The sequence below is a fragment of the Dreissena polymorpha genome, chromosome 11, assembly GCF_020536995.1.
Source record: "Dreissena polymorpha isolate Duluth1 chromosome 11, UMN_Dpol_1.0, whole genome shotgun sequence".
NCBI classification, from domain to species: domain Eukaryota; kingdom Metazoa; phylum Mollusca; class Bivalvia; order Myida; family Dreissenidae; genus Dreissena; species Dreissena polymorpha.
Genome location: NC_068365.1, coordinates 29,391,212 through 29,463,300, shown reverse-complemented (window position 1 = coordinate 29,463,300; position 72,089 = coordinate 29,391,212). Strand labels below are relative to the sequence as shown.

At 35.3% G+C, this 72,089-nt stretch overlaps 3 protein-coding genes across 3 annotated transcripts; all 3 read left to right on the top strand.

Moving 5' to 3' along the window:
• The first annotated feature begins 12,872 nt into the window (after nucleotides 1-12,872).
• Nucleotides 12,873-14,210, top strand: LOC127849726 (uncharacterized). The gene is made up of 2 exons (XM_052382475.1): nucleotides 12,873-12,997; nucleotides 13,323-14,210. The coding sequence occupies exons 1-2, from the start codon at nucleotides 12,983-12,985 to the stop codon at nucleotides 14,208-14,210; spliced, it is 903 nt and encodes a 300-aa protein (XP_052238435.1). The 5' UTR covers nucleotides 12,873-12,982.
• Nucleotides 14,211-17,206: 2,996 nt separating this feature from the next.
• Nucleotides 17,207-58,023, top strand: LOC127849725 (uncharacterized). The gene is made up of 4 exons (XM_052382474.1): nucleotides 17,207-17,239; nucleotides 19,797-20,043; nucleotides 56,864-57,076; nucleotides 57,203-58,023. Exons 1-4 carry the CDS (start codon nucleotides 17,207-17,209, stop codon nucleotides 58,021-58,023), a joined length of 1,314 nt encoding a protein of 437 aa, XP_052238434.1.
• A 94-nt stretch (nucleotides 58,024-58,117) lies between these two features.
• On the top strand, nucleotides 58,118-58,819 carry LOC127849724 (uncharacterized). Its single transcript, XM_052382473.1, has one exon. The coding sequence runs from the start codon at nucleotides 58,118-58,120 to the stop codon at nucleotides 58,817-58,819; it is 702 nt and encodes a 233-aa protein (XP_052238433.1).
• Nucleotides 58,820-72,089: the final 13,270 nt, after the last annotated feature.

The window sequence follows — 72,089 nt, the reverse complement described above, 5'->3', positions numbered from 1 at the left end:
ACTTTTGACATAACCTTCGACCTTTGATGTTTGCATATGAAGGCGTGTCGAAAAAAGTAGTCCGTTTGTTACATGACGTCATCAGCATTATTCATTATTAATATTTGGAAAATACGTTTTTTTCTGTTTTTGTTTCTGTTTGTGGATTAAATGTAATACCTCTTTATATCAAATTTTTTGTTTTGATAAATCTGATTCATTTTTACAATAAAACAAAAAATATCCTGTTTTAAATACCCATAACAATATCAATGGCAATCCCTTATTGGGACGCCTAAAACGTATACAGTATTCGAATAAACACATTTAGTTAATGTCAAAGCACATCGGAAACATTAACTGAATGGAAAGACATAACACACTGCTTCTATATTGCGAGATAAAAACTGATAATATGCACAGTGGCACGAATTTACATAAAATAGGATCCAACAAGTCCAATTAACAGTGTAACCGATGTATAGTTGGTTGCTTAAATTTACAGTTTTTGTACCTGAAATATCATCATAATCGCTTCTCAAATGTTATGTACACAAAATTTAAATGACATATCGGTACTGACTATATGGAAATAATGAAAGCTCAGAAAAAGTTTCAGAAAGAAATCCCCATTAACAGCCATTAGTATTGTAAGTGTCCGATTACCTATACATTAACAATTTGTTAAATTAGCACTGCTTGATAAACATCAAATGTTCACATAAATTATTATAAATGCAAGTTATTATCACAGGGGTGCCTGCCGTTGGTAATCGGAGGCCTATAACCATTTTGTTTATTACTAACAAGGGATAACTGTTAAAACGAAACTGTTACACCCTTTACACCCTAGTGGACTCTCCCATAATTCGAAATTGGATCACGTTATTTAAAAAATTAGGGATATCTTGTATATTTATTTCTATATTTTAATTATTATTTACTGAAATTACTTTAAGCAAACAACACAGACCCAGATGAAACGCCGCATTATGCGGCGTCTCATCTGGCAGTACGCTGTTTGCAAAGTCCCTTTTTCAGGACGCTAGGCATAAATGGGTTAACCAGCCAGAAAGCCAATCAACATGAACACAGCATTGCGAAATCAAATAAACGTAAACTATTTAACCACTTACCACTTAGATACGTATTTTCATGCATTAGTAGTCCCCAAGAAAGTTAAATTTAATTGAAGACCCTTATTATTAAATTCAAGCTTTTATGGCTTCATCTCTAAACCTTAGGTACTGATAATCAGCAAACAGCATACATCCTGAACGGATTGCGAGCTACTCGCATGCTGTTCTGGTCTTATGCTGTTTGCACATAACCATTTTTACTTTACTTCTGAGTTTGAAAGGGTTAATTGAAGAGAACACTGAATTAAAGTTATATACTAGTAACTGTTTAATTTCTGTCTTATATGATACTAGTTGGATTCTTTACGTTTATAACATTGGTTTAATCGTGTGCAGACTTCTGTATCAAAAACTGTATCTTCCTTAAAATTGACCTCGGTATCTAGTGTTAATATACAATCTTATTATAAATTTAAAACGTTAAACTTAGCTAAACCAAGATATCCATTTATTGCGTTGTACTGCAAAATAATACCCTAGTTAGAAATGAGTCGATAAGTATGATGAGGAGTAAATAATAAATAGACAGCAAGAAAGCAATAACACGTTTAATAACGACACCTTTCAGAAGTTAAATAATAATACATACATGGAGAAAAATGTCTCCGTCCAGTCATACTCTTTCATAAAACATCGACATGAAAAGTGAATTGTATTATGAGCTAGAATGTGTTAACAACTAATCAGGGATCTTAATGAACATGCATTCAAAAACTTAATTAAGTCTGAAGCATTATAAATATGTTGATATTCACGAAAGTGCAATTACAATATATAATTGTCTCTTTATTTACAAAGAATGCAGAGATGCCACTTGGCGGTAGCAGCTGTTTTTTGTTGCTTTAGCAGTACTAACATGTTCACTTCGATCGGTGTAACTACGTGATACGATACAGATAATGTCCTTCTTATATAATATTTTATTTTGAGTGCAGTATTTCGATATTAACTGCCTCGTTAATTGATTCAGGACAAAATAAAACATTGTTTCAGCCGTTCAGCTTAGAACGTAAGCAGATTTTAACCAAATTTTCATAAACCTACCTTTAGAAAATGTGTCCCATGTGAAGCAAATGTTGTCAGATATATAAAAAAAGGTCTATATTTTAATAGTTATTCAATATAAATATTATACAGTGTATTAATATCGTACAAGTATATTCAAGTATCCTGTACCTAAATTCGTGACGAATGTCTGTTCACTTTGGTTTGATTATTTTCCAACCGTAATGTAATATGCATTACCGTGATGCGATTGTAGTTATGTTACTGTTATTTCCCGATCTTTGAAACAAACTACGAGCGCGATTCCTGAAGCGACTGTTTATCCACAAATAAATGAGAGGATTGGCAAAGTTGTTAATTAAATACAGGCGTGTGAGGAGAAAAATGAGTGTGCTCATAGCGACTCCGACGTTGTGGTTTGAGGCGTTAACAATTATTACAAATATGAGAGGAACAGCTTGAGTGAACAAAAACACCACGAAAACCAGTGCTAAGGAAATTGTAGCTTTTCTTGCAGCCTGACGCGTTCGATAGAATGCGTCGTTTATGTTGCCCAAGCCAGTTGGCGCAACACGAGCAGCATTGTGGATCTTTGGGATGATGTTCAGATAGCATACGCATGTTATCACGTTCGATATTAGTATAATTAGAATGTACACACCATATACTATTGTTTGCAACTGAGCCTTTTGTTGGTCATAGTAACAATATCCAGACGGCGAATTTTTATTCAGAACAAATGAAGGCGACCAGAGGCCGATTGCTAACAATATTAAAATTGCTCCGAATAATTTAGATTTCCTCGCTGACATTGGTTCCTGATTGGTGATCATTACGGAGCGACGGATTACGGCGGCAGCAGTGATCAGAGAAGTCGAGGCTATGTAGCAAGTGTGTATAATCGTGTAGTGCAAACTGCAGAAAAACGATGGCATGAAATTATTCCAAACTTTACTAGTAATAAGCATATATGACGGTCCGCACACTACAAGCGAGACAATGTCACAGACTGCGAGATAGAACACCACCCAGTCGGTCGCCGTCGGAGTTGTAATTCTTTTATGCACAAGCACGACGAGGATATTTCCCGGTAATCCGATAAGCATAGCTAGGGCGATGAAAGCGTGCAGACCGTGCACAAAACCCTCCGGGGTAAAATGCAGCACCGGGTGCTCTAGGGTATTGTCATACGCAATTTCGGTTGTGTCGTTCGTCATGCTTGTCCCATTTAACGAATCCATTCCGATCCTGCTGATGAAGTATTTTTTCGTTTTCACAAAAGCGTTGGAAGCTATCAAATGATATGATTTTGCTTTATTAATATGGCACCAAATAAACGTCTGGAGGGCTTTACATCGGTTAATGGAGTATCGCACAGTATCGCAAACTTTAAGATTCTAGCACTATGGAATAAGCGAGAACAATTATCTTGCAATATATAGCACGATTTCTACCAACAGCGTTTCATCTATTGGATAAAAAATGAATAGCAGCAAAAAAGACCATTGTGATTCGTCAGTTTGTTTTATAGGCGGTGTTCCAATACACTTCTCGCTGATCCATTAAACAAACATCAAACTTACCCTGGTTAAATAAATGCAATAAACCTGCATACAGAATAAAAAATACACATATCATCCAATTTTGAAGATAATGTGTCACTTACATCAGCAATAAATGATAACAAAATTAAATCGGAAGCATGTTCATCGGCCAACAAATATCATTTTCCCTTTTACCGAATTTCAACACAAACGTACCGTCCGATGCCAATTAAAACAACATTAAAGAACTATTTTGAAATGTAAAATGATTGTTCAAGGACATTTATTAAACCCACGTCAAGAATTTAATTTATCAAATATCATATTCATAGAAAATCATAAGGAAAAACATTTTACAATGGGATTATTTTTGTGCAGAAATAATTTATCGATCACACACGTTTTTTTGGTTAACTTACCTACATTTATTTTTGGCGGTCTAATTGGAAAGCTCATTGCTTGTTTTTGCTTGCCTTAGTATCTTCTTTTTTCTGTGCAAATATCGCGATTTTAGTATTTCAAAGTAATTGTGAAATTTTAGTGATTTAAGGCACTCCCGCGAACAAGTCGCGAATGGTGTTGGCAAGGCCGTCCGCGTAACTCAATTCATGATCAATACAGACAATTCAAATATGTAAATTCTGACGGATATTTTACCGGTGGCACTCATGTTCATGCTATAACTAGAACGGGATATCAACAAAGCGGCTGAAATAGACAGCAAAACATTCTGGATAATTGTAAACTCCAGAAAAAGAATCGCATGCGACACATGTATGTGCCGGCATTAACTTCAATAACAAGATATAAAGGGGCGCACATAAGCTTATCGGGCATTGGGGTTACTATTTCAAAATATTATACACCCGTCAGATAACACTTCATTTGATAAAGATTTGAAACAACGCGTCGAAAATAGGGTGCGAAGTGTGATGTCGACGATCGAACCCAAAAGCGATGTAACTGTTCTTTCGGAAGATGTTCAGCCTGCCATCACAGACTGTCCAACCGGTAAAGCCGCCGGTTGTGACACCATATGCTACAGATGAAATGAAAAACGGTGTGATAATAACACTTCATAAAGGTGGTAAATAATGTAGACAACCCAAACAACTATCGAGCTATATATCAATGACTTCCTCGTCGTTGAAGCTCTATTAAACGATATAATTTTGCAACGCTGCAAGAACCAAGACAGTTATTCTAGAATTTCGTTTTCGAATCAATTATGCCAGATTGTTGTCGTGTATGTTTTGGGCAGGATTGGTTTGAGAATACATGTGTATATGCTTTTTGCGTATTCACTCATTACCGTATTGGCGTTCTCTGATATTATATGATTTCTATTTTTAGCTCACCTGAGCACAATGTGCTCACGGTGAGCTTTTTTGATCGCCTTTTGTCCGTTTTGCGTCGTGCGGCGTAAACATTTGCCTTGTTAACTTGCTAGAGGCCACATTTATTGTCCGATCTTCCTGTAATTTGGTCAGAAAATTTGTCTCAATAATATCTTGATCGAGATCGAACATGGTCATGGCTGTTTGAAAAACATGGCCGCAAGGGGCCGGGGAATTTTTCCTACTATGGCTAAAGTAAAACCTTGTTTACACTCTAGTGGCCACATTAATTGTTCGATCTTCATGAAATTTGGTAAAAGATTCGTCCCAATTATGTTTTAGACGAGTTCGAAAATGATTCCGGTTAGTTAAAAAAACATGGCCGCCATTTTGCGGGGCATTATTCCTTATATTGCTATAGTATAGTTGGCCATAGGAAATCCTGCTTGACACTCTATAGGCCACATGTATTGTCCGATCATCATGAAATACGGTCAGAAGATGTGTCTCAATAATATCTTGGACGAGTTCGAAAATGGTTCGAGCTCAGGTGGTTAGCTTGTGGCTATTATATTAATTAGTGAAAACATCATTTTGAATGATAATTAGTCATATTATAACGAAAAATCAATTTTCCTGAAAAAACAACAACAACAATTTCTTTATCAAATATATATATAACAAGCAAATTCGTTGAATTGATATCCCCCGCCATTAAACTTCTTGACACAAAAGTTTCAATGAAATCAGCCAAAGCACTTCCAAGATATTGCTCCAGACACAAAAGTACCGGACGGATGGACGGACAACGCCAAAACAATATCCCTCCTCTTATGGCAGGGGATAACAAGGTATTCAACTCGAAATCAACCGAAAACAGTGTGCATCGCTTTGAATAGCCATAACTTCATCAATTTTGCAGCGATTTTCACGATCTTGGTCTTACTCAACGCAGAAATGAATTTCCTTTTCGGAAAGGTCAAGGTAACAAAACTAAATCAAAGCGGCGCAGAAGGAGACATAGTGTTTCTGACAAACACATTTCTTGTTCCCTTTTATGGCTGTATATATGTGGCTATAGTAAAACCTTTTTAACACTCTAGAGGCCACATTTGTTGTCCTATCATAATCGAAACGTGGTCAGAAGATTTGTGCAAATAATACCTTGGACGAGGTCAAAAATGCTGGTGATTTTGAATGTAAAGACATTATTATAATGTAATTTTTGTATCTAGTTTCAATATAATTTGATTTATATTATATTTTAGACAATTGTTATAATATTGTTGCAACATCTACCATTAAGTATGTATACTAATTGTATCATATATGCATATCTTCCACATGACATTTTGATACATGTTATTCAATGTGCGATGGGGACTGACGTTGGGAGTCGTCATAAATCGGGAAGAGGAGAATTACAACGAGCGAGGCATGGTATAGGGGAGGTGTCCGCTTCCCTCATAAATCTGTGTTCTGTTTTATGAAAGAAAGCCGATAATGTTAACCCTTTGCATTCTGGGAACTTTTTCGTCTGCTAAAATGTCGTCTGCTGAATTTCTCAAATTAGCATTTTCTTCATTTTTTTTCAAAGAATACTATCAGAACATTCTGTGGCGTCTCATCTGGATCCAAACTGTTTGCAAAGGCCTTCAAAATTCGGTTCCAGCACTGAAAGAGTTAACCACCCGTTGACCCTTGAATAACTACGTATCGGGTTATTACCCTAATACATCTTGCTAATTGATATATTAACATAGATTAAACTTTCAACGAACCCTGCTTGGAAACTGTATGCCGTTATTTACCTCGTCAACACGGTTGTAAGTCTCCCCATCTTTCATCAATAATTACCACCTTTAGTGAACATAAGAATATACGCCTGTCATTAGTACTTAATGAGATATGGATGTGAACCGATGAAAGCGGGTAATGCTCTTATTGTTGTTTTGTACATGCTAATTGGAAACGAGATCTTAACTAATCATACTTCGACTCCGTCAAATAAGGCTAACAATCTCATATTATCCGATAGAGCTTCCAAAAGCGTTAACATAAATAAATAAAAGAAACGATTGTACACTGTTAACGAACAAAACATGTCCTGTAAATAAATATAACTGATGATTTAAGAACAGCTTAAAACGCACAACCAAACACCCCCCACACACACACACACACAACACGATTTAGATTTAAAAACGCCATGATCAAAATGCGGCTATGTTGCAAACAACAAATAACTAGAGTTACGGTGGCTTGGCGTTTACTGAATACGCGGAGCGCAGTGTTATTTTCGACAAATATATTCGATCAACCCATGGAAAGACGTCGGACCTCAGACATTTCCGATAAAATGTCCTGAGGTCCGGATTGTTTTCCGAAACTGTCGGACCTGGTGTTTGACAAACAAATGCATATACGTAAACCTTTGTTTGGATTGGAAATAAAAACGAAACTTCGAATATGTGAAAAATATTGACTGCTTTATTATTATTTTACTTCGATATGAAAATATGTGTTCCAAATATCCCAACACCCTTTATAAGATTGTAAATCACATTGCTTAATCATTCACTTGTAATGTATAATCGCGTGTATAAAGAAATCATTACGCATACAATTAGAGTACATGTAAAGACACATTTAAAAAGTCGCCGTGGCTTGGTGTATATGGTGTTTGCCTAGCGAGCGGGGGATCAGGTGTTCGCTCCCTTCTCTTGGCGCGTGCTTATGGTCTAAAAACACCATGTATTGGTTCCACTCAAGAAACGGTCTCAATAGCGCTTCAATTAGCCTCAGGCTTTCGATCAAATGTTGCAAAAATAAATAGGTTAAAACTAAACTCAAAATGTTAAATGACAGATGTGCATGTATATACCACAAAAAGTTCTGTTTAGAGAAACCAAAGCCCATCTCTACTCGTTTGAATGCGAATTGGTCCATTTTTAATTCGTGCGAGACAGATTAGAGGTTTTTTCCCCACTTTGACCCACTAGAAACTTTTCCAGTCTTTCTATCATTCAGAGTTGATGTTGGTACTCCGTAAGTTTTCGCCGCTTTCCTTACACTGAGGGCCCATTGACAGTAGCCACATCTGCCGCAGCACATTCTAGAGCCCCCAAACACCTTGACTGTGAAAGACCTAAATGGAAACTTTTTTGTAATAATAAACCCATTTTATATCACCACAACGATACAACATATTTAAATTATAATAAGTCCATCCTTATGCTACAATCATACTGAAGGCGGCCTCTCGATCATTCGCACTGAAATGTTCCATGATGGGACTTGTCAAGAAGACGTGCGATCTTACTGAAACAAAATCAGCGTCGGTTTGTTCAGCCGCTGACATCTACTCTAAATAAATTAATGAACGCTTACAGACACGTATATATATATATAAGTGTGCGTGTATTTATTTATTTATAGTATCGTTTAAAACTGTGTTTTAAATGTCTGCTTAGAAGATACGTTTCTGTAAACGCTCATTAATTTATAAATCTAACACAAAAATTTTCAAACTCCGTTATTAGTTATGGACAATGTGAAACGCATTTATTTTCTAAATTTAAATCAATTTCATCATGCTACTTAACAACTAATTTCTTTTCATTAACGATAAGGTTATGGTACAGATGCGACAGATACGACAAATACCTAAACAGATATCTTAAGTTGTGCGAATTTGCAAATGCAATGAATTTCTACTTTGGAGAGACAACACCACGCCTTGAAAGAACGATTTCGCCTATTTGAATACGCTAACCTTCGTAATATACAATACAACAGTTTTAGTAGTGCGAATTTCAATTTTGAATACGCTTTTTTTGCGTAATCCCCTCGACATTCACGTTATTCATTCGATACATTGTTTTGTAATTTCTCGAGCTTCATGCACTTTACTGGCCAACACATGTAACCTCCTGTCACGCGTTTTTTTTTAATAACTTTTACTCGTAACAAGCAAGTTACAGTTTATTTTATTCTATGAATACAATCAATATTTTCATAGCTTTTGTATAGGAAGTCAGTAGTAAAAGATGACGTCTGAATATGTGCTATTCACGACCTGCTATTCCTATATATGGCTGGTGGGGTTAGTTCTGCTAGTGATCATTTACTGATTCCTATTGAGATATATAAAACTAACTGGATTTCTGTCTCTTGCTGCAAAAACTTTCTATGAAAAATTGACAATCAAATGACTTTCGCTTGGGACAAACCAAAACATTACTAACCGCAACCTTAATGTACAGGTGACACTATACTAAGTTTTAGCCTAGTCACATTATCCCCCTCTCCGAAAATCAAGTCGTCCCGACTTGAAATGTACCAAATAAAACAACCTCATACTTTAAATACAACTACACTTACTATGTTAGTGTTACTAATAACTACTTAATTACTTAAGTCAAGACTTTCAGTACTCAATAAAAATACATATAGCAAATATTAAATAAATTGGATAGTTTGCTCCGGATTGCCTCTTACATGCAATAAAAAATGAAATATGAATTAGTAAAATTTTATATTATTTTTTAGTGTGCAAATTCCACCCATGGATGAAAGTTACAAAGTTGGTTGTTATTTAAAGCTATTAAACAATTTTAAAAGTTTTCTTTTTTTATTTAAGTCAAATGCATGCTATATTTTTTATAAACATACATATGATTAACACTCAACAAACGTTTAACAATCACTATAATACACTACACACCTGGCGTGGTTAATGGTCTCTATTGAAGCAATATTGTATAATACATGCAAAAGGTGCTTTTAAATATAAATATATATAAAAATATGTTTACTTTTATTATAAAAAGCTTCTACAACAGTGTAATAAGATATATATAACACTTAAAGGTTAATGCAAGTATACATAAGGTTATATTGACTTAATTTTAAATTTTCAAAAATAAAAAAATAATCTTTTGTTGATATATAGAGATGTGTTCCCTCTGTGAATATTAAGCATGTTTTGTAGAGATCATACCCATACATACGACCAATATTTTATTTAAACATACCCATACATACGACAATATTTTGCAGATAACATAATAATACATACGACCAATATTTTGTAAAGAACATACCCATACATACGATCAATATTTTGAAGAGAACATGCCCATTCATGCTACCATTATTTTGGAGAGAACATATTAATACATACGACCAATATTTTTGTAAAGAACAAACCCATACATACGACCAATATTTTGTAAAGAACATGCCCATGCATACGACCAATATTTTAGATAGAACATACCCATACATACGACCAATATTTTGGAGAGAACATACCAATGTATACGACCAATATTTTGGAGAGAACATACCCATACATACGACTAATATTTTGGAGAGAACATACCCATATATACGACCAATATTTTGGAGAGAACATACCCATACATACGACCAATATTTTGGAGAGAACATACCCATACATACGACCCAATTTTTGTAAAGAACATATCCATACAAAGGATTATAACCATTCAACAAGACCATGTGAACAACTGGAGTAAGTTTATAAGCGACCGAATGTATAGTGGTTTTACTGTATACATAAATATGTCTCTTAATTGAACGGCTTTATAAAAAAAATGTTGCCGCATACTTTTTATGTCCCCCACCACTATAGTGGGGGCATATTGTTTTTGCCCTGTCTGTTGGTTGGTTTGTTGCTTGGTTTGTTTGCTCTAACTTTAACATTTTGCCATAACTTTTGCAATATTGAAGATAGCAACTTCATATTTGGCATGCATGTGTATCTCATAGAGCTGCACATTTTAAGTGGTGAAAGGTCAAGGTCATCCTTCAATGCCAAAGGTCAATTATATAGCTTCAAAGCGGCGCAGAAGGGGATATAGTGTTTCTGACAAACACATCTCTTGTTTATGGTTGTTTTATTTTCGCTAAGCTTAACAAAAATATCGAAGCATATTATTGTGAGTATATAATCTTATACTATATAGTTTTATAGTATGGGTATGTATGCGGCGGTTAAGACAAACATCGATACAATTTAGATCGCAGAGGCAACATTTTTTCTCCTGTCTTGGTACGTAATTCTGCTGACTGATTTCGATATTTAATTTTCGACACGGTAAATCAATTTGGTCAATATATCTCTTTATTTTGGATTATCCAACTAGCGTGAATATGCTGATTTTACAAAACTAAATTTCATTTTTATAAATACGTCAAGAGACCTTGAATAGTCCACTCCTAACCACCAATTGTAAGTCAGAATACAACCATATTTAATCTTTTATTATATTTTTTTTTGTTTTAAAACTTTTATTTACAATCATATTTTATTATAAACAAATGATTTACGTATCAAGCGTTCTTGTAAGTCCCAGTTGTACGAAAAATGTTCACATTTATGTTATTTAACATATTATTTAAAATATATTTAAATACAATTTTCTTAACATGATGCATCTTTAAAAAGGATTTAATAATTCTTGTAGATCATTCGATATATACTAGTACATGTAATGGAAATGTAACTAACTCGTTATTTATTACAAAATGATTCGTATAGATTTGATATTATTAAACCATTTACACAACTTTTTATTAAAACTTTCTAAAATATCTTCTTAATCATAACTTCTGAACAGCCATTTAAACTGATAGTGCGTAGTACAGTCGAAATCCGATGGCTCGAACTCGTCGGGACAAGCAACAGGTGTTCGAGCCATCCGGAATTCGAGCCATCCGATTTCTAATGAACTTTTGTTTACGAACAAGTCTGCAGTACATTTTCACCTCCAGTTGAAGAGAACGCATATTGCTTCAACTCCGTACTACTTCGTTCTACTTTGTGCTTTTGAATTAATAAGAACCAAATATATACTTAATACATTAACGTAAAATTATTTTAAAACTTACAAATACAATCAAACAAATATCACATACTAGTTAATAATATCAGCACGTTTTAACGTAGCACATTCAGTCAATGTCTGGTAACACAGAGCACTAAGGAACAAAACATGCATCAGCACTATATACACATCATTTACATATGAGACAGTATTATATTTATTGATTTATTAATATTTTTAAGAATAACATTGTGTCAGTCTGTGTTGCATTCCTTAGCTGTCGTCGAGAAACAAAGCTTTCTATTACATCAAGTTGAGATTGAACCTGCTGTGAGTTTTCGCGATCCGCGAGATAATTTCTGATAACATAAATACACAAATTCATCTTTTACTAAAACGATTAAGTCGATGACATGTTTTCAACTGGTGTTAAATCAATTATTGAGTGTCTTTAATCAAGCGGTCCTAATCGATAAACAGTTAATGCGACCTGAAGCGAGTTCGAGCCATCAAACAAAACAAAAGAACGTGTGAAAATTGTCACCGGGACTGTGAAAACAGTTCGAGCCATCCTATAATTCGAGCCTCGCGAATTAGAGCCATCCGACATTTTATATGAATAAATAGCAATACAAAATCGGTGCTTTGATGTGAGTTCGAGTCAACCGGAAATTCGAGCCATCGGGTTTCGACTGTATAAAGTAAGTTAAACATTATATTAAGGGGTACCTTGTTGTTGTTGTTTTTTAGCATACGAATGTGCGATTTTTTGGCCGCAATTGCCTTGGAATTAGAATTCGCTAAAGAGCGCGCGAAAATTATCCTGCGCTTAAACGCCGCGTAATTCGCAAAGAAAGGGTGTTGTATTGTATTGTATTGTTTTTTGTTATTGTTTTTTATTTGGAAACTATGCATCGCATAGAGCATTGTTATCTTTTACCTTGGGTTTTGTAAGGCATTTAAACAAAATTATCCTGCCACAACCCGTATTCGACCACTTCCTGTTTTCGACCGGCCCCGATAAATTATTCATGCATAAGTAAAACAAAACAGTTTCCGCACGTCGCGCGCAGATTTTGTTTTCAAGTGTCAGTGAAATGTCATCCAGGTTTAAATGACGTAAAATGGAGATCCGACAGGTAAAATTGTGTCATTTTAATATCAAACGATGCATTTTACGTAGTTTTTACTAATCCCTAATTATCTATAGCTTCTAGAACGGTTTCACGCGCTTTATACTTGACCGATTTTCTCGCTCTCGTAACGAAGGTGTTTTTCACATTTCTCCAGGGCCAGCTAGATAGTCGTTTGGTAGTAATAGTATACTGCGCACAAAAATAAGGTGTTTTGATAACCCCTGAACCTTATCAGAAAACCATTTTATAACAACTAATTGGATTGTAATTGATATATATTCATTCTATTGAACATATTAAAACATAACATAATTGGTCTTTTTTTCAGAAAACTGATCCTGTTCGTGGCCCCTATAGGTCATCCTATGACCTTGATGATTTACAAAGGGCTTTTATGGCTGTAAAAGACCATCAAATGACCATAAGAAAGGCAGCTTTGTATTTTAATGTCCCCAAAACAACCCTTATTGACAGATTGCATGGGAAAATCAGTATTGACACTGTAAAACCAGGCCCTGACCCACTATTTACTTTTGATGAGGAGTCTTTACTGGCAAATCACATCCAAACTATGGGTGAAGTAGGCTTTGGGTACACCAGGCAAGAGACTATTAACCTTGCAAGTGACTTTGCATTCACCTTAGGCCTGAGACCAAGAGATAAACCTCTAACTGATCGTTGGCTGTACAAGTTTTTAGACCGGTGGTCAGCACTAAAAGTGAAAAAAACCAGAAGTCTTGATATAGCCCGGGCAAGATGTGCTACAAGAGATGCTATTGATAAATATTTTGACAAATTACAAGAAATTCTTGTTAAATATGACCTTTTGACAAAACCCCTTAGGTTGTACAATATTGATGAGAAGGGGCTCAGTCTTGAACACAAACCACCAAAAATTGTCTCATCAAAGCATGGCACAACTCCTGCTGTGACAGGTAGCAGAGGAAAAAATGTAACTGTCATTGGTTGTGTAAATGGGGTAGGTCAGCAAGTGCCTCCTTACTTTGTTTTTCCAGGTCAGAGAATGCAGCCAAGTCTGTTAGATGGTGTGACACCTGGTACAAATGGAACTGTTTCCCCAACAGGACGGTCTAATACAGAGGTGTTCTCTGATTATGTGAAAGAGCATGTCTTAAAATACTTACCCCAACGATCACAAGATGAACCAGTCCTGATACTTTATGATGGCCACAGTAGTCACTTCCACTGGACCTAATACATTGGGCTAAACAGGAACATATTGTACTTTTTGTACCCTCATTGCAGCCATCTGTTACAGCCCCTAGATGTTAGCTGCTTTGGACCCTTTGAGGTTGCTTGGAACGCAACTCTACACAGTAACTTAAGAGCATCTGGCGGTCGTACACTATCCAGATACGATGTTGCCAGTTTAGCATGTAAAGTGTACAGCTCAACACTCACAGCTACCAACATTCAAGCTCCCTTTCGTAAGAGTGGTGTTTACCCATTCAACAAAAATGTGATATCTGATCACCAAGTGGCCCCATCAACCTGTTTCCACGTTACAGCTGCAGGTGATGCATGTAGTAAAGGGTCTGAATCGTTTGAGAATAATGAAAAGGCAGAACATTTTTGTACAGGAGCGTGGGGGCAAGATTTTACAAAATGTTGACACAGCAAAAAAACCAAGAAACACACTTAGCAAAGTTGTAGGTGGACAAGCTGTTACTGAGACTGAAGTCCTTAACAAAAGTCAGACACATAAACATAAACAAAGTAACAAACGTTCAAAAGATGCAAAGAAAGAAAATATCAATCCCACACCAAGTGTATCTGGTTGTGCCAAAAAACCTAAGGTTATAAGAACAGTGACTGAAAGTGAAAGTTCTGAGGATGAAATAACAGACTCTGAGAAATGCATTGTTTGCAAAAAGTGTAGCCCTGACCTTAGTAAGAGGCCATACATTGCACAACTATCAGAGTTATCAGAAGGGGGGACAACTTCTTGTGCCCCAAGTGCTCATCCAATTAGCATGCATATAAAATTAAACAAGTTCTGTAAATATGTTCAAAATATGTTCACAATAAAACAGTTTATAACAGTTTAAATTACTTTAGATTATAGTCACTGTTGTTTAAAGCACTTTTAAACGATTTTATGTGTGTACTAACTTTTATTGTGCAGTATAGTTGGAAAAACTTGAATGATCTGAAAGCGGTCGAAAACAGGTTGGATGAAAATAAAAATTGCGATTTGGGCTAGATAAAAGAAGTGTGAAATAAAAAAATACTACAAACAGGTAAGTCTATAAAAAATATATTCTTATACTTTGTTTTGAGTATCAAGTTCATTGTCATTAAAGTAAAATATGTATCTCTTCGTTGATGTAAGCGATTTTCTAAAAAAAGTCTTAAGCGGTCGAAAACAGGTTGTACCAGGAGACATCACAACTTACTTAAAATGTACATTTTGTCTAAATTAAAATCAAAGTAAACACATTGTATACACATCGTTAAGGTTGTTCAGATAAGTCAGTATTGAAACCGATTTTGTATTGTTTAGTGATTGAAAATAAATTTCAGACAAAACTGAAGGGTTTTTAGCGTTTGATGTTTGAAAACACGCCTTGCACGTTTATAAACCAATTGGATAGATTGCTATGTTTTGACAAAAGGAATTTGCATGTGTGAATGCAACTGTTTGTTGACAAGCGCTAGGTGTACGGTGTATTTTCATCATGTATTTTTGCATATGTAAAGGGTGTCCTTCTGATTGCCCCACATTCAGAAATCCAATACCACGTTCAAGTGGGTGTAAAGAGGGGTAAGAAGGGTCAAGTTATAGAACAGAACATGACAGAAATTTTATTTTCACCCAATTATATAACATTTACAGGAAGGGCAATATAACAAAGTACAATATTAAGTACAATATTGTGACCTCCGATCGATTTTACAACAACACATAGTTTCCAGTGAGAGTGGGGGTATGTACGGTAGAAAGAAAAAAATATATATGAATATATTGACTAAGAATTTGTAGGATGAAGCAACACCAATACTCATACATAGTGATCATTGCCTGCGAATGATGTAACGGTAGGTAATTATGTTGTCCGATATGTCATTTTATTTTGATTAACTTCGATCAAAGTACATGTATAAAGCGATAATTATATATTATTTGTTTGTCACACAAACACAATATTAATTTTTAAATTACCAAATCAAAAGAAAAAAACTGTTATTTTATATATTTGAATAACGGTCGAAAATCACAAACATCTATTAATCTATATCAATGCGTTATAAATATATTAACCGTTTATAGTATAACAAAATTCACTCGAGTGCCGTAATGAACTATCCTTATTTCACTTATTTCAAAATTCCTGATCAGAAAACATGGCAAATGCGTAACTTTACGTTGATTTGGTTACTTTTAAACACATATAGACAAGCATTGTGCTTGACGGTTAGAACTTAGAGCGCATATAATATCCCGAATATGCAAAATTAACTTTAAATTTCTTTATAGCTAAACCCTTTTAAAAATATATAATAATAGACTTAAGATATTCAGTAAAAGAACAAATAGTGCCCACGTGTGAGATTGCATATGTCGACAAATAGTGCAGTCATTACTGTGATCTCTAATCTAACATAAAAGAGAATTAAACATTTCATGGATAACAATGTGTAAAAACTTACTTGGAAATACTTTATGCTAGTTCAAAAGACCGTTTTTAATAATATATAGTTGTAATTAACACAATTTAACGACTTTTTTTCAAACAAAAGGAAATTCCCGAATAAGTGCATTCACAGAAAAAGAGCATCAACACAATAAATCAAGAGAATTAAGTAACGTCCTTGAAATTTTATTTCAGAAGCTTTGTGTATTCGTAGAGCGGAGGGAGGTAACAAGCTTAACACAGAGAACTAATGCCATTTTTGTTGTTGCAATGATTTAAAGTTAATCGATTGGGAGATACAACCACGTGCTATATTTTAAAAACCGACCCCTGATTGGTCAACACTATTTTATGATTGACGTATCTGCTGCTAGGATACTGCGAAGTTACAAACCAATAACTATAACAATATTTATCATGGTCATGATTTATAAAGGAAACCGCAGATATATATGAATTGCATTTAGGAACTGTCAGCCAATACAATTGTTTTGAACGGAAAACGGATGTTTATTACTATTATATTATTTTCATAAGTTTTTAACAGACATTAAACATGGAAGGGATGAATGAGACCGAAGCAAATAACGTACGTACATCATTCATATGATATCAGTTATAGAAAGGCGAAACGTTTTATATTATATGTAATTCACTCCAATAACGCACATATTTGTGGAATTTTAAAACAAACTCTTGCTGACTTTTTAAAACAAATTTTAAGATCCGTGAGTAAAAAACGGTTGTTAACGTGCATTTATTTTCGTTGTTTTCCTGTGTAAAGAAGTCTTGACTTTTATTTTGTATGATTATTACAAGAAATCGGGGATCTTTTAAAAACAAATAATAATATTTTATAATTTGACGCCGCTATTTGTTGAAAAATGCTATTATGGCGATAATTGTGATATTTATCCATTTATGTTCGGTTACATTAGTGTGACTGTCTTGTTTATGCAAATTTATTGAAAGAAAACGGATTTATATAACATAAAATGTTTTAAAAGATGTATTATCATATTTTCTGTTGAAATTATGATATGCGAATATAAAACCAAACATAGAACAACAATTGGATTGTCTAACTTTAGCACTTACACATTTTTAGGACATATTATTTCGGATGTGTATGAATGTCGCGATTGTTGTCGTCGATATAGTTTTTATTAAATGTTAATATTTTACTTTTTGTTTCTTTTGTGTAAGCTGTTACAATTCCATCCAATAATATGTTTCAATATTGTGTCCAGTTCATTTCCGACGCTATTATTTGACGCCTCCACATATGTCAATTTTACTTTATTCTAAATTTACTTACGATATGAAGCCAATCGTCATTTGTGTTGAAGTTTTAGCTATCATTACGATCGCGGACATAACGTCATATTAGTAAAATCCATACAACTAAAAATGTATTAAGTGTTGTTAAGAGTTTAACTGTTTCCCCTGTTGTGGAGCGTTTTGCGTTTCGCGAACACCATGTGCTTGTTAAGACCAATATCTAACTAAGGTACTTGTACTCAAAACTTAAAATGTGTTATGTATTGTACTGACTTAAAACAAAATGCAAGGAAATGCTTTTTTAGCTCATCTGTATTTGAAAATTAGCTTTTGTCATCACCTTGGCGTCGGCGTCTGCGTCGGCGTCAGCGTCGGCGTCGGCGTCCGGTTAAGTTTTGTGTTTAGGTCCACTTTTCTCAGAAAGTATCAATGCTATAGCGTTCAAACTTGGTACACTTACTTACTTTCATGAGGGGACTGGACAGGCAAAGTAAGATAACTCTGGCATGCATTTTGACAGAATTATGTGCCCTTTTTATACTTAGAATATTGAAATTTCGTTAAGTTTTGTGTTTAGGTCCATTTTATTCCTTAAGTATCAAAGCTATTGTTTTCATACTTGCAACACTTACTAACTAGTATAAGGGGACTGTGAAGGCAAAGTTATGTAACTCTGACTGGCATTTTGACAGAATTATGTGCCCTTTTTATACTTAGAAAATTGAAAATTTGGTTAAGTTTTGTGTTTAGGTCCCTTTATTCCTAAAGTATCAAAGCTATTGCTTTCATACTTGCAACACTAACTAACTACCTTAAGGGGATTGTACAGGCAAAGTTATGTAACTCTGACTGGCATTTTGACAGAATTATGGGCCCTTTATATTTAGAAATTAAAAATTTGATTTAAGTGTTGTGTTTTGGTCCACTTTACTCTTAAAGTTTCATAGATATTGCTTTCATACTTGGAACACTCGTTAACTATCATAAGGGGACAGTACAGGACAAGTTGCATAGCTCTGGTTGTCATTTTGACGGTATTATGGCCATATTTTTGACTTAGTAACTTTGAATATATGGTTAAATTTTGTGTTTAGATCCACTTTACTTCTAAAGTATCAAGGCTATTGCTTTCAGCTTCAAATACTTCCATGCTATCATAAGGGTACTGAACTTGGCAAGTTGAATTTTACCTTGACCTTTGAATGACCTTGACTATCAAGGCCAAATTATTAAATTTTGCTAAAATTGCCATAACTTCTTTATTTATGATTAGATTTGATTGATACTTTGACATAACAACTCTTACCTGACATACCACAATAGACTCCACCCAAACCATCCCCCACCCCCCACCCCAGAATCCCCCCCATTTTTTATTTTTTAAAAGATCATCTTATAAATGATTACACCCTCACACTATACCACCCCCCACCCCACACCGCCCCCCCCCTCCATTTTTTTGAAACTTGGTTAAGAAAACAAAAATATTTTTATTATTCTTTAATGTTTGAAATACCGTCCAACCATCCCACCAAAGAATACCCCCCCTTCTCCCATTGTTTTTCCTATTTTTGGAATATAATGTAATAAATGATCAAACACCCACACTATACACCCCTCTCCACCCCACCCCTCCCTCCTTTGTGATTGAAGTATTGAGATAGGTCCCTTCACCTTTAAAAGAAAAATAGATGAGCGGTATGCACCCGCAAGGCGATGCTCTTGTATTAAAATTGATTTTTTTAATTAAATATTTAACGCATTTATATATATATATATATTAGTGGGCGTGTTCACATCTCGTAACATACAAGTAAATAAATATAAATATTTGAGGCTTAATTATATGTTATTGTCAATTCTAGACGACGGTAACGGTGATCCCCATTTCGCCAAGGATGAGAAGTTTGTTTGATATCAATTACAATCCGGGCGTAATTTACGTCCTCGTCATCACGTTGCTGAGTATTGCTGGAATCGCAGGGAATTCTGCGATTATATATGTGATGAAAAAGGAACCGCAGGTGAAAGGACACGTGAGAATTCTAATGAGCAACATGGCCCTAGCCGACCTGTGTGTAACAGGAATTGCCAACCCCATGTGCATCATTGGTAAGTGTTATGCTACCGAAATAAAAAAAGTTTTCCCGTTACGGTGTTGGTCTTAAATAAGTAGGTTGTTGCTTCTGAATCTTATTAACTAATACTACTCTTATATAAGTATATACAAGTGGACAGTTACAGCGAGTGGTGCTTATTCATAGTAGCTGAAAAGCTCTGATCGACTAGTCAAATTTAACACAATCTATATACATGTATCTGAATCTTAACCCATTTATGCCTAGCGTCTAGAAAAAAAGGCCTTTGCAACCAGCGTAGGCCTAGATTAGACGACGCATGATGCGGCGTCTCATCTAGGTCTGCGCTGTTTGCTTCAAGAAATTTCTGTGAGAAATATTCTTAATATAGAAATAAATATACTAGACATCCCTTTTTTTGGAAATAAATTGATCCAATTTAAAAGGATGGGAGAGTCCACTAGGCATAATTGGGTTAACATTATATCCTACATACCGTTCAGAGTATGTGGAAATTTAATTTTCATTCAAAATAACGAGTTTCCTATTTCAAAATGCTAAATATAACATTAACTGAACCATTCTGTTGGCGTTTTATACCATATTACCAAACATATAAATCGATTTTCAAATTATATTATTGTATTGCATAAGCCAAACGCATCAAAAGGTGTCATTGTAGACATTGGAATCGCTTTATACTATATGCTAACATGCATAACAATGGTCACACGTATTTGTTTTCAGGTGGTTTTACAGGCATGCACATCATGCAATGGGGAAGCTGGTTATGTATCAGCGTGGCCAGCCTTTTTCTTACTGCTTGCATTTGCGTGTTCTTGAACATTGTCAATATTACCGTTAACCGATGGATTTTCATCTGCTATGCGAACGCATACGACAAAATTTACAATATAACGTCCGTCAATGTGCTCTGCATCGCTTGCTGGATGATTGGATTCGGGGTTGAGTTGCCGAATTTTATCGGTTGGGGTGATCATACTTTTGACGAAAAAACGCATCAGTGCTCATGGGACCGCCACGTGGACCGATCATACACGGTCCTAGTGTCCGCCGGATTCATTATAGTTCCTCTGGTGTTGATCTTGTATTGTAACATGTCAATGATCAAGCGAATCTGGGATGTAAAACGGAACATCCATGGATACAAAGCAAGGTGGGTGTCAAGGGAAAGTTAATTAAAACCATTATCTTGTAGTTGAGTGATATTTGAACAGAAGATCTGTTTTCAACAATACTTGCATGGTGTAGGGAGATTGCGTAAAAACACGAAACTTTAAACAATCGTGCACCTCACTCCATTTAAATCTTTTTATTGAATTATTGAAATTAAAACTTAATTTATTTTGTTTGAAATCACCTGTAAGATGAAACATTCAAGCGTTCGTGTTATATATATAAGATGGCGACATCCATGCTGAGACAGGTAGTTTTCTCCCTTTTTATAACCCTTTATTACTTGTATTTATTGTTTTTATGTCGCTAACTTTCCAGCCAAATCAGCAAGAAAGTGATAAGCATTTATTTCCTATTAATATTCGCTCTCTATATCGACTTTCCTCGCTGCGAATGTTCTCAGCGGGCGCTGTAATTTTGTGACCCGCTAAGAAATTTCGCAGCGAGTGAAGTCGAGATAAAGAACGGATATTAATACGATATAAACAATTATCACTTTCTTGCCTAAATTGATCGGCATTTTAACAATTATTAAAAATAATAATGTGTATAAAGCGTCGTCAGCTTGGTTGTCACGTGATTAAACCCTCTGTGTAACTGATATTGGGTTTGTGCCTTGTTTCAGTTACTCGAAGTCCGTGATTGCCACAGTAAGCCAGGTGAAGATTCTCATGACGATTATGATAATTACCTTGATATGTTGGCTGCCGTATGGTTTTCTCTTGCTGAAAGACCACGGCAACGAGGCTTCAATGGAAACCAATATGTTTATCACACTTCTCGCGCATTCGCACTCGACCTGGACTCCTGTCATTTATTTATGTTACCAAACGTAAGAAAACTATGAGCCGCAATAATAGTTTTACTCGTATTAAATGGTATTTTTATGTTTATTGAAAACCAATATCATTTTATTGTAATGCTGTGTCCTTTTTTGTATTTTTGCTGTGATTGTGCAATTTAGTACGTGCATTGTAAAACACTTTTTCGTTCAAATTATTAACTTGAACTACAATATTAAATTGTTGAAGACCGATATTGAATTAAACGGATCGTACCTAAAATGAAACACTACTTTATGCTTTAGTTGCACACGTATAAAATGCAAATTAAGCCTTCTAAGCTATTTGCTTTTTTATTTTTGTTAAATTTGTTCATTATCGTGGAAATTACTATTGTGAAACCATCCGTAGTCATATTTAATAAGTATATCATGTGAATTGTCGTATAACATAGAATACTATGGGCTACTGTTTTGTTGGCAGAAAATTTCGTGACCACATACATCGTCTCGTGTGTCCCGTGAAGGTTATAGGTCCGTTTGGACGAGCTGATGCTGGTAGTACAAGGACGGTAGACACAAACAGTGCCACGGCGTCTCAGAAGAAAAGTTTCATAGGGTTCAACCATTTTCACCGAACGAAAATTCAAAATGCAATACGCCGCTTTCAGCAAATTCCGTGTTTTCGCCTCATATATCTACGCCTTTGGCAATTAAAAGCTGTGTACTGCAACCACGGGATGTATTTGTATTTTCATAATCTACATCAGACGTAGCTCAGCAGTCGAGTCTGACGAATACTGGTTTGGGGAACAGCCATGCCTCGTAATTGATGCACCTTAAGTCCACGACTATGTTTGCCTGTGATCGTCCCAAAAGTTTATCGGATCAGTTGTTACCACCGGTTGAACACCATGATCCTACTGAATCTGTATTTGGAAGCACGACAGCTACAGGTACTTCATACAGTGGAAAAACTCACAATTATTCAGTCGCCTAATGACGTTATAACGTTCTGGCTGATGCGCGGCTTCTCTGGTTGTTAGGGTTAACATATATATTGATGTGAACCGCCTTCAGTCAATGGCAAAAGTAGTTTTCTATCAACAAGTATAGTTATGGTTCCAGATAAGCTGTTCTTAAGGCTGTATACCTATTTTTTTTAACTTTTTTACTCTGTTCAAATGCAATCTGGCACCGCGTTTAGAACAGTCATAAAACGTGGAATCGAACATGAAGACATTACTGTGTAATTCATAATTACTGTTATTTGAACAATTTGTTTAGTGTGGATAACTGAAAATACATTTGAGGGGAATAGTTGATTTATACGGCAGATGTTTGATATACAATCTAAAACTACTTTAGAGTTCGGTGGTGTTAACTCATATAGTGTTTTTAACGCAATAGAATACTAAAATAATAATTTAACACAACATTCCCATGTTCCCTGTGCGTAATGATTGATTATTGGAACTTTCATATATTCACCATGTATATTGGTCGAATATGGGAACTCACATAAATTCACCATGTCTTATGATCAATTATTTCTCACAGGCTTCATTTGCTTCAGGTTTAATCACTATTGTACTTTTCTTCGTTTTCTACATTAACATGCTTGTGTTTGTTTTGTTAATTATAGTCATGATGTGCTATATTGGAAATAACATTATCTAACATAAAGAACGTTAATTCTCCTCACGCAATGTGAAACGTGGTTGATATATCAACACATTATATACATTGTATATGAAGATACATTACACTACACATATACAGGCAACAAGTATACACAATGTTTAAACAAAAGATCGATGAAAGTCACTTTAGATTGAATACTATTGTGTTGTTAAAAAGTAGAGTGTAAGACTTATTCATTATACATTTTGTACTTAGGCTTCACACTAAGAATATGTTGTATATGGGCTTTAACGTTATTGGATCAGCGCTTTTAAGGATTAGACGAAACACATATTATTTTTCATAAATCAGCATAAAAGTCATAAGTTAAATGCCTTTTATTGCATAATGCACAGTAAGTAAGTAATTTTTTTTATATAATTGCAAATGTACGCAATTCCATTATACATGCCCTTCGATAATTTTTTTCTACATGATATTGTATTCGCTTATCGTGAATCTCAGGTTTACAAACATAATTTTCACTCCACATTAATAGGAACGGTTTTGTGGATTCAGAATTACCTCTGAAACCTAACCGTTGATATTTATTTTAAAGGAAATAAAAGGTCCGCATCATCTTTGTCGTCATATATTCGTTATTGAATATCGCGAAAATCTGAGGTCAGATTGCTTTATGTTGCATATACTACGCGATCGTGTGTGGTCGTTATATACTTTTTATATATAGTTTACAAATTGTGTATGGCTAATTTGCAAAGTTAATTTACTATTATGTTGTTGTTTTTGATGAGTGAATGATGTAAACATATATAAAATACAAATGCATAGTGTTGTTATTCTTACTAAGTAGCATGTTACAAACAAAAATAAACTTCAAATGTCAACGTCAACTGATATTAACAGAAAGGAACAGAAATTTATTACGACTTGTGTATAGTACATCGTCATCCATGTAATATTATACATACGGGCTGTGCTCTGTGAAAAAAGGGGTTTTATGCATGTCGTCCCAGATTAGCCTGTGCAGTCCGCAAATGATAATCAGGGACGATACTTTACGATTTTATGATATTTTTCGTTAAAAGAAAGTCTCCTCTTAGCAAAAATCGGGATTAGGCGGAAAAAGTCGTCCCTGATTAGCATGTGCACAGGCTTATCTGGGACGACACTTTACGGATATGCATTAACCCCTTTTTCACAAAGCACGGCTCATATAAAAACTAGAGAGATTTTCTAGCATTGGGATTACAACTTAACCTACTCGTTTGAATTCTTAATGGATGACTTGATATTCATAACCTACACAAGTAAAATCTGACACTTAAAGGTAAGAGACATAAAAAGCAAATTCAAATGATGTTTTGATCCTGTGTGCAATGTTTAAATCACACTTCCAAATGAGTGTAACCAATGTTAATTCATCGAGAAATGCGTTATTATTTACATACTGTCTATGATTAAACTTGAATTTGTGTATTCGTGACTCAATTTCTCTCCCCCAAAAAAAATAATCTGCGCGAGCCTTGTTATAGCCCTTAGTAAAAATGAGAAAAGTCTTTACTTTTAAGCCAAATATGTAATTATTCAAAAGCAACTGTCGATATAAAAACGATATCTGCCCTGTTCACCATAAACTGCAGCATGCGCTGCTTCTTACACTTGGCAATCGTTTGCAAAAATTTAAGGTAAATTCTTTCTAGTTCTTTGCAATTGGTATGCACCCAAATGTCGCACAAAAACGTAAGTATTGGTAATAAAACTGAGCCGCGCTCTGTGAAAATGGGATCTAATGCATTTGCGTAAACACGCCGGTAATGCGGATACTTTGAAAACGGACGGGGAGTTCTTCAGCTTTTTTCGCATTTATTGTCTGTTTATTGGGTTTTCGGACACGGAACATTGTTAGGCCGATCAATGGTATAGTACTTCGTATTGCGAAGAAATAAATTTGCGGAAAAAACGGTTGATTATGTGAAAAAAGACGATACAATTCCATCGAAAATCAGCATAAAGTGAAAGATAAGTACATATTTCAACTTAATAAAAATACTTAGAAATAAATCAAGAACGTGTTCACTATTCGAATTGCAATATTAGTATTTCAATTAATGTTACATCATCTTAAATTTGTAGTTCACTGACGTCTTTGAGGAATTTCCAAATTTTACAGGGTCGGATGATACATTTTCATTGAACTTCTTTAGTCGATCAACTCTATTACAATGGCACTTCTGTTTCCGATATAAACCCGACACATTTAAAAGATATAATAACCAATTTTAGAGAACCAGAAATGCAATATTCGCTGTAGAATACTGTTAAAGAAAGCATGTAATAATTAACAATTTCTGGACTGACGTAAATTAAAAACAAATCACCGAAAATTTGCTTCATTTTTTCATATCCCTTTGAAATATGAGCATGATTTTGTTTTTCATAGCATATTTAATGTAGACACGACATCTCAGGGATTATAATCTGACCATTATAGCGTGAAGTTTCAATTATTTTTCTTAAATCGATTGTAACGCTGATGCTTCCTGTCGATGTATTACGGAATCCGGATAGTGTCATCTATAATCTTGCCTTTCTTTCATCAAAGGCGACACTAGGCACACGAAGCGATACACGATATTTTTCGCGACAGTCCCGGCGACGCACGATGTTTTGCGCGACAGTCGCGGCGACGCACGATATATTTAACACGATATATCGTCCTTGTTTAGGTAGCCCAAAAGGCGATATATCGCGTTAAATATATCGTGTGTCGCCGCGACTGTCGCGCAAACTATCGTGCGTCGCCGCGACTGTCGCGAAAAATATCGTGCGTCGCCGCGACTGTCGCGCAGGCTATCGTGCGTCGCCGCGACTGTCGCGCAGACTATCGTGCGTCGCCGCGACTGTCTTGAAAAATATCGTGCGTCGCCGCGACTGTCGCGAAAAATAACGTGCGTCGCCGAGACTGTCGCGAAAAATATGTATCGCTTCGTGTGTCGTTTCTTGCGTTCAAATGGCGACACTAGACACACGAAGCGACGCACGATATTTTGCGCGACAGTCGCGGCGACGCACGATATTTTATTATTCAAATATCGCACATATTATCCGAATCTCGTGTATCGTGGTCTAATTCCAGACTGCGACACTAAACACACGAAGCGATACTCGATATTTTGCGCGACAGTTGCGGCGACACACGGTATTTGTACAACACTCTTGGCTGAAAAGTAAGAATTATGTCATTTGAATGTCATGTGTTAATTGATGCGTGTGTTTGTATTTAATTTGTGCCAGATTTAAAAACGCTCGATTCCTCGAAACCGCACTACAGTACCAAGTTTTCTCGGCCATTTGTAGGAAAAATGTATATATAATCTATATCATTAACCACGCCGATAATATTAGTATTAAACACAATTGATTGGTCACACGCAATTCGCTTTATACCGATCAAGTCTATGTTAACCCCAATTGAAAGAAGCGCGAACGAAACATATGTAAATTACATTTCATTGATTTTTCTTTGTATTTTCTCTTTTACTTAAGAAATAAATCTAATAAAGAATTGTGTCATACATACAATTATGAATTGGGTGTTGGTATTTTTTCTTTATTAAATTATATATTCGTGTTGATGTGACCCATAACGGATAATGTTACATTGTGTTTAGCAAACAATAATCAATGTTCTTTAATCTTCCAGAGCAAAGCTCGTTTATATTAAACAGTTCAATACAATGTTTTTACATAGGATACATACACATTCCCGCCCGAAAGCGTGATGATATCGATCTAGCAATACTATCGCCTCCATAGTATGTATTTCTAACATGAATAGCTTTGTTCTCCGGTCCCACCAACCTCTGCGCAGAGATTTGACTGGAACCAGCATAGCTGGATCAAATCCATGACGTCATAACCAACCACGTGATGATAGCCGAGCCACGAGGCACAATAATTTTCCTACGGTGGCATAGAGGAGAGATTTACTACTTTTTTAAATTGCACTCCTCTTTTTGTCTTTCTCGTTCCCACGATATACTACCTCATGGAAACGAGTAAGCTATGTCTTGGAAACGACTTTCTAAGTCGAGGGAACGAGATAGAAAAAAAGAGGCGTGCTCAACTAAATAAAAGAGAATTGCAATACATGTACATAGGGACTAATGTTTTGGCCTTTCACCTAAAGACGATTTAACTTGTACAAATGTATCAAGATATTTAATGAGCATTTTTAACCAAATAAAAAAGGAAAATGTATATTTTCTTGTTATTTTATTAAATTTCTATCATAACACTAAAATAAATAAATAAAAATAAATCACTATTGAATGTTTAATTTTCAATTCAAAATACCGTATATAAATAAAATCCGTAATTTATCAATCCGAATGCAGCGTTTCTTTTAAATTAGTTTAGCTCAAAAGAGAAATCATGAACCGAACGGGGGATTGAACTATTGTCTCCCGCGTGTTAACCGGACACTCGTACCGAGGCGCTAAGAAGCTTACACAATTCCTCATATGTTAGAAAAGAGCTTATTTAACCACACTGCAAGACCTTATTTTACTACACAGCTGACGAAATCACTTGATTGCGGCATTCATGTCCAGGACCCAGGGATGTTTAAGAAAAATTCTGTACATACTATAACAGTATACAAGGGATACAACTGTCGAATTTTCTGCACAGCACCACGGCCTTAACAAAGGCTCAAAAATCGCTTCCAAAAGCTCTAATTACACAATATAAACGGTATACCAACAGCCAAGACATGTATATTTCAGAAAATAATAATTTTGACAATACACTACGATCATTCATTAAATTAAAACGAATCCTTTCATTCAAAAAAACTCAAAATCCTTACTTGGGCATAGGTGTGAACGCCTAAAAATTGATAATTCTAGTTTTTATTTCCATATTCCTTTGAAAATTACCTCTTTTCAAGGTACATATTCATCGGCTAGTTCATTTAATAGTTTAATATAACATAATTACTCTTAAATGTGATTTTTTTTCGGAATTCGTATAAAACCGCTTCAATGTCACAATAACAATAGTTTACTTTCATTTTGGATAATACTCTACATGTATTTCAAACATGCGATTTGACTGGTTAATTTTCCACTGCAGTAAACAGCTAGCCAATCACGCTCCATGTTACATTACTTAACAAATTGCATACACATGCTTGAAGATTGTAGATAATGTAAACAATTCCATATTAACGGTATTTTTACACATATACAGTTACATGCCATGATACAAGTTGTTTACGTTTATTCATAAATTGTATTTCGATCATAAAACAAGGTAAAATTTGCTCAAGTTTTCACTATTATTAAATTATGGAATAAAATGTGTCAACGTGATTGTGCACACCAGTGCTCAAGTTCGAAAATTGTATAGTTTTTCATGAAACTTTCGTATCAAACAAAACTATTTCCACATTTACTACTATAAAGATAGTTATATTCGGAGAGATAAATGTCTTGGCTGTTGTTATACAGTTTATTGGGTGCAATTATTGCTTTTCAGTTTTGGAAGCGATTATTTTGCTTTTGTTCAGAACATGGTGTTGTGCTATAAATCTGACATTTGTATCCCTTGTATATATTTGTTGTATGTAGAGTATTTTTCTTAAATGCCCCTGTGGCAGAGGACGCATTTTTCTTTAATGCTCCTGTGGCACAGGACGCTTATGTCTGCATTTGGTACGAGTGTGTGTGTTTACGATGGATTATTATAAACAATGTGAATACAAGTATTGAAATATATTAGCATGTCTATATCCGTAGTATCGGCACTCTCCATGAATACATACAGATTTTGAAAGTGAACAAATACAAAACACGCATGGGTTATAAGTCAATATATAGTTAAATGTGTATTCTTGCATTTAAATCGGCAATGTTTTGACAAACTACGACGAGACTTAGCTCACTGTAGTATTCTGTTTCATGTACAATTGTCTCATATATCGGCCCTTCTGATTGGTTGCTACGATTTGTTACTATGCGCATGTGATTGTTCTACAAAAAAGGAATTTAATGGAAAAACGAAACTCTTGCTCATGTTGTTCTTAAAATATGTTTACATTTTATTTAAAAATAAGCGGCATATAAGCCATGTCATTTTGGATAGCATGAAAAGCATAGAAATGTAAAAATGTCCCCACTTATTATTGAATCACTTGATTTAAAGGGATTCGAGTTGAAGCTGCATGTAAAAGTGGCACTTTCCCCGCTGATTCATGTATTTGTTACCATATTTGAGGTTTAGAATATTGCTTTAGGCATAACTGATCTGATTCATTATACATTATGTCAAAAAGATTGCATCGAATGGCACACAAATATTCAAAGGCCATATCGACGGCTAGTATAGCATTTTATTTTCCGAAATATATTTACACACTGAACAAAACATATTAAATAATTTCTCTATACACAGACATAGATATTAAAAACCTTCTGTAAATTATGTATTTTAATAATAATAAAAAAAGTTTTCACCGTGACCATGTTCGCCGGCGCGGGAAATTTGAAGTAGTAGTAAAATATTTACGAGTTAATTGTACAGTATCCCGCTATTCGCATGCTCACTGACAATAAACGACTTTTAATGGGTTAGCATAGAAAGCTTGTGATAACCTAATTTGCCGGTTGTTTCATCTAAGGTAAGTTCTCTATTTTTTATTTTTTCTACGTAATGGTTCGTTGTTTTATGGATAAGTATTTCTTTCATGCATTTAAAGCGAGATTATACGATTTTTATATGTGTTAATAATAATATATTGATAAAATATGTTACAATAGCACAAAATAGGCAAAACAAATTATATATTGAAGACGAATTTCATAAAATGCAGCAAAGACAAATTAGCGCCCCGAGCCGAGCCGTACATATTTTCCTACAATAACCGAAGCATTCGTCTTTTTAGTTCGTGTTCGTGTATCGTATGAATAGATATCGTTGCAGGAATTAACAAAGAACCGTTAAACTAAATTCAGATTCACATCTTACATGCATGATTGCCATGCTGGCAAATTCGACTGTACAGACATTTTCGATTTCAGAATTGAATATCTGGCTTATTTCGCATTTTTTCGACACATGTTCTTCTTAACTTTTATTTTAATTTATATTGAAATATATGTTTAATAAGTTTTTTTTACAATTTTTTTATAAAATAATAGGTATATGACAAAATCGTACACTCTCGCTTTAAAGGACTCTGTACAATAATACATCTGTAGTTTTCCATTATCTTCTGTTTTACCTGAAAAGCAAACAAAGCCATTTTGTATGATGATTGTTTTACAATGTGCTAAAATGCTTTTGTTGTCAGCAACTAAATAAATCTCGAAATATTTTACAAGAGTGGTCATTTTACATAGATCTTTACATAAAGACATCTTGCAGTTTGGTCATTATCCATCGACTTCCACATATAAGTTTGGAATTATCCTTACACTAGTTTGGTCATTATCCAATTTGTATATTCTTGTACTAAACAAATTTCATTTACTTTTTCAAGATTTTCAAACATATTCATTTTATTTCGACGTAATTGTTTTGAATTGTTATGGGTTTATTAGCGCATTGTATCCGGCAAATTACATTTTACCAAACAGAAACGTTTACTATGTAACAACTATATCGTAAATAAACGTGTTCTTACAAATAAATGACTGGAGTCTTTATTTCTGTCGACATTTTTTTCTTCAGTTAGAATTATCCTTCTAAGTTTGGATTATCGACGTACAGGGGGTGACCACAGTTTCAAGATAATTACATCTACTCTGCGGGTGATGCAAGCATATAACTAAGTTATGTAAAAACTTATCTGCGAAAAACAATTCGAATATGTAGTCAGCAAATAAAGCGATTTAAGTTTCATATTCCTACCACAGTTTCAAGATAATTACATCTTCTCACCGTGTGATATCAGCCATTGGATTGTTATGGAAACACATTTCCGATAAAAACAATTGAGATAAGCAACATGCGCTTCGGTAATTTCAACGCCTTCCCCATGATCACCATGGAAGGCCTAAATATTATTTTGTATCACTGGAAGGACAAGGGGACGTGCGATGGCAGTTGTCTGCAGGTAAGCAGAATCAGCCTCAAAATGGTTATGACAGATGAGAGAACGGCGGTAGACAGCTTATCAGTCTCTGGTCGAGATTCCATCATTCTTGGCCGGCGCACCTATGGAAGATGTCGTTGAAGTGCCGAAACATCTAATTAAGGAGGACTTTAGCTGGAGAAGAGATTAATGCATGGAACTTATCAATTGTTTTCAGAAGAAGTGTTTCCAGACAATAAATTGAAAACAATACACGTTTTATTCGATTGCAAAGTATGTTCTAAAAGCGTGTTTATATAAACAAGACATGCATACTCTTGTGAAAATCCCACGAATCTGTCCAAATGCTTTCATACGACACACGTACTAAATTTTTGTTTTTTTGCCACAAGTGCAAATAAACGTATAGTTATCGTTTTGAACTTGATGTTCATTGAATTAAATACAATTGTATTGATGGTCTCATATAACGATTGTGAGTTCATTTAAAACAAATTGAATAAAACTCGTTCAAATGTATGTGTTGCGTTAAGATTGCGGGAATAACACGTTGACAACATATATACTCTCTTGAATACTAATTGATACATTATTGGTATTTTTTTACATGCCTGACTAGCGACTAAGTTTTGAGTTCCGAACTTATTTGAAAATAAACTTTTGATGAGTGTCATGTGATTGTTCATCATCGTTTTTAAAAGCAAATAATACAACGGAAGCAATGAAGCAGTATAATACAGTTACAAGTAAAAATTATTTTACGTACTTAATATTTACATTGAAAATATTAAAATCACAAAATGCCATAATAATTATTTGAAATAATGTTTGGGTTAATTGCAGGGTTTCCTCGGTCGTCTTGGACTAGGCGACAAAACAATGTCTGAATGAAGTCAAGATGACTACAAGTCAATATCTGGAGGGTACTTATTAATCGCACAAAACGTTGGAGTTGGTCATCGTGGAAAAAAAAACAAAGAATACTGTCATACATCGTGAATGCAAACGTCCCAATGCTCATTTTGAAGAATTGGAAGCAGTTTCAACGAATGAATTTTGAAAACTACATTAGAAGGTAGAATAAATATATTTATATGGTCAGATTGAAGTATAAGAAGCGAATAGCTTGCTATATCATTCATATACATTTTAATTGCTGATCAGACATGAACATTATTATAAAAAGAATATTATATAAAAAATATATCTATACGACATGAAGCACATGCTTGATGACGTAAAAATATACCCTTTTTGTCTCCCCTGAGTTTTTGAAAAAGCGTTAGTCGATAGGCGATATTATTACAGCGATATTAGAAGGTTACAGTACACTAAATAACCGTTTCATGAAGGGCTGTACTATCTAAAAAAATACCATAGTTGACAGGAAGGCATGTTTTACACTTTTATCTAGTATTCGGGTGTTATCTTTCGGAGATAATGGTAGGGCATGAATAGGTGTTCACTACTGAATCCCTGAAATATGATAAACTTGAAGACTATAGTAAACCATCGCACTGAAAAAGGTTACACTCCACTTTCTTCAAGTTCTTTCTTGCATTGTACATGACATATCTTTTTTATTGCATAAATCGATTCCGCTTAGAATGGCCTTTAAGAAAAGGTATGGTTATCGGGGTCTCTATGTGCAAAATGTTGCATTTATTTTGGCCTAAAGTTGTCGCTTTCGCATTGAATTATATAGGGAAACTATTTAGTGTATTCTGACCTAAAACAGTACAAATATCGTGCGTCGTCGCGACTGTCGCGCAAAATATCGAGTATCGTTTCGTGTGTCTAGTGTCGCGGTCTGAAATTAGACCGCGTTACACGGGATACGGATAATATGAGCGATATTTAAATAATAAAATATCGTGCTTCGCCGCGACTATTGCGCAAATATTGTGTATCGCTTTGTGTGTCAAGTGTCGCCCTACGAACGCGAGACACAATACACGAAGCGATACGCGATATTATGCGCGACGATATATATAACACGATATATCGCCTTTTTGGCTACATACACAAGGGCGATATATCGTGTTAAATATCGACTGTCGCGCAAAATATCGTGCCTCGTCGCGACTGTCGCGAAAAATATCGTGCGTCGCCGCGACTGTCGCGAAAAATATCGTGTATCGCTTCGTGTGTCTATTGTCGGCCTTGATGAAAGAATGGCGAAATTACTGATGGCACTATCCGGATTCCGTACATTACTGTTGGCAAACTCAACTCCTTGCGGCGCCATACGTTTTGGTGATTAGCATTAATATATTCGAGTGTACCTCAGGCTTCACCTCGTTATATACCTTGATATATTTTACGATTCTGCGCGTTTCTATGGACATCTGATTATTGCCCAGGTTTATGCTATACCACGTCGTTCTGCATCTTACTATACATGGCTTTACCTCATGCTTTGCTTTAAACGCTATTACCTTGTGCTGCGCCTTTATCAAGGCGACTTTACATTGTCTTTCGCCTTTTTTTAGGCAATTCAAGTCGTATTGCGCCATCGAAAGGCGACCCCAAATCGAGGTGCGCCCTTATACATGCCCATGTATATACCCTGTACTTCACTTTGCAATACAGCGTCACATATACATAAACATGTGTGTGGTGTTATTTTGCAATCATATATAGAGAATAACAGGTTACTGCCTGATCGTTTTGTAATATATCAGGCGAGGCTAAGAATAAAATAACGGCGAGGCCTAATATATTACAAAACGATCAGGCAGTAACCTGTTTTTCTGTTTATCATTCCACTGACACCACTCACCCCGTTTTTCAAGAAATAATGAAAAATAATCGCTACGACCTGGAGCCGCTGCATTCGTTTATCGCGTATGAATCTTTCACGAAAAGTAGTGCAATTTAATGTTATGTAATAACGCTGTTTCTTTCTCTTTCTTCTTTAATTCTGCTTCAATTAATTTTTTACATCTAAGGTTGTTATTTCTATGGCGTCTGATATGTTTTCACTGTTCTCAGTTTTTGATTTTGTTTCAGTAAGGGATTCTAAATTATTTTTATTTAAATTGACATTTGTATTCATGCTACCATCAAATGGTTCATTAAACACTCAGATTTATTCCAAACTGATTGACAAACTATTCCTAAAATCGACATAACAACTTCCTCCATTAAACCATCCCAAAAAATGTCATCTTACCTCCATCCACATTGTCTGACATGGTAATGTTTATTTATTATATTAAATATGTTTTTTTATGTTTAAGTCCTTAGTTTCAAAATAAATATGCTTTAACCAGCCTTATCAAACACAATTCCTGTGGCAAATTTGGCAAAATTGGCAAACTGTAGAAGAAAACAAATGTAACCTTAATAATAATTTATTATTTAAAATTATTTCATTATTTAGTGCATATTACATTGGATTTTATTGTGAAGTGTGTTACTAATTTATTTTTTACTATTTTTACTGTTTTTTTTTTATTGTTTGTTTCATTTGTTTTGTCTGTTTATATTAAGTGCTGAACTTTTGACATAACCTTCGACCTTTGATGTTTGCATATGAAGGCGTGTCAAAAAAGTAGTCCGTTTGTTACATAACGTCATCAGCATTATTCATTATTAATATTTGGAAAATACGTTTTTTTCTGTTTTTGTTTCAGTTTGTGGATTAAATGTAATACCTCTTTATATCAAATTGTTTGTTTTGATAAATCTGATTCAGTTTTACAATAAAACAAAAAATATCTTGTTTTTAATATCCATAACAATATCGATGGCGGTCCTTTATTGGGACGTCTTAAACGTAAACAGTATTTGAATAAAGACATTTAGTTAATGTCAAAACATCTGAAACTTTAACTGCATGGAAAGACATAACACACTGCTTCTATATTGCGAGATAAAAACTGATAATATGCACATTGGCACGATTTTACCTAAAATAGCATCCAACAAGCGCAATTAACAGTGTAACCGATGTATAGTTGGTTGCTTAAGTTTACAGTTTTTGTACCTGAAATATCATCATAATCGCTTCTCAAATGTTATGTACACAACATTTAAATGCCATATCGGTACTGACTATATGGAAATAATGAAAGATCAGAAAAAGTTTCAGAAAGAAATCCCCATTAACAGCCATTAGTATTGTAAGTGTCCGATTACCTATACCTTAACAGTTTGTTAAATTAGCACTGCTTGATAAACATCAAATGTTCACATAAATTATTATAAATGCAATTTATTATCACAGGGGTGCCTGTCGTTGGTAATCGGAGGCCTATAACCATTTTGTTTATTACTAACAAGGGATAACTGTTAAAACGAAACTGTTACACCCTCTACACCCTAGTGGGCTCTCCCATAATTCTATATTGGATCACGTTATTTCCAAAATTAGGGATGTCTTGTATATTTATTTCTATATTTTAATAATTACTTACTGAAATTACTTTAAGCAAACAACGCAGACCCAGATGAAACGCCGCATTATGCGCTAGGCATAAATGGGTTAACCAGCCAGAAAGCCAATCAACATGAACACAGCATTGCGAAATCAAATAAACGTAAACTATTTAACCACTTACCACTTAGATACGTATTTTTATGCATTTGTAGTCCCCAAGAAAGTTAAATTTAATTAAAGACCCTTATTATTAGATTCAAGCTTTTACGGCTTCATCTCTAAACCTTAGGTACTGATAATCAGCGAACAGCATACATCCTGCACAGACTGCTGGCTACTCGCATGCTGTTCTGGTCTTATGCTGTGTGCACATTACCATTTTTACTTTACTTCTGAGTTGGAAAGGGTTAATTGATGAGAACACTGAATTAAAGTTATATACTAGTAACTGTTTAATTTCTGTCTTATATGATACTATGAGGATTCTTTACGTTTATAACATTGGTTTAATCGTGTGCAGACTTCTGTATCAAAAACTGTATCTTCCTTAAAATTGACCTCGGTATCTAGTGTTAATATACAATCTTATTATAATTATAAATTAAACACGTTTAACTTAACTAAACCAAGCTATTCCTTTATTGCGTTGTACTGCAAAATAATACCCTAGTTAGAAATGAGTCGATAAGTATAATGGGGAGTAAATAATAAATAGACAGCAGGAAAGCAATAACACGTTTAATAACGACACATTTCTGAAGTTAAATAATAATACATACATGGACCAAAATGTCTCCGCCCAGTCATACTCTTTCATAAAACATCGACATGAAAAGTGAATTGTATTATGAGCAAGAATGTGTTAACAACTAATCAGGGATCTTAATGTACATGCATTCAAAAACTTTATTAAGTCTGAAGCATTATAAATATGTTGATATTCACGAAAGTGCAATTGCAATATTTTACAACAACATATAATCGTCTCTTTATTTACAAAGAATGCAGAGATGCCACTTGGCGGTAGCAGCTGTTTTTTGTTGCTTTAGCAGTACTAACATGTTCACTTCGATCAGTGTAACTACGTGATACGATACAGATAATGTCCTTCTTATATAACATTTTATTTTGAGTGCAGTATTTCGATATTTACTGCCTCGTTAATTGATTCAGGACAAAATAAGACATTGTTTCAGCCGTTCAGCTTAGAACGTAAGCAGATTTTAACCAAATTTTCATAAACCTACCTTTAGAAAATGTGTCCCATGTGAAGCAAATGTTGTCAGATACATAAAAAAAGGTCTATATTTTAATAGTTATTCAATAAAAATATTATACAGTGTATTAATATCGTACAAGTATATTCAAGTATCCTGTACCTAAATTCGTGACAAATGTCTGTTCACTTTGGTTTGATTATTTTCCATCCGTAATGTAATATGCATTACCGTAATGCGATTGTAGTTATGTTACTGTTATTTCCCGATCTTTGAAACAAACTACGAGCGCGATTCCTGAAGCGACTGTTTATCCACAAATAAATGAGAGGATTGGCAAAGTTGTTAATTAAATACAGGCGTGTGAGGAGAAAAATTAGTGTGCTCATAGCGACTCCGACGTTGTGGTTTGAGGCGTTAACAATTATTACAAATATGAGAGGAACCGCTTGAGTGAACAAAAACACCACGAAAACCAGTGCTAAGCAAATTGTAGCTTTTCTTCCAGCCTGACGCGTTCGATGCAATGCATCGTTTATGTTGCCCAAGCCAGTTGGCGCAACACGAGCAGCATTGTGGATCTTTTGGATGATGTTAAGATAGCATACGCATGTTATCACGTTCGATATCAGTATAATTAGAATGTACATACCATATACTATTGTTTGCAACTGAGCCTTTTGTTGGTCATAGTAACAATATCCAGACGGCGAATTTTTATTCAGAACAAATGAAGGCGACCCGAGGCCGATTGCTAACAATATTACAATTGCTCCAAATAATTTAGATTTCCACGCTGACATTGGTTCCTGATTGGTGATCATTACGGACCGGCGGATTACGGCGGCAGCAGTGATCAGAGAAGTCGAGGCTATGTAGCAAGTGTGCATCATCATGACGTGCAAACTGCAGAAAAACGATGGCATGAAACTATTCCAAACTTTACTAGTATTAAGCATATATGACGGTCCGCACACTGCTAGCGAGACAATGCGAGATAGAACACCACCCAGTCGGTCGCCGTCGGAGTTGTAATTCTTCTATGCACAAGCACGACGAGGATATTTCCCGGTAATCCGAGAAGCATAGCTAGGGCGATGAAAGCGTGCAGACCGTGCATAAAACCCTCCGGGGTAAAATGCAGCACCGGGTGCTCTAGGGTATTGTCATGCGCAATTTCGGTTGTGTCGTTCGTCATGCTTGTCCCATTTAACGAATCCATTCCGATCCTGCTGATGAAGTCTTTTTTCGTTTTCACAAAAGCGTTGAAAGCTATCAAATGATATGATTTTGCTTTATTAATATGGCACCACATAAACGTCTGAAGGGCTTTACATCGGTTAATGGAGTATCGCACAGTATCGCAAACTTTAAGCTTCTAGCACTATGGAATAAGCGAGAAAAATTATCTTGCAATATATAGCACAATTCCTACCAACAGCGTTTCATCTATTGGATAAAAATGAATAGCAGCAAAAAAGACCATTGTGATTCGTCAGTTTGTTTTATAGTCGGTGTTCCAATACACTTCTCGCCGATCTTCCATTAAACAAACATCAAACTTACCCTGGTTCAATAAACGCAATAAACCTGCATACAGAATAAAAAATACACATATCATCCAATTTTGAAGGTAATGTGTCACTTACATCAGCAATAAATGATAAAAAATTAAATCTGAAGCATGTTCATCGGCCAACAAACATCACTTTCCCTTTTTACCGAATTTCAACACAAACGTACCGTCCGATGCCAATTAAGACAACATTAATGAACTATTTTGAAATGTAAAAGGATTGTTCAAAGACATTTATTAAACCCATGTCAATAATTTAATTTATCATATATTATATTCATAGGAAATCATAAGGAAAAACATTTTACAATTGGATTATTTTTGTGCAGAAATAATTTATCGATCACACACGTTTTTTTTGTTAACTTACCTACATTTATTTTTGGCGGTCTAATTGCAAATCTCATTGCTTTTGCTTGCCTTGGTATCTTCTTTTTTTAAGTGTATTTGGCGTTAAAATTTTGGCTATTGCTATAAGGAACATTGATTTTGTATTGGCTGATTTATTTTTACGAACTATTCGTTGATATTGAGTGTTTATTTGGCTTTAACATAATTTGTTAATTATACAGCATAGATATAGAATCTGAATGGGCAAGTGATAAGCGCGATGGGCTTTGCTCCCAAAGGTATCGGGTTAATAACCCGTCAAAATCATAACTTTTTAAATTAACCATTTAACGTTAAATTATTGCTTTTCTTCTATAATACCAATCATTCAATCGTTGTTGTTATTTTATTAAATAAAATGTGTTTCTAAGAAATTATTTCAACAAACTCCATTCATTATACATATTTGAAAATTTCTGAGAAACCATAAAATCTATGTCAGCATGAAAGTTCGTGTTGGTTGTTTTTTCTTTTATAAAGACGTTAGTTCGTTGACGTTAGCTTAAAAATATATAAGAAAGAGTTAATATCGGTTATTTGGAAATTTGTTTGTTACACCTGTCCGCTGGTCGAAAAGGGTCCCTTGTCGGGGGCGGGTCCTTTGTCAATCAACATAACTTACCGATAATTAATAGGGCTTCATGTTACCGACAATTGTTTTCTTTGTGTATTTTTAGCTCCCCTGAGCATAACGAGCTCATGGTGATCTTTTGTGATCGTCTTTTGTCCGTCATTCGTATGCCGTCGTTATTATCTGGCTCGTTAACACTACAACGCTCATATTTTGTGTCCCCTGTTCATTAATTTTGGTTAGAACATTTGTTCAAATAATATTTTGTCTGAGTTGTTGGAAATGGGGTCAATTGAAGTCAAAAGTCAGTTAAGTATTTCAAATACAATTTAAGAAAATGTTTGTAAACCCTCTAGAAATCGCATTTTTGTTCCATTCTCCATGACAAGTTCCATCTATTTGTTCTAATTGAATTTTGGCCGTGTTTTTCTTAACTTCTTGCGACTAACCTCACATGATTTCGGTTTGGATGTTTTATATCCTTGAAGATCTTCTGTAACCACACAGTCCTGGATCTAGACGCCGGGCTGCTCATTGATTCATTGATGGATAGGGTGTTTCTATGTTCTGGTATTTTGTGGTGTCAGACATGTATTGTATACTGCACCTTGCTGATACTTCATTTTAATGCTGTGTTGATCTTTGCTTCTTTTCTTGTTGTACTCTTATTTTCAGAAATTCATGGGTTATTGTAATATATTCGGGATTTAGCTAAAGTGGTATAGCATATGTTGATCGAGTATTCTCTCGAATTTGTATGTGCCAGCCTTTTAAAATATGTCTCATTCTTTTTGATTCCTCATGTGTAAATGTTCTCGAAAATCAGAAACACCCAACGTATCTGTTGCTTATTGACGATGTTTTTACAGTAGCTCCAAGTATTACATGACAATAATTTTAAATTATTTTTAAGTAATACAATAACTCTTGTTGTTTGTTCTGAATGTATGACTTATAAGAACTTAAATGGAAACAACAGAATGCAGTCAATTACGATATAAAATGCTTACCATCCGACGATGGCTAATAACCACTGAAATAAAAGGATTATTTTAGTTTTAACACCTTGTATTCAAAGATTGAAAACAAATACATATACATTATGAACAATAATACAATAATGACAAACATCCAAATTAATCTATGAAGTGCGTGCAATTTTGTGTTGAAAAAACGTTTCAGAAAGATAAAACACAGAAAAGTCATTTTCAAGAGTGTAGGGACAATCAATGATATGCAAATTTGTGTAACATATGAAGGAGGCATATACAAAACACTTATAGTTATATATAATTATATAGACATTTTCCAGTGTATATAGACACACATGATGTATAAATTGTTAAAACAGATGTAAAAGGCACATGGAAACAATAATACGTGTATATCATTATATATTATGACACATTGTTCAAATTAAAAGAATACTAAAATAAAGGAAAATATATACACAATTATGAAATAAAGTTAAATTAACAACTTAACCAAAATAGTGAACCTCAACTATTATGGATATTGTAAATGTTATTTTTAAATTTTATAGTTTCTTCAATTCTCGTATAATAACAGTAGTCAACATGCCTTACTACATTGTCAAGAAACAGCTAAACACCAGCTGAGGGGGAGGGAAATAACCTAGCATTATATTACATTTCAACCATTTCTTGACCCATATTTGCTAAGGTCTTGACAATTTAAGATTTTCGTATTTTTCTTTACATTATAAACACTTGTTATTTTCCGGTTGGTTGGTTCCACTTAATTATGTATTGATAGTTTAAATTTGAAAAAACCCAGAGATTATTCAATTTGAACCAGATTTTGAATAAACTTATTTTTAACATATATTTATTTCTATTATGTTTGTTAAGTATGACTTAATTAGGTTAATAGTTAAAGCCCTCTGAATGTTAGTTCAACTCAGCACCAAATGCTCGTGGTTAGTCATTGTGGTCATCATAGGGTTCCGTTTTCGTGTCGTGACTCATAGCTTGATACAACTTGGTTAGAATATTTATCTTGACAATTCCTTCTACTACTCTGGATCAAGTGCACCCTAAATAAGGTAACAAAGAAAAAATAATTACTTGTCATCTTTAAGCGTGATAAGACTCTGTAGGCCTCATTTTTAATCATAACTTGATACAACTTGGTCAGCATGTTTATCTTGACAATTCCTGCTATTACTCTGGACCAAGTGCACCCTAGATAAGGTAACAAAGAAAAATCTTTGATACAGTTTGTTTGATACTCTAGAGGACAAATTTATAATAAAATCCATATGAAACATGTTCTGATTACTGCCTTGAAAATATATTCACCAGTTTTGAATCTTAGTCACATGTATCTAAAAACTTAGGGACCAAATCTAATATTAGCTCATTTATACTCTAGAGTCCCCAGATTCATCAAATCTCGATAAACCTGTGTAATAATAATAAAATTGTCCACATATTGGAGTTATATCTGAGTAGGTCACCAAGACAAAACTTTTAAACATCTTGCGTTCACTATAGAGCAAACATGTATGACTCACTTTTGATTAAACTTGGCCGGAATGTTTATCTTGACGATAGCTATGCTCGGTTTGACTCGGTAGTTTGACTTTGGTCCATTGGAGTTCAAAACCTAGGTCACGCGGTCAAATTCAGAAGAACATTGTTAGAACTATAAAGGCCACTTTTTATGACAGGATGTTTATGAAACTTGGTTAGAATGTCTTACTTCTTATTGATGTAATTTCCCTTCAAGGCTTCGGTGGAAAACCATCCTCGAGTACACTGCTTTCAATTTATATTGAATCCAACTTGTAAGAGGATTTGACATCCATGCCTGTTTTAAGTTATGGAATGGTGATTTTATAAAAATGTTATCTTTTAAAATCTATTGAAACTATGAAATTTAACTAAATACTTAAGAATATCAATATTATCTTTTTACAATCGCCTACCACAATATAAAGGATTTGTTCTGATTGTAGGTGCAAATAAGACGACGGATTTGATTTATTTATTTACAATCAGTTTTCAAATCTGAATACATGTACTGCTTTGCATCAAAAACAAGTAAGATGCATTTGAAATACTTAAAAATGCGAAGAGATTATTGGGACCAGCTGAGATCTGATCTTCAGTACTGTAAACATGTTTATGGAGATAATTGTGTGTAGTAGTTGGGATAATGATGTATGGATTGTTTCCCCTGAACCAGAGAAAGAGAGAGAAAGAGAGAGCACAGCAAGAAAAGTTGGGATGAAGAATGATAATATTAATGACAAACCGATGTAATATTTAATAGACGTTCTGGAGAATACATTTCCAAAATATAATTAATGCACATAATGCATTACATAGTATACAGTTGACTGTTAATATCCCCTTTTTGTTTACATAATTGGATTGTGGTATTCAGGATTATAGTGTTCGTAATTATTGCATGAATAAAATCGCCTGCGGGTGATTTAAAGTATGAACAGGTATGTTTTAATTATCGAATTTTTATGAAAATACTAATGGATCAGAACTTTTACTCTCCAGGGCAATTACCGCAACCCATGGTTAACACAAACAACTATTAACGGACATGCGGTGCGATAAATTTTTTTAATTTACCGGACCTCACCAGATTTTACCGAGCCTTATTCGACTTTAACCAAACAATAGGAAACACCTTATTAGAGGTTTTTTATTATGACGTTCTGAATGGTTAACCGTTATCAATACAATAACAGGCTGCATGATTTACGGGGTTCACAGGGATTTACACACGGGCTGGAATATTGTTAACATACTGTTAAGAACTTCACTTGCCTAATTCATTATGAAAAAAGCAGTTTTTCTTGCAGTTTTGCCGATATCTTAAGATCTAAGAATAGCTCATTAAATACGTCTGAAATCGGCGACAAAATATCACATTGCGTGAAGCATAACGGTGTACATGAATGATTTACACATCGAATTTTTGGCCAAGACCACGAACGATAATTAACTAATTCTGATGTATTTCACATGCCATAAGCAGCATAGTTTTATTTATTGTATGAACTATTGGCAATTCCTAAGAAAAATTGGTTGTACAAGTTGTTTGAAAATAAAAGCACCACTTACCGGTGTGTAAACATCCACTAACGTTTAATTGTTAACCCCAAAAAATCACGTTATCCTGCACCCGGATAAAATAACAGCTCAATTGAGTTATCAGTTTTTTGAAAAACATGAACACCACATGTCGAGACAGTTTTCACGATTTGGCTATAGTATAATCTTGTTAACACTCGAAGTCACATTTTTAGCCCAGTATTCGTGTAACTTAGTGAGAATATTTGTTTTAATGATATCTGGGTCGAGTTTAACAATAGTTCCTGGTTGTTGAAAAAGATGGCAGCCAGGGGGCAGGGCAGTTTTCCATAAATGGCAATAGTAAAACATTTTTAACGCTATGGGTCACATTTTCTGTCCAATCTTCATGAAACATGGTGAGCACATTTGTTCTGATGATATCAGGGCTATTTCGAAATTGGTACCGGTCTGTTGAAAAACATGACCGCAAGGGGGCGGGGCAATTTTTATTATATGGCTATAGTAAAACCTTATTAACATTAAAAGTCACATTTCCAGTTCAAACTTCACCAAACTTGGTCAGATACTTTGTTCTTATTATATCAAGGCTGCCTTTTAGAAATGGTTCTGGTCTGTTGAAAAACATGGCCACAAAGGTGCAGGGCAGATTTACTTATATGGCTATAATGAAATCTTGTTAACACTCTTATGGCCAAAGTGATTGTCCAATCTCCACGAACTTTGGTCAAATGATGTCTCTATAAAATTCCGCCTGAACTTGAAACTAAAAATAAGTCACAAGTTCAAATAACCAATGCATGTTTTAAAAAAGAATTCACTTTCTTAGTCCAATCTTGATGAGCCTTGGTTATAAACTTTATTCTAACGACATCTCAGCCGAGTTCAAAAACAAAAATGGATCTAGAAATTAAATATCTATGTTTTTTATAATGCTTTTGGAACTCCACCTTGTCAGAATAGTTTAGTTCCTTGTGGTCCATGGCTCACTTGTTAATTTTATTCTCTTTTATAAATTTGTAGACAATTGTTTGTTTTAAAAAAAAATTCATTAATCTTAATGTTAATAACAATGTTTGTATTGCAGATACGCAAGTTCTTGATGAGTTAGGACTTCAGCTTACAGATGAATTATCAGGTGAAACAGTTTTTGTTGCTATTAAATTATACTTTATAATAGATTGTTTACAGTATACATATTCACCCCCCCCCCCCCTGAAAGCAGTATGTTTATTTGGCCATGCACAAAATGACTGTTCTATTTTCTGTCACAATTTGTAAAAAATTCTCTTAAGTTTTCATATAAGACTGTAAATGATCAGTTAAACTTGTGCAATTGCTGGTTAATTACAAATTAATTACAATATAGTTGACATTTGTAGAGACGTCAGTGTCATTTCTTACCTGTTTAAATCGTTGAACTAAATTGAATATTTATTTGAATGGTGTACAATATTTTATCAACTATGTTTATTGTTTCAAGTCTACCACAGTACATCATGCTATTGACTTTTTTGCATACAAAATAATAACAAATTATGGCAGTTTGTAATAAAAAAGTAACTCGCAGTCTGTTCAGGTTTTATGACGTTGGCTGCTTATCCGTATTTGAGGTTTGGAAATTAAGCCTAAAAAAGGAATATATTAGGAAAGGACTTAAGTTTAATTTGATTAGTTTAATGACTTCAAATGCGTCAAAATACGTATCTAAGTGGTAAAGGGTTAACTATTTGGTAAAGTTAGAATTTTTAATATGTACTGGATATAAATGACTGTATGTTTATATTGGTAATATTGGTGTTGAGACGATGTAATAAAAACAATCCCATCGAGAGTGTAGTGTATTTCAGGTCAGAATAATTTTTGTAATGTTTTAATAGCAAGTACAGTTAATGATGGTTCTAGAAAAACCTCACGTTTTCAAGAATGAATTGTTGGTAAAATAATGTTTTTTGAAGTTAAGTTAACATGGACTGTTTACCTAAAACCATGTGTATTCAACTTATAGAAAAAAAAATTTAATCAGACCAAGTCTTAAACTTCCTAGATTTAAATCGTGGTAAAAGACTTTATGTAAAAGTGCAATGGTTCATTAGCTCTGTGAATGCTCTGTAAATGCAGATTTTGTATTGTTTGTATAAAATATTAATTAAATATCTTTTATAGTTTAATGTGTTGTTTACTTGCTGCATACAAGTATTTTTACTAGTGGAATATATCAATGAATGTTTGCATTTAGTATATAACCAGTATGTTTAAACATGAATACATTATACTTGAACACATTATAGATAACATGCAACAATCTCCGTGTATGTAATTTTTTTCAAATTTACCATAGGAAGCACATGTTAGTGTGCTTTTGCTTATGTTCAGAGTTTAAACATTACTGGTATCTTATCCGATAAACATGTATATTTGCATGTTAACACTTCATATACTGGATCAGTAACTGAAGTTTTTGAATTATTGATCATGTAAAGTGTTGAACCATTATTTTTGTTATAAATTATTATCCCCTGCCGAAGGTGGAGGGATATGGTATTGGGCTTTTTTGTAACCACTTAATGGTTTTACTGTATGTCAAGGGATTTGCACTGATCCATAAACACACTATTATTTTTGCGGGGGATATCAATTCAACGAATTTGCTTGTTTATATTATATGTTGATAATCCTCTTTTGGTATATTGAAGCTGTGATTAATGAACCAACATCAATCATATCGGCTAATTGTCATGTTTACCGTTTACTATAGAGTTTAGCTATCGGTCTATACGACCAATGGCGGAAACTAAATACATGTGACTTTAAAGTATCAATGCGATAGACATAGTGTGGTATAAATTGGCTTTCCTACATTCCAATGTGATGGAACACTTACATGTTTAAATCTTTTCTCTCATCAATTACAATTAATTGATGAAACTTTACAGCAAAATCATTTTGTGCAAAAATATATTATGAATAATACATATATTTCAACATGATAAAACATGTGTTTCTCTTCAGTAAACTAGATTATGGTATTCAGACCCTATGCCAATATTTTATTTATGTCCATTTAAAAGTATGATGTAAAAGAGACTTGTTAATAAAGATTAATATCTTTCATTATATTATTCAATGAATGTACTTACATTAATGAATTTATTTTGAATTTTTTTGAATAATTTAAGCAATGAAAAAATGTCAAAATAAACAAGAGGGCCATGATGGCCCTGAATCGCTCACCTGACTTACCTTGTCACATCAACTTAAATTCTGTCAGCCCATATACAATCCCAAGCCAGATTTCATAAATTAATACATTCTGACAAAATTTCATTAAAACGTGATGAAAACTGTGACCTCTTTCATCTACACAAGGTTTTACTAGCATTGGTCCGGTGACCTAATTTTTGACCCCAGATGGCCCATAAACGAATCAAAATCAGTTATTATCAGGATAAACATTCTGACCATATTTAATTAAGATCAGATGAAAACTATGACCTCTATTGTCTGCACAAGGTTTTTCTTTTATTTGACCTGATGCTCTAGTTTTTGACCCCCGATGACCCAAATACAACCGCAACCAAGAATTCATCTAGATAAACATTCTGACCATATTTCATAAAGATTTGATGACAACTGTGACCTCTATTGTCTACACAAGGTTTTTCTATTATTTGATCTAGTGACCTATTTTTTGACCTAGATGACCCAAACACAATCCCAACCCAGATTTCATCAAGATAAATATTCTGACCAAATTTCATAAAGATTGGATGAAAACTGTGACCTCTTTTGTCTACACAAGGTTTTTACAAGATTTTTCTATTATTTGACCTAGTGACCTAGTTTTTGACCTCAGATGACCCAAATACAATCCCAATCTAGATTTCATCAAAATAAACATTCTGACCAAATTTCATAAAGATTGAATGAAAACCGTGACGTCTATTGTCTACACAAGGTTTGTTCTATTATTTGATCTAGTGACCTAGTTTTTGACCCCAGATGACCCAAATACAATCCCAACCCAAATTTCATCAAGTTAAACATTTTGACCAAATTTCATATAGATTGGATGAAAACTATGACCTCTACTGTCTTCACAAACAAATTGTTGACGGACACACGCACGCACACACGCACAGACGCACGCACGCACAACGGACACCGGACATCACACGGTCACATAAGCTCACCATGTCACTTCTGAGCTAAAAATGAATATAATTCATGTATTCTTATTTGAATGTTTGAATTGTTTTTGAACACTGTGAGAAGGACCCTTATAAGTTATGATGAGTTATTGCTTCATTTTTCAGATGTGAACATGACTTGATCCTATTTGTTACTTGAAATTGTATAAATACATTTGTGTTTATTTGTGACATTATATTTAATATTTGAATTATGATGTAAATAATCTAAAAACTACAATGTTTCAAAGTTTTTCGTCCTTTAATTGTTACATGTCACACGGTAGTCTCTTGCCATAGACAGCAGGGTTTTCGAAAAGGTATATAAATGAAACATTTATGATGTTTTAGCTCACTACATGTGTTTATATTTTAATCTGTTCCTAATCAAAATTAATATGTTAGCTGTTGGGCATCCAGGCGCAATATAGACTTCTATTTATTAAATTTATACTAATTTTTACAGTTTGCATATGACCAAGATTTCTGCAAAAGCAATAACAACTGGACAAATTGATACTTGTTCAGAACGTTTGTCCCAATGATATCACTGTCAAGTTTAAAAGTAGGGGGTCATAAAGAAGGTCACGAGGTCATATTGAAAAAGAATTGTTGATACTATTGATGCCCCATGTGTTGCATAATCTTTATGAAACTTAACAAAAACTTCTCTTCAAGTTTATCAGAAATCATTTCCGGCTAAGTTTTGTTTATTGCAATAATAACCAACTGTCTGAAACTCCGATGAGTAGGCCACAAAGGTATAAGCCTCGAAAAACAAGCTTCGGAATGACAAACCGTTGGTAATAACAACAATAACTAACAATTGGCTGTAAATTATTTTAACTTTTCTACGAATAGACATTATTCGTCTTCTACCATTAGAACATTGTTTTATCTATACTCTTTCAGAGACGTTAAAAAACTATAAAGCAGGTGCCTTTTACTAAACAATTGTATTGATTATTATACTTACTTTTGCAATCTAAGGTTCTGCCAATGATTTGAAGCAGGATAGACAACACAATTGTCCATTTTTGTGTTAATTGAAAACACACTACGTTCTTTAAATGTATCGCGTGTGCGCATTTACAAAATATATTGGGATAACATTGCCGAATCGCTTGTTATATCTTGTCATATCATCAACACATTTAATATAGCCTGTTTTTCTATTCAAAGCGAATATAACGAATGCCCTTACACGAATATCCAAGTTTGCGTTCATTAAATGAAAGAATCAATACACTATTTTTACCAAAAATGACCATAATTGACCTGAACAAAATACCGATTTACTTTATTAAAAACATTAATAAAGGAACAATAATAAATGTGTGCCTGTCGTCAATGACTTGATATATATTTGCTTAATTTTCGTAAAAATGCTTCTTCAAAACATTTATACAAGGACGGGAAAATTGAAGGTCGTAAACAAAATACTTCCTTTTCATAATAATCGACGCGATTGTTTATCACCAAAAATGAATCTTATACCATATAATATTGTCTAATATGGAATTTAATATATAATTTGTATATTTATTACATTCTTAAGGTCTATTGTGACAAAGTATCACTATATGGACACTTTATAACTTGAAATGTCCCGTACATTCATGTAGATTATTTTGATTACAAAAACCGATTTACAAATTTAGGCTTGACAAAAAATTGGTAATGTCAGAGTTTTCAAAGTTTACGACTTATAATCGCCAGGGCAGATATTCATAGAGAATATTATGTGAGTTTTGGATAAAGATCAAGTTTATCATGCGAGGCTTAGAACCATGGTAGCTCGACGCTTGGTTCGAGCAGAGCATGATAAACTTGACCTTTATTCAAAACTCACATAATATTCTATTTATCCCATTATTTCCTCCCTTTTTTCCTATAAATAATTATTAGAAATCGCATTTGTTGACGATTTTGTTCTTCCCTAAATGACAAAAACAGATTCTCGATTTTTTTAGAAAAACCCGAGTGTGATCTGAAAATAGCGATAGTATAAAGCTAACGTTCATACGATCGTTGTTATACTATCAATTTTCATCTGGTTATAGGATAAGACACTTTACATTGCGTATTTAGATAGACACCCACTTCAAAACTCTATGCAAAAAGGAAACCAGTAAATTGTGTAGACTTTTTATTTGAGTAGCAAAGTTCGAAACATGCTTTGTTCGACTTGTATGTGAACCTTTACATTTAAATGTTTAGCCGCGAAAATATACGTATTCATTTTTTTTTCATTTTTATCAAAACACAAGTTTTATTGTTTCTTTTAAGGTGAAAATACTTATTTATTTGACGGCTAAACAGTTTATTATGCCAACCTAAAAATTTGAACCGTCTCAATTCACAACGATTTAAATTATGCTTTTTGAACGTTTCTTGCACAGTTTGATGTGACGAAATCCTTTGACGTTATCAAAAATACGTAATTTCGATTAAGTGGAATGTGTTGAAAACAAGGCGATTATATGGATTTAAAATAAAACATGTGATCTCGTCGTTGTTTGGAGAACATCTCTCAGCAATCCGACAAGCCGCTCAATACTGTGTCTATCAAGTTGAAAGAGACTCAATATTTCTGCCTCTCGCAAATCACATCAATCCGTTCTTACCCGAAGTATTCTCCTTCTTGGTCAAATCACGACAAAAACTAATTCGGTCGCCATATTTACGAACGCTTAGCCTGGTGTTTCCCAATCGTAGCGTTCATTAAAAATTGTACGACATATTATCTGAGATTTCTTTTATCCAACGGTTCACAGCACTTACTATGAGCGTACAACCGAAACTTAAAAATCTTACTTAAGATCAATAGAGCTTGTATGACAGTATAGGAAATAATCAAAAAGATTGTTATCATCGACGAACACCATTACCCAGTAGCATCGCGGGCTCAACCCGCACGAGATAGCTTCGTAATTTAACAAGTACCGGCGCCTTCAGGGAACAATAGAGCCGTCTATGAATTATTGTACGTCCTGGTTCTCCAGAAGGAATCGGACTGCATCACATACTTCAAAGACCCTTTAATGAGGACGGGGCGAGTATTTGACTAAAGCTGCAATAGAATTAAGCAAGAGGCAAATGGCACAATCCGCAATGAGCCCGCGATGTTCTCTCGCAAAACACAAGGCCAGCTGAAAATGACAGAAGCTGACCACGATTGTTTCTACACTTTTTTCTGACTGAGGAGGCACTTGTAGAGCATGGTGTTGTAGGTCTTGTGGTTGTTGAGTCTGGCCTTTTCCGGAAAAGATGATGAGTTTGTATAAATTCCCTTAAATTTTCTTGAGTTTGCCGTCTAATTGGACGTGTGATATTTGTATAGATGTTTCAACGTACAGTGCACCGTGCGTAATATGAACAATTATTAAACTGTGCAGTAAACTCGGTTAAAGATAAAAGAAAGAAAGGAAGAAAGAAAGAGGAATACTGTTTTATAAATAATGCTATATTGAGATATTGCTATTATTATCATTAAATATATTGGCTAATATTTACACCACGAATCGGTATTATGCCGATAGCTTTCGAAAAGTTTTATGAACATATATCAAAATAATATTATTTTACAAAAATAAAAACTTTGATAAAGCACCCGATGATCAAGTCAACAAAGTTTAATTTTAATTGAGCTTTAGATATAACCTGACACATGAAACGTTATAATAAAACGACGTTATTTGTGTTTGATTGTTTCCGAAAGCACACAAGTATTTATCAAATGTATGTGCACATGCTTACATTACAATTAATAACAAAATTTATAACAGCCATAGGGTTATATAATTTACAATAATTGGATACACGCCGGCTTTTTCCAGAGTTAATTATTTAAATTAGATCCCTTAAGCATGAGGATAAACTCTTGTTGACATGTGTGATGCTCGGACATGTCTATGACCTGATGTGGCAACGTTTGATCGCCATGGAACGGTCAGCGAGCTTAAGAGTCTGCAAACCATACCCTTGGTTTAGAATTATTCATTAAACATGTAAGTGTATCCAAAATTAACTTCAATACATATCAAGTTAGCTTTAAAATAAAAACGTTATACATAATCTTACAAAAACAGATTCTACAAACACAACATTCAGTGACTTACGTAAATGTGAGTTTCGTTCGAAACATAAATAGACATGTGTTTAATTGCTTTAGACTTTAGAAAAGTCATTAATTTCTAGGTACAAATAACGCTATCGTATTGTATCCATCAACGGTAAAATCATTCAATTTATGACGGTTGATATATGGGAATTTTGAAGGATTACACATGGATCAATTACTTTTTAATAGCCGTAGGTTAAGTGGGGTTTCCATAAAGCTTGACTATTCCGTTATTCCTCTATTCACATTTTCATTACAGGGAAGTTACCAATTTTATATCGAAAAATAAAAATCATCGGCGGAACATTATTTTGAATTATCGATGCAAAATATGCAACTTCAATACTTGTATTAACTGATTAAAATAAATATCATTAAGGCTGTTTTCATCATTTTTGAACGGTCGATGCTAATCAAAGACATGCCGAATCTTACACTCAAACATAATGTCTGTCATTGACCTGCTCACCTATTGTTTGAGCAAAACAAACAAAAATTTTATTGAAGATTGCAGTCTGTGTTCGATAAGAAAATAAGTAATATAACGGAATCCTGGGCAATGTCTTTCTACCAATTCGCGAGTTATTCACAAATAAATCAACTGTATCGAACAGTGTCTCCAGTGTCAAATACAAATGCGCAGGATATATATATACAAGTATTAAATACAGTTTAGAAGTGTGCAGTTTACACTTCCCAATATTTGTGAGAAAAGTGGTAACCAATCTTTAGATTATTGAATCGTAACTTAACTTATCGTTAAATATCTTAAATTATAAAACATAAACTTCCTATTAAACAGTGCACATTTTTAATAAGATGCATCATCTTTTATCACCAGGACAAATCGTACCAAAAAAACCTTGTTATCACTCTGGAAGCCAACTTTATGACTCAATCTTTCCAGAACATGGCAATAATTTTTATCTTAAAAATATTTACGCGAAGTTTGAATCTAGCTCACGTGTGTCCAAAATCAAGGTCACGATGTCAATTCATAGACAACAAGTGTAATCACTATAGAAGCATCATTGGGTACACAATATATTATGAACACATTTCAGAATTGTGAGCAGCAAGTATCTTTATTGTAATAATCTTAATTAATCGACGCCATTCACCTTATCATCATATCGGAACGCTATTCAACAAAATACACCATGTACAATTCAGGTAATCCCGTCTTACCAGTGACTACCGACCGCTTTTTCATAGTTGCTTAAAAGCCTTCACCATAACGGCTTCCATGATGAATACTGTCCTTTATCCACTACCAGTATGACATAATTCTGAATACTGTAAGTACAATAGTTCTGAAAACCTTTATCATCGACGGCTAATGCGAACCATTATTCTGTTTGCGTTTTGGGGTTTAATTTGTAATGGCAAAATGACCCTTTCATTGATCGGCAACAATAACTTTTTATGTTCATAATGGCTCAATTACATCTATTAATTTTACACTTAGACGTCACGAATACTAACGCAGGGAATTTGTCATTATCCAAAGTATATTCCAGCTGCGCAAACGGATTCATCCTATGGTAAACGTATATGCAGGAGGAAATCATCCGCCTATCCCCGAATGCATTTAACCACTCACCTCATCTTCGCACTTATACGCATAAGGCTACCACGCTATGTCATAAATCTGCGATGTTGAATTTCGGCTGCGGTGCTTACCTATTTCGAAAGGTCTATGTATAACTTGCAGAACAAATTTTTAATTTGGGGATTATACAACTTATTATGCAATCCTAAAAGCATATAACACAAATTTTCACTATAAGCATGTTTGTCATTTTTGACTCAATCTTGATAAAACTTTGCCGGATTGTATATATTCACAATAAATATGTTCAGTTTTACTCTGCGTATATCAGATTAAAAAAAAGTCTCTGTGCATTCTTATTAATTGTTTTATCTCTAGCGACCGCATTTATGTCTCAATCTTAATTTGTTCAGAATTTAAATTCAACAACATTTGGGCCAAAATTGAATATTGGTCATGTGCATCGAAATACTCGGTCATAACGCCACACGTAGAAATGTTGATGCCACATAAACGGGGTATGACTCAGTCTTTATGAAAGCATGTCTCTCTTTACAATAGAAAGGCTGCATTCAAATCAGGGTCATGCGAGTCCTTACAATAGATCACCACGTCAAATATTAGAAAACTTTGTTTCCAGTTGTGAAGCCACATTTATATCTCAATCCTTATGATCGGGTAATCATAAGCTAGTTCAAATCTGGATTACATGCGTCCAAAAACTTATCATATAATCAAAGAAAAACACGCATGAGTACAATGCAAGAGGTAATATGTGCGACTCAAGCTTGATCAAACAATACCATAGTGTATATCTTGACTATAAGAAGGTCATGTTGGAATCTGGAGAGTGCATACTACACAACTAGGTCTTAAGGTCAAATCGTTGGAAGGTATGATCTTTAAAAATAAATAGAAACGTCCTATTCATACGGATCATTTCCCTATTTGTTGTCGGCGCGGGCAGCTGCACACAAACGAGCACGCAACAACCAACCTAAAAGGTGATGTCACGTGCAGCTTCATGAATCACATGCGCTTGATCATTCATACGATTTAACTGTTGCACGTATTTCGAGTGTTTCGTTGATTAGTTAATGCATATTGCCAATGTTTTATTTCCTGAAGGTTCCAAACATGAGTTTTCCCGGAAAGTGGACAAATACGTGTTCGCTGAGTACACAAGCAACTAACAAACTGACATTGACACTATGGAGCTTAAGCGTACACGCTCACTTCTATCCAGTGAACGTTTATCCAAGTGGCTTGCACAGAGTGTTTTTTTTATTATTGCGTACTGCAATGTTTGAGTATCAATATTTTCCAAACAATAGACACAAGCAACCCTCACTGTATATATACATGATCCGTCTTCATTCGTAACTTACACATGGGTATTCATCCAACTGAGCATTTTGACGTGCATTTGCCCTGTTTCAGTGACCGAAAGACCCCAACAAGAGATTGTCCGGACTGTTGTTTAATACGTTTTCTTTGACTTAACAGACGGCTTTAACTCTGGTATGGTAATGTGCCATCTAAATCGTATCGTGCACAATTTTTTTTTTCAATATCTAGCAGCTCTTTTAAATTACGGCGACCAATTTTAGTATTAAACATTCCCAAACAAGAGTTTCTCTCACTATGGACGAACACGTGATTTTAGAATGGACACATACCCATAATGCGCTGAAATAGTCACTCGCCATCTTTAGTCGTAAAGAGAACGTGACCATTATCGAATGTAGCGTTTGTATTATTATTTTGATGTACATTTACAATTGTTCAGGGGCAAAAAGTCTCGAGCAAGAGTGTTTCAAGGACTTAAGACTTCTTAGGTTTCTTGAAATGAACTCATAAGAGCTAGCACGCAGCTAGAATGCTGACCCTTTAATATCGTTAATTACATCTGCCCATTTCTGGAATATTGCGTATTAATAAATTTCTAGCGATTATATTAGCCTCTCCCAATGTCCTCTATATGTCACATTTCCAACTATAAAAACACAAAGAAGTTATGATTAAATATCCGTGAGGACATTTGCTTTTGCCAATGGACGGGTATATGTCAAACGTTACGTATTGTAGGAAGGGCATATATACAACGAGGCGTATGATAGTGTGGGCATATATCTAGAGTGGCTTATGTTAGAGAGGGCATAAATCCAGCTTGGCGTTTGTTATGGATGGCATATGTTTGTGTAGACAAAATATCGGTGGACATATGTTCGGTAGGGAATGTGTCCTTCTTCCCTGTAAACAAAACGGTAACCACAGCTGTTATGCAAGCTGTAGATTTACTCAGGGAAAGGTTCGGTAAAACTCACAAGATTATAAATGCGTTTGTTCAAGGATTGTTAGAAACACCTTCGCCCAGTAACAATTTACAGAGCTTGAGAATTTTCCAAGATAAGATGGAGGCATATATCCGTGGGCTTGAATCGCTAGGACAGAGCCAGGACACATACGGGACATTGTTGGTACCAGCGATTATAGGAAGCTTCCGGCGGAAATACGACGCAATTTGGTTCGTGATCATGGAGATGCAAATTGGATTCTAAGTGAATTTAGAAGGGCGATAAGCAAAGAAATCAATATTATAGAAGCGGGAATGCAACAGGGACATAGCAGTGAAATGTACACATTTGACGCTACAGCCTCATTTTATACCGGAACGAAGCTTAAGAGGATAAACGGCAATCAGAGACCTAGCAACGCGGTCCATTCTACACGAACACGAAAAGATGAGCTGAAATGTGTATTTTGCGACGCCAGCCATTCTACAACGGAATGTACAAAGATCACAAGCGTACACGAAAGGCGGAATATAGTCAAAGGGAAACAACTGTGTATTAATTGTCTAGGAACCCATTTTGTTGCTCAGTGTTCGTCAAACGGAAGAACCGTAAATGCAAGCGAAAACATCATACGAGCATATGTGACCGGAAGTCCGAATCTGCGTCCCACAATTCCACGTCCGAAAACCCTTCCCATGATGCTTCAGTGCTACACACTGCTACAAAAGTACAGACTTGAGTTTTATTGAAAACAGCGCAAGCCACAGTAAGTTTTAATTTCAACGATGCTGAAGCTAACATTCTGTTTGATGAAGGTGCCCAAAGATCATTTATAACCAAAGAGCTGGCCGAGAAATTGAACATCGTCCCTGATTCAACAGAAGAAATGAGCATATCTTCGTTTCGAAGCACAGCGAACCAAGTACAGCACATAGAGAGCGCTACCATCTACCTACCCGCAGAGGAAAGTAAGAAAATACCTCTTAAAGTCCTGATTGTCCCACTCATTGCCACGCCCATGAACAATAGATAACGAAAAGCTACGTCAAACTTACCCTATTTGCGAGGATTGAAACTTGCCCACCCTTTTACAGACGGCTGTAATTTTGAGATTTCTCTATTAATCCGAGCAGACCATTACTGGAATGTGGTAGAAGATGACGTTATACGCGGAGACGGGCCTACAGCAGTAAAGTCAAAGATCGGATATCTACTTTCTGGCTCCTTACACAGCATTTATCCCAATAGAACAATGAAAACTGTCCTAAATGTCATGATGCCACAGTCCCACAAATCTGAAGAAATGGCGCTTGAACGGTTCTGGAATTTAGAGAGTATTGGAATCAACGCAGCCGAGAAAAATGAAACAGCCATAGAATATCTTCAAAATTACCAAAACAACTTCATATCGTTTTCCGATGGCAAGTACTGTGCAAAATTACCATGGAAACAGTATCACCCATCGTTACCAAGCAACTACGGTGTCGCGATGAGAAGGACTGAAGCCACTATCAAGCGTCTTAGTGAAGACCCCTTCATCTTACAGAAGTACGGACAGATTATAGCAGAGCAAGAGAGACGAGGCTTTATAGAGAAGGTCGCAGACGATTCCCAACCGTCCCAGCAAGTCCATTATATACCCCACCATGGCGTCAAGAAAGATTCCCTCACTACACCCATCCGATTGGTGTACGACTGCAGCTGTCGACAAGCACGTGAATCCCCGAGCCTAAACGACTGCCTCGAATCTACCCCACCTATCGTTAATGACTTGACAGCTATACTCCTGAGATTTCGGACACACCAGTATGCCGTAGACACAGATATAGAAAAGGCGTTTTTGAACGTGAGATTACACGAAAACGACCGAGATTCAACGAGATTCTTCTGGCTAAGTAACCCCCAACGACCCTGAAAGCCCATTAATTACCTACAGGTTTAAAGCTGTATTGTTTGGCGCAACGTGTTCCCCATTTATACTGAATGCCGTCCTTCTGAAACATGTACAGATGAATTCCCATGTCAACGCCGCAGACACCTTGAAAAGTGACCTGTATGTAGACAATGTTTTGTCGAGCTTTGCGCACGAGATGGACGCATTAACCTACTTCCGGAAAGCACGTGATATGATGACTACAGCCGGGTTCAATCTGCGGTCATGGATGTCAAATAGTACCCGTCTTAGAGAGCTCGCGGAAGCTGAAGGTTGCCTTGACAACGACACACTCACCAAAGTCCTGGGTATGCGTTGGCATGCAGTTACAGATGATTTGTCATATGCACCACGTGATATACCTGCCATAGAGAACGCTACTAAGAGATCCATCCTTCAATACTCCTCCCGCATATATGACCCTCTTGGACTGCTGAGCCCAGTGACCGTGCGAGCCAAGATTTTGATGCAAGAGATATGGAAAGAGAAAATTGATTTGGACATCCCACTTTCGAGCAATTTTCAAGAGAAATGGAAATCACATGCAGAAGATTTCAACGAAGTGACTACGATTTCCTTCCCCCGACGATATTTTCATCATGCAGACGACAAACATACCTCCCACCATGAAGCAGACGATCCTCCCATAATGTACGTATTTGTCGATGCCAGCATTCAAGCTTACGGAGCAGTAGCCTACCTATGTAAAGGGAGAGAATCTTCATTAGTTATGGCGAAGAACAGAGTTGCTCCATTCAAAACGCTCACACTTCCGTAATTAAAACTAATGGCTGCTTTGATTGGCGCTCGTCTTGCTTCACACATACAAGGAATCCTCTCTACAAAAGATGTGGTCTTCTGGTGCGACAGTGACATACAACTGCAAATACTGCCCAACTTACGACAACCCTGCAGATCTACTTACCCGTGGAATTCCAGCGTCACAGTTCATGAACAATACCTTATGGAATAGTGGACCGATGTGGATAGCTGATGAACAGAAGTGGCCGCATTGGGACCAACAAGAACAATCAGCGGCAGACGAGCAGATGACATCAGATGAGCAGACGACCTGTAAAACAACAGTTGTGACCACGGTACATAATAAATCTAGTCCTCAACATGGATTACACTTAATCATAGACATGAACCGGTACAACCGTTACAACAAACTACTGAGAGTACTTGCATACGTGCTTAGATTCGTGAAGAACTGCAGATCCCCAAAAACTGAAAGATACCAAGGATCGTTAACAGTGCGTGAACTCCATGCAGCAGAGATGAAAGTGATTCAAAACTGCCAAGCTACAGCGTTTCACGAAGAAATACTCAACATGAGATCCCCGTCATCAGCACGACTTACCCTAGTGAAACAGTTACGACTTTTCTATGACGCCGAGGGATTTGTCCGATGTGGCGGACGAATACATAATGCACCAGACGAAATTTCCGTTCCTGTTGCCTCGACGACATCCTGTAACACGACTGATAGTACATCACGTCCATAAAAATCAACACCATGCCGGAATAAACGCAACAGTTACGCATCTCAGACAAAAGTTCTGGATCCCGGCTATACGTCAATGCGTTAAATCGGTACTACAAAAATGCACCAACTGCCTGAAAACGTCTGGAAAATCCTATGGAACGCCTGATCCGCCTCCACTTCCAAAGATTAGAATTCAAGATGCCCCGAACTTCACAGTGACTGGTGTAGATTTCACTGGGGCCCTTTACGTTAAGGAGAAATCCGGAAGTGAATCCAAGGCTTACGTCTGTTTGTTCACGTGCGCTTGTACACGCGCTGTACATCTTGAAGTGGTTCTGAACATGTCCGAAGAATTTTTCCTCAACGCATTCCGAAGGTTTTCCAGCCGGAAATCGTTACCAACAACAATGATTTCGGACAATGCGACTACGTATATGGCAGCAGCTTCTCATCTGAAGAAATTGTTCAGTCCCCCTCCCTACAAGAAACGCTACGTAACCAGGGCACAGAATGGAGATTTATACCGAAACGAGCATCGTAGTATGGCGGATGGTGGGAGAGACTGATTTGCTTAACCAAAACTTCCATGAAGAAGACACTTGGACGTGCTTACGTTAGTCTTGAATCACTTCAAACTATCGTAACGGAAATTGAGGCTACGATGAATGATAGACCGATAACCCATGTATCGACCAGCATTGACGATCCAGAGCACCTGACCCCGGCGCATCTTTTATACGGCCGGAGAGTGACGACCCTTCCATATCCCGACAACCCTGACGATTCTACGATGATTCCAACCCTAGATCAACAAAAGAGCTAAGTTACAAGCTCACATCATAAGTCAGTTCCAAAAGAGATGGAAGTTCGAGTACCTGACGGGTCTTCGTGAATACCATAGGGCGACCGGCAACAACACGAAGAGCATTCAAGTAGGCGACGTGGTTCAAATCCAAGATGACTCCCCGAGGATACGTTGGAAACTCGCAGTTGTTGAAGAGCTGCTTACCGGAAATGACGGGTTAACACGTGCCGCCAAAATACGCACGTGTAATGGACACACAACTAGGCCCATCGTAAAACTCTATCCGTTAGAAGTGCTATGTGGAAGCGAAACCGAGAGAAACTAGTGATGACTAGTGATGAACATTGTTATTAAACATGTGAGAAACAGCGCGATAAACAGTTGATAAACAATGTGCTTAACATGTGATTGTTACAAATGTGATACAAAGTGAACTTTCAAAGACAGTGCAATCTATTCTGGGGTTTAGGTGATTAATCGATACTTTGACAGTAATTGAGATAATTATTTTGACTAATAATTTGTTCTTCATGTATTTTTGTTGGATTAACATTTTGATCAGACTCATTGATATAAGTTGCTTAATCATTTTGAGGCCCCCAGAATGTCGCGGCTTTGGCGCGTTAACGTAACGCCGCAGTAACGCCGCGCCACTTTATGTAACGTTGTTTTAACGTCATATCCTATTAGTTTGTTATTGTCAGTTGAAATAAAGGAACGAACCTGAACACAACGCCTTATTACTTACAAAGTATTTACAACAACACTGAAATATGACGCAAATCTGGCAAGCAACGCGTTACAATAAGTAAATAATTGGGAGGAAGGGTAAAACATGTAGAATTGTATAAACCAGCGACTAACTCGTATATGCGACAAACATATCTTGTAATTGTATGCATACTTATTGTTTTGTCATCATGAAAATTAGTGTTGAATATTAATATTATTTAATCAAACACATGTGCTTGTGATACATATTTTCTATTCAAATTTAAAGACTTAGAGCAAAAGCTGATGACGCGCATTTTGATGAAAACATGTTTTCTGTTTTTTATCGTCTTTGATTTTCTATTGTTTTTTTTGTATTCTGCATCAAATATTAAAGTTCAAGACAAAATACAGAAAATTGCGTTTTCTGAGAAATTCTAAGTTTCTAACCATCATTTTCCCCCCATTTCTCATGATCATTTAACTACAGAATTCACTCTCATTCACTTCAAGGCATGATAAATATATACTTATGTTGTATATAATTATACATGTATGCAATAGATATGAATAAAGATAGAAAATAGTGAACTAGTGAATATAGAAAGTATAAGCACACAAGTGTTGCCCCTCCGAAACAAATACCATCTGTATAAATTAACTAGAATTACATAGATACATTATAGAATAGCTCAGTTCTGCAACCATTTGTTTAAATATATAAAAAGCATGGATATTCACATACAACTCATATCGTTACAAACAAAATGTTCATTAGGTACCAACATATATCAGGAAAAAATTGATCACTTTTTCCTTTGATTTAAAAAAATACTTTTATATAATGTAAACTATAGAAATCGTGTTTTTTATTTTGACTTGGAAAATACATTAAACTTATTTTTAAAAACAAAAGAATATTTGGAATGTCTAAAATATGTTTGAAAAGCACACATATTAAGACAAAATGTTGTTACTTGCGTATTACATCCACTATATTGTTTTAATTTTAAGAATTTTCCTACTTTTAAGTACACATGCAGAGACAGTTCGTGGTGATGCAAATCTACGAAAAGGCGATATTACAATAAGTTATTTACAAGTTTGAATCTTATATCATGTATTATTTACAATTTTATAGTCAAAACAAATTGCAAATCGTAATTTATCATAAAGCAAGTATCTATTTGCTTTACTTTTATGAAATTGTTTCGGGAAAAATTATGTTCAATATAATACTTATGTAATAGTGTGTCAGGTTAGCGTTTTACCTGCGCAGACTGTGTTAAGAGGCACGTCTCTGAAGTCTGGCCCTGAAGCTTGGCTCTCGTCGATGAGGGTACAGCGCATGTAATTTGAATAAATAAATGCTAAGTAAAGATTATAAGGTGACTATTGATAAACATAAATTAAATTAACTGACAGTAAGAAAACAATAGTGACCAGTGCAAATGTGTAATTACGAATTCAAAATTTACCACCGCATTGTGTACGATAACTTCTTATATCTTGTTCCTCTCTCTAAACCTACAAAATATGCTTACGAAAAAACGTCATGAAGTAAATGTCAGTAATTGAATAATTCAATACTATGGAAATATTACGTAAGTTTATATAGTCAACAGGTCTTCATGAAGCGGCAAAAATCAACGACCAAACTACCGAACAACTTTCAATAATCCTTTTGGATCAGATCATACGACAAAAGCACTGTATGTGTCGTTCATATCAACGAATACGAAAACAAGGTTTAGCGTCGGCTAACATTCAAGGGTTGTACAGTACAATATACTAAATAATTGAGTCATGAAGGGTTGTTCTCTATATAAAAACATAATTTCAAGAAGTCATGTTTTTCAATTAGACTATTGTTCTTATTGAGATAGTGATAGGGCATGATAAGGCGTTCACTACTTAATACCTGAAATATAATGAAGTAAGAGACTATAGTAAAAACTTCCACTAGAAAACGGCCGGAAAAAGATGATGAAAAAAACAGTCGAATTCAGATTCAAGTTCTTTCTTGGTTTGTACATGACATATATTTTTTGCTTAGATGGATTCGGCTTAGAATGCCCTTTAAACAAGGTACGATTATATGTGTCTCTACGTGCAAAATGTTGCATTTATGTTCGCTTTAAATTGTCGGTTTTACATTGAATCATATAGGGAAAATATTTAGTATATTGTGACCTGTAGGTATGTTTTGTTACCCGCGTGTCGTAGCATTAAACACGAGAATCAGTGAGGAAATATATTATAGCTGGCACTCCAAATAGATAAGAAGTTTACCAAATATGATTACATTCTCGATTAAGGATAGGAATTGTCGATACAAATAGACACACATTATTAAGTAAAGCGTAGTAACATCCTTGTAAAGGATGACACTGAAGCAGTTTATCAACTGGTGTAAACATCAATATGTAAATATTTACATCTAGGCAACCGTTATGATACGTCATAATATATTAAGTGATGCCTCATACGATTTATAAATAAACATTTCATGGACACATTATATTGATAAACCAAAAAACTGATTTTGCTTTACATTATCATTGTTAAGCATTTACCTCATTCCTGAACTTAATATTATTGATATAGTGTTTTTTTTAAATGAACACGCGTCTGTTAAACTCATTTTTGTTTATGAACAGACCCTCACATATCGAACTAATTGGGAAATAGCTAGACCATATGACGAAGTCTTCCGAGTATTACGATCGTTATCGGGAAAATAAGCATTGTCAAATTCAAGAGCATCACGCGTTTCGTAATGGCGAGTGTACACGTCATTGTTACTAATAGTAAGGTAAAGATCTTAAAGGGACCGTCAACCACGAATGACAAAAAAAGAAAAGTTTTAAAATACCCTATTTTTTTTACAATTATTAGTTTAAATTGATTAAAATATCACGACTGGTATATTACATTACTTGCAAAAAGTTCATATTTTCAGTATCCTCGAGTGACCTATTTTGACGCATGTAAGCAATTAAACAAAATAAGTTTTTATAACATCTTCAACTTTCATAAACCTACAATGCTTTTCTTTTTTGAATGCCTTCTTATGTCGTTTGAAACAAAAAGTTGACATAAGTCACACAAAAAACACCACCAGATTAAAAGTTTGCTACACTATGGAAGCGGCCATGTTTTCTAAGATTGACCTGAAATGACGCATTTGATTGGCTGCCTTGGTATGTTGTCAACATCGCATTTGATTGGCTGCCTTGTTAACATTGGAGACTGTACGCTGAAATTTAACTTACCGGTACCTAACCATGCAGACTGAACTTGTACACTGGTACCTAAAATATGTAAAACACATATTAAATTCAAAATTTATTGTAACATTCAATACTAACAACAGTGTTGATTACATAACACTGCAATATGAAGGTGCTTATTCCTCGGTGGCACAGTGGGGACATAGAAACTTATCACCCCTTCTAACAACCCTCACTTGAGTGCAAAATATCAGATGGACCCAATGTTCACATTTGTCACATTGCACCCACTTGACAAACACAACAGATGCACTGTTGTGTACTTCAACAGGTGTGAACAGGTTACACACGCAGCAAACATCAGTGTCTGAGTCATCCTGGTCACTTTCTGACATGGCACTTTTATCAACCCTTGACTGACTTGCTGATCCAGATGGTCCAGGTTGATGGTCTTGCTGGGTTGCAGATTTTTTCTGGTGCTTAGACTGCTCATGGTCGCTCACTTTTTCAAGAACTGAATCTTCAGTGATTGCCCTACCACTGACTATAGTGCCGAGATACTTCCTTTTTATGGTTGTGCTGTCATTTGGCTTGGGAACAGCTACTTTGCCTTTAAAGAATTCCTAAGCAGTGGGTTGAGCGTCACTCTGTGGTGCTGGCATCGCAGGGCTTGAATGTAGGACCTCTGAAGGCTTGAAGTGGGATGCATCAACAACTGATGGATTGTAGGGGTGTATGCCTGTTTTTCGGAAGGATGCTTGTAGGTTGCTAGCAGAGAGTGCCTTTGCATATGCCTGACAACCCAGATTACAAACGTTGTAGCGAGTTATACTCTTCCCACATTTTTCTCTCATGAACTGATGGCACACAGAGTTGTAGATTCGTTCGAAAGGTCCAAAGCGCATCCCACATCTAACGGTTGTAGCACGTGGCTGGTGTGAGCAGGCAGTATGAACAAAATCACATTATGTTTTCTTGCCCAGTCAATTAAGCCAAGGTTTATATGAGACTTGTGGCCATCATACAGCAGGAGAACAGGTTTGTCTGGGGAACGTTCAGGTAAGTACTTCATAAGGTGTTCTGCAATGTATCTGCGAAACACGCTGCTATTGCTCCAACCAGATTCAGACACAGTTCCATCAGCACCAATGCAACCTCCTTCCAATAATTCCGAACGCATTCTGGCCCCTGGAAAAACAAAATATGGTGGCACACTATACCCCAATGCGTTGCCACAGCCAATCACAGTGATGAGTGTTCTGGAACCAGATGTAACGGCTGGAACTTTGGTCTCAGTGGTCACTACTGATGGTGGAGTATGTGACGTGGACAGGCCCTTCTCATCTATATTGTAGACTCTTTCTGGTTTGTCCTTTAAACAATACTTATCCAGAATAGACCCTAGTTCAGTATAATATCTGGTCACTGACGCCATGTTGATCGCCTTGGCCCGTTGTAATTCAAGTCCACGAGGTTTTAAAACTTTAAGTTCCGTCCACCTTGACATAAAGCCACGGAACCATTTCATTGATAGAGGATGGGCTTGGTCCCGTTTTTCTAGGTAAACAGCATACTCCGAGGCCATGGTCACAACTTCAGCCCGCCCATAGCCATATCCACACTCTGCCATGGTCTTGATGTGTTCCACAAGATGGGCTTCCTCCTCGTTGGAAAACATCGGTTGTGGACCCAAATGTACACTTTCCGGATTCACTTTGCCACACAGCCTGTGCCTCAGGGATGCTTCAGGTACCCCAAACTCTCTGGCAGTTGTTCTGATTTTGGACCCTGTCTGTCTGATATGTACATAGGCAGCATTCATAGAAGTCGGTGAATAACACCGGTACTTCCCTTGTGGGCCCTGGAAATAAAATTACATTTAAATTAGTTTACCACTCATCACAATATAAGTAACAATAGTAAATAATTCTGGTGGTAAATTCCCATTAAAATCCAATGAGTGTGTGTGTGTGCAGTGCTATTCATTTAACGCGCACATCTTACCAGATGGTTAAAAATAACAGAATTGACATAATCCATCACATGACAGTCACGTGATCTATAAATGAAACAAAAAAACCTTGCAGACGAACATTCGTCATTTTTTCCCACGATGAATTTAGGTAAATAAAATCATGTTCCGTTGAGATGTATTTTTGCATTAGTAAAATCACTCAAAATTGCATTGAAATACATTGAATGCATCTATTCTTACCTTTGCATCTCTCACTTTCCACATGTTTTGCGCAAGCGATAGCAAGTACGTGTTTACTACGATTTATAGCAAAATGACGTCAGCGGAAGTCGCTTATGTATTAAAACCGAGAAAAACAAAAACTGCGTCGAAATAGGTTCGCGTCATAACAGGTCACCCGACGATATATTCGGTATTTTCGCGATGTGAAATCGAAAGTATACCGCGAAAATAGGTGACATAACGATATACACACTATAAATAACGCAAGTAGTTTAGTTTAAACATATTTTATTTCCAAATGACAATTACAAATGAATTACAATTCACAAAGTATAATATGGAAAAAGGGTTGGACCTAAAGTTCTACAACATTATCGGGGGTCTTTCCCTTGAGTATAAAGTTACATAGATAAAGGTGACTGTTTAAGATGTAAATTTTAGTCGTCGTTTTGGAAATTTTACGAAAACTACTAAAAAAGATAGATACAACTACTACTCTGACTATAATGATAGTAATAATAATAATAATACCAGTAATAATAATGGTAATAATAATTATAATAGTAATACTAAGAAAATAATAATGATAATAATAATGATAATATAAGTATAGTAATAATAATAACAATCAATAATAAAAAACACTTTGGTGTACAAATAATATAAGTATAATGATACAAGGTTATACACAATAATGCACAATAATGAGTCCTGTCCTGGTGCGTCTATGCAAAACGCTTCGTCTCTGATATAAATCTTTGCACTTCAGTAAAAATAATGACATTTTCTTCGTCGTTCAATGATTGTTTTCCATGGAAAAGAATATCAGAATTTAAAGGTTGAAATGAACGCAAAGCATTAAATAGAAACAATCGCTGTCTGTGGTACTTAGTGCATTCAAAAAAATAATGTGAGGCATTTTCTATCTCGCTGCCACAGGAGCAAACAGGCGAAGCAGTCAAATGGTTTTGAAACAAGTTAAGGTCACTGCAATTATTTCTTAATCTTGCATGTAATGTGGAGGATTTCCTATTCCCAGTAAAAAAAATACTGGGGAATCTTTTCGCTAGCGAAAAATACGCGTTTCAAGTTTGATTTAAAATGTGAAATAGTATTGCTGTTACGAATATTTATGTCTAAGGAATTCCATAGATCTATGGCAGAGGGTAAAAGGAACGGGAATATAATTGTGTCCAGAGTGATACAATGACGTAGTCGTCTCCGTTGCGTAGAGAGCGTGATGATTGTTGTTGAACAGTGGGTGGGAGAAGATTTGCAATTTAAGTGGGACTATGACAATTCGCACAACTTCGTTTTGAAATTTATCTTATAATTCCTTTTCGTATAAAGAGCATCCGTCCCAGACAACACATGCGTATTCAAGTATTGGGCGCAAATGAGTAACGTATATAGTGTTTAAGCTTTTTCTGGAAACTTTAAATTTAAGAGACCTCATTATTCCCAGTACATGTACTTGCGATGCCGATTTCAGAATGTTATTAATATGATCATGCCATTTGCCGCCTTGTCCTAAAGTTAGACCAAGATGTTTATGACTTTCAACAAAATTAACGGGAATGTTATTAAAACAAGTTGAGGTAATCGAAACAAAATTTGGGTTGTAAATAAAATTGCTTCCGTTTTCTGTGGATGTAAATCATGATTCACTATACCTACCCTCAAGATCACTTCAATTGGATGTCGTACAAAATAAAGACGTATCATCTGCGAACAAACGGGTGATGCTAAGAAGATTATTGACAATGTCATTAACGTCAATTAGAAAAAATAACGGACCAAAGACTGGGCCTTGAGGAACGCCAGCTTTTACTTGCAACACATTGGACATAGAGGATCTGACAAATACTTTTTGAGTTCGGTTAGATAAATAACTCTTAATCCATTTTAACAAATTACCTCTGATCCCATGTTCTTTAAGTTTGAATAAGAGGCCTTGATGCCATACGCGATCAAATGCCTTGGAAATATCACAAAAAACAATACAAGTAACTGTTTTATCGTCAAGAGAACGAGCTATTTGATCGAAAATATCAATCAGCTGGAAGACAGTAGAGTGACCTCTAAGAAATCCCGACTGCTTACAATGTATAAGGTTATGCGAAACAAAGTGGTTATACAGTTGCTTGTAAACAACACTCTCCATTAATTTACCAAGGCAGCTTTAAAGTGAGATGGGACGATAATTCGAGGGTGTATTTGCATCTCCTTTCTTAAATAAGGGCATGACCATTGCTTTCTTCCACAGTGCAGGAAATGTGCATTCTTGTAGTGATTTGTTAAAGAGCAAGCAAAGTGGTTTTGCTATTGAGGAACACGTACGCTTAAGAACTAAATGACTGATTAAATCTTCACCAACCGCTTTATTAGTAAATAAAATCTTAATTATATCTTTTATTTCAGATTCATTAATTGAAACTTCGTCTAAGCAATTAAACGCAAAAACACTAGAGTCAGGTAGAACTCCGGAAGACGTGTCAAGCGTTGATATTGAAACGAAATAATTATTAAGACAATTTGCCTTTTCTTCGTCAGACATATAAATATTTACATTTCCATCAGGATCAATGGTTTTTAAGGGCGGTATCATATCAGAATGAGAATGTGAGCGAATGAGTTGTTTTAAGAGCTTCCAGTATGGCTTAGAGTTAGACGCCTGTAAGTCGTTTAAAGTAGTTTCAATATTTGAAAAAAATTGTTCTTTAGCATGTTTAATCATATTGTTGACTCTATTGTGAACATGCTTAAATTTAGACCAATTGTTTGCAGACGGGTGTTTTATCGCTTGGGATTTGAGGCGATCGCGTTTCCGCGTAAAAGAACGTTTCATAGAATCATACCAGGGTTTATCGTTAGGACGCACTGTGACATGTTTAAATGGGATACTCAATTTCATTAATTCAAGTAATTTGTTCGTAAACAATAAAGTTGCTTCGTATACGTTCGTATGGTTAATGAAGTTCCAGTTTTCGCTATCAATTAAAGCATTTAAACGATTGAAGTCTGCACGTTTATATAGCCAAACATGTCTCATGGTCGGTTTGCTGATAACTGATTCAACTTTAATATGTACGGCCGTTGCATGGTGATCACTGATGGAAGAGCAGACGGGAATAATCTCGCTATCGAGCACATTAAGAGTTGGATACAACTATAGGATCAAGTAAGGTAGAAGTGTTAGCCGTCACTCTGGTTGCATTTGTAATCGTATTACGTAAATTAAATAGTGCCAGTGCTTGTTTTAGACGCGTGAAGTCTTTAAGTTGGTCCTCGTTAATGTCTCCGACCATAATTAAGTTTGAATTCACGTCTAGAGCTTTATCGATACTTACTTCAAACTCATCCCAAAACGATACATTAGCGCTTTGGGGACGATAAAAACAGCACAACAATGCAGTGAAATTGACGGCTTGAATTTCTATCCAGATCGAGTGCAAGGCGTGGCATTCTAACTCAACCATGCGGCGCACGTATATAAGTAAACCGCTTAAACGCGCTGTATAGTCCTTCCTGTGGAACGCTATATTAAAGCCTTCAATTGTTAAGTCATTATCAGATACGATATCGGTAAGATGAGTTTCGGTAATACATAGAATGTCGAAATCACACAAGTTTTTAATATAGTCAAGTTTGTTTCTAATTGAACGCAAGTAGATTGATCATTTTATATATAAAATATATTCAATTCTCTACGCATGCACAATTTGCATTCCTGGGTTTACCACGTGACGATGATGATTAATCTACTTGCGTTATTTATAGTTAACTGATAGTTACCTGGTACATGTACCCAGTAAAATTTATTACCGAATATACTGAAAATATGAAACTTAACAACTTTTTTCAAGTAATGTTATATTCCAGTCGTGATATTTTAATCAATATAAACTAATAATTGTAAAAAAAATACGGTATTTTAGAACTTTTCTTTTTGCGTCATTCGTGGTTGACGGTCCTTTTAAAAAAAGCATCAGTACGCGACGAATAAGGTAATACTCTACACTAAGCAGGGGTTCCCCGCCTTGGTACAGTCAATGCAGACAGCCGCCATATTAAACAAAGAGTATTTCTATGAATGCGAGTTACGAGAAATATTCTTATGACCGCGATTGTTAAGTATGACCCATATTTCTATCTATCTTTTTTCGAAAGAGACGTGACGGTCAATGAGAACATATAGGTCAATTGTTAAAAAGCATGATGTAGCAAAAACGTGCAAAAACATTGCCACTATGTCCTGCCAGATCACTAGGTCAAAGACAAGCAACGGATCAAGAAAAAAGTAATATACAAAATATGCAAATGACTGCCATGCTCTCCAACAATTCATCGAAAACAATGACCCACAAATTATGTATGATACATTGAAAAAAATGTAAAATACGTACATGTACGACAGACACGGCTCAACCACAGTTGCTTACGAAAATAGCGTAGCTACATTCTTAGCACACTATTATGCAACAAACAATCGTGGAAATGAAAAACATACGACTTGAGCTCATAGATCAATTATAATTATAATTGATTAAATGAAGCAGTAATGTCGAGATCTCGCCGAGGCATCCAACCGTACAACCACTTTTCACGTGAACATAATACAAATGTTAAAGAAACTGAAATGGCAACACTTAGACAAGAGATATAGCAAAATACACGTGTAATCAATAATCTGCCAACCATGTCTCCGACGTTGTCACAAAAAGAAGTAACAATTCATGCTGATTTGGCAGGACGAGACATTTCCTGCACAGTACACGCAACATGCAAAAGCGACCAGACGCAAACTAACAAGCAAAAAGCAGACTTAGGCAGACATTTTTTTTTAAATTATGACCGCCCCTAGGGACATGTTATAACTGTGATTGTTACCAGACAATATAACCAAGACACTACAGCATGTATACAACATACAACAACTGAAAATGTTTTCCCTATCAAACGAAAAGATGTCAAAACCAAAAGTTTTTAATAATTTTCCAGTTGTAGTGGAAAATAACAATGCGCATAGCGGACATCATTGCGCAAAAACATACCCACTGACGCCCATAAAGCAAATCTGGAAACATCGATATTACAAAGTGTTCGACCATACCGAGCATGACGTCATTACATAGGTGTCATATCAGAAACTCTAACTTTGCCAGCCTCAAAGTATTCCTGATTAAAATGAGTCGAACCCGAGAATATCAAATTAATAAACACTAATCGCGAACCTTTAGCTGCAAAATATCATTCTATCAGAACGATTTGCATCGTACAGAGAAAAGAGATTTCTGGCCGAAACATACTCCATACGGAAACTGAAATGCAGAATAATGCATCTGACGCAAACATTATATTGCCTACACCGATATCGATGCAATCGACAACTCATTCGTGCAATGTTATCACATGGAACGTCCGAGGCATCATGCCATCGGCAGGCAGCGACAAATACCACCTTAATAAACACAGGGCAGATATTTCAATCGTGACTGAACACAATCTGATGAAATAATCACAGCGTTTACTTGAAACGTTACAAACAAACTACACGGCACATTCCACCTGCAAATCGAACGTGATGCCACTATCTAGATGCGGCAAAGGGGG

Coding starts and splice junctions, on each gene's coding strand:
- LOC127849725 (XM_052382474.1), top strand. CDS start 17,207: ATGGAAGGGATGAATGAGACCGAAGCAAATAAC. Junction 17,240..19,796: donor ATGAGACCGAAGCAAATAAC/GTACGTACATCA, acceptor TGTCAATTCTAG/ACGACGGTAACGGTGATCCC. Junction 20,044..56,863: donor CAACCCCATGTGCATCATTG/GTAAGTGTTATG, acceptor TATTGAAAACAG/CGCAAGCCACAGTAAGTTTT.
- LOC127849724 (XM_052382473.1), top strand. CDS start 58,118: ATGAATTCCCATGTCAACGCCGCAGACACCTTGAAAAGTGACCTGTAT.